The 69,882-nt window shown below is 46.0% G+C and overlaps 1 long non-coding RNA gene across 1 annotated transcript; it reads right to left on the bottom strand.

The window, feature by feature from the left end:
- Window positions 1–13,756: 13,756 nt before the first annotated feature.
- LOC141374595 (uncharacterized) lies at window positions 13,757–45,637 on the bottom strand. Its single transcript, XR_012381618.1, has 11 exons — window positions 45,397–45,637; window positions 40,005–40,082; window positions 39,546–39,684; window positions 38,895–39,012; window positions 37,992–38,063; window positions 37,316–37,462; window positions 35,766–35,893; window positions 35,353–35,452; window positions 25,862–26,000; window positions 21,877–22,086; window positions 13,757–14,090 (listed from the first exon to the last, which is right to left on the bottom strand). It is a non-coding gene; the product is annotated as an uncharacterized lncRNA (long non-coding RNA).
- Window positions 45,638–69,882: the final 24,245 nt, after the last annotated feature.

Raw genomic sequence — 69,882 nt, 5'->3', positions numbered from 1 at the left:
GTGTGTGTGTGTGTGTGTGTGTGTGTGTGTGTGTGTGTGTGTGTGTTCAAGGACTAAAGGGCCTGAACAGTTATATAGGACCTCCCCTTAAGGCAAGGGATTAAACAGGTGATGTTTCAAGGTAGACCCTCTCAGATTCCGTAAGTTGCCAAGGGCCTCCGGAGCTGCACCATCTAGATGCTGTCTCTGTGCTGTTACATGGGCATGAGGCCTTCCTCAGTGTAGCTGACATTCAGGAATTGCTCCACTCTTCATCCTTCCTGACCCATTTGAGGTCTCATTTCTCAATCTAGTCATTCACAGGACCTGGTAAATTTTTTTTTAACACGGAAAAACCCTCCAAAGGAAATAGTAAGATAACATGCCAAGATAATTGTTTGTAATGAAGTCTGGTTGAAAATTCAACTAAACCTATGCTTTAGTTGAAAGATAGCAATCTGACCAGGGGTTTGGAGAGCCATCCAAACCAAGCCTCCTAAGTGGTGCACTGGTCTTTCTGAGCTTGCGGGAATAAAAAAACAGAATGAAGAACTTCCAAGGGACCCCATGACTCCCATGGTTCTCTTGATGTTGACTTTGGAGAGGGCAAGTCCAGCTCCCTGCCATGTGTGCATCTGTGGATGTGGACTGGGTTTTGCCAGAGTCTTACCAATGCACCCTGAACTGGAAGGCACAATAACCTTCCATTTGAAGCAATCAGTCCCAACACACAGGACCCTGGGGCCAGGCTTTCTCCCTCTGTCCTCCCCGCTCCCGTGGGTGGCTTCTCCTGGAACACTGGCTCATATCTCTGGAGCCTGTGGTTTGGGAATTGCTATTAGCCAACTACAACAGAGCCTGGAGGGTTTACTTCGGGTCTAAAATGGGAACCGGACCCACCCTCTGAGTAATGCTCATCCCCTCCGCAGGTTCTGGAAGGCAGCCTGCTACTTTACAAGTGAACCTCTTCCCACCACCCTATAGCCTTGGTTGTCTGTGTCGAGCGACCACTTCCCTCCCAAGCTTCCTCCCTCGCTGCTTCCTCAGGACTGGGACAGAAGGAAAATGGCATATGTATGCACCTGCCCCATTCCTGCATGGTGCCAAGCTGGGGCCGCAAGAAGCCTCTGTGGCACATGCAATCCCCAGGGCCAGTGTGAGGAGCACTCAGCACAAGTCCTGAGTCCTGCCATTGAGCGGACAGGCAGCCAGTTATTCACATTATGAGAGGCTCCTCAGGACCTAGAAGGTGCTATTGATCACACATTTGGGGACAGTGCAGAACCCATTTTAAATGCTATAATATAGCCTAATATACAATCATAATAATACCCTAACCAAAAGATGCATGACACACATGCCCGACTGAGGCCCAGACCAGTGAAGAGACCTACCCATCTACCTTCAGGGAGTGAAGCGCACAAGGGAGCCCCCAGCCCAGGTGGTATGACCAAGGCCAGTCCTCTCTTCCAATAATGCTGAGTTTCAGCTTCCACTTCCCAGAGGGTTTCTGCCTTGGCCGGTGTCAAAATGAGTTGGTAAAATCTTGCAAAGGAAGAGAGCAAAGGGAAGCCAGCAAACATTTGCCCCAAATCTTCCTAGAATGGATAATCAGGACATCATTACATACTCTCACATTATTGATGGAGCATTTTGCTCCTTACTTCTTTTAAACTCCTTTATTATAATCAAAGGTGCTTCAGTGGGGCTTTGGTTCATGTCCAGGAGGAAATTGTAATCCTAGACCATTAATTTCAAAATGCACTTTTCAGTGTCCAAAATATTTCCATCCCCAACATCACGCAACCTAGAAGAGCAAAATGGTAGGGTCTCTAACCCTGTTTTTATGATGAGAAAATTGGTCGACTTGAGGTAAAATAATTTGCCCAAAGCCACACTCCTCAAGAGTGCCTCACACAGACCTAGAGTCTGGATCCTCCAATACCATGCAGCGTCCCAGCCTCCAGCTGGGAACAAGCTGGCGCAGCCCATGCCTCATTACTGATCGTCCCCTTTGGGGGACAGTCACCCTTTGGGAACTCAGTGTTCCTTTGAAACATGAGAATTTGGATAGATGACCGCATGTAAGGACATTTTGAGTTCACACCCCATCCAGAGTCCAAGGCACCGTCAGTACCTCTCAGAGTTGGGGCTAAAGCAGGCATCGGCGGGCGCCTGGGTGGCTCAGTTGGTTAAGCGACTGCCTTCGGCTCAGGTCATGATCCTGGAGTCCCGGGATCGAGTCCCGCGTCAGGCTCCCTGCTCAGCAGGGAGTCTGCTTCTCCCTCTGACCCTCCCCCCTCTCATGTACTCTCTCTCTCTCTCTCATTCTCACTCTCTCAAAATAAATAAATAAATCTTTAAAAAAAAAAAAGAAGAAAGCAGGCATCGGCCACTGTTCTAGAATGGATGAGCGGAATTTCAGCTTCCTGTTTTAAAGGAACAAGATGTGAGAAAACACATCAATTAGTCTGGTGTTATGGAGAGAAGATGAAATCTCTTCATCAGTTTTCTGCTTGGGAGTTTCTTCTAGAACAGACGAAGAAAGAAGGGAATTGCTAAAGGTGGAAAAGATGAGCTAATACGGGTGTTCACTCCCCAGACTAGTGTCTCGCCAGTAAAGCAGATAACAGAAACTATCTCGGAGAAGAGACAAGCAGCATATAAACCCCCAAAAGAATAAGGAAAGAATGAGTTCCTCACAAATGTCTCCAAAAACAAAAATACAAGAGACATGAAATGTGTGTTGCTTATATCTGACATAGGAAGCATGCGTAGCAGGAACTCTCCCTCAAAATCTCCTAATATTAAAAAGATTTTTTTTAAGAGAGAAATGAGTTCTTCTTGCACAATTCTACCTTTGTGCCTACCAAGCTCAAATAGACTTCTCTGTAGAAAAATACATGAAAACCTTCGATTTGATTGGAAACACGTGTGCACTGTGTAAAAACCTGTATCTTAGTTCAAGCTCTCACCCATCACTCCTCTGGAAAATGGCAGTGGCCTCAAAACTGGCTTCCTTTTCCCTGGTCTTGGCCACCTCCACGCTGCTGTCTATAGTGCGGATCTGACCACCCCTCCCCCTTTGACTGGAGACTGCCCAGGGCTCCTTATCCTTATCACCCACAAGATAGAGCCCACCACAGAGACAGAGTCCTCACCTCCCTCTGCAATCTCAGGGCTCATCATTTCCTGCCCCACAGTTCATGCTCTAATAGCACGGGGTTCTTCAGAGTTTCCTACCCACAGCACATGGGTTCTCTCCTCCGCAACTTTGCTCACACTGGAACCTCTGCCAGGAGCTCAACTTATAACACATCCTCCCCTAACACATAACACATCCTACCTTCTTCTCGTCCCACCCCCCAAAGCCCAGGTACATCTGTACCTAGAATTTAGAATATCCGTGTCTACTACTATTCTTTTTTTTTTTTTTTAGTTTCTATTGAAGAAGAATCTATACCAAAAACTGCCCAAATCTTAAGTATGTTGAATACTCACAAACATTAAACAGCACCCAGAAAACAAACAGCCGTCATATTTTGGAGGTCAGAGGCTGCGTTTTGTTCATCTTTGTAAACTCAGCACCAAGCACAAGGCTGGCATGCAGCATGAACCCCACAAGTGGTTGCTGAATGAATCAATGACTGGTTATCTGCTTGACTCCCTCACCTTTTCTACCAATTTCCACCTTACCTGAGTTGCCCAAAGGATAATTCAGGATTTCTTGCCCAACGCTTTGAGAGCCTGAGTTCCGAGTCTGAGTGAAGACATGCTATGGTTAGGAGTAGCAGGATGTAGAGAGGCCTGTCCGTTGTGCAAGACCGGGGTTTGCAACTTGGTGAGATCCCGGGCCCGGCCACCAGCGATGACAGAAGTCTTTTCTCTCCTTAGACTCCAGGTGATGATCACAGCTGCCAAAGCAAGTCAAAGTACTCACATCGGTGAAGAACAAAAGAAGTCACTGGAGAGTCACGCATTTCAGCCTTTTTGCATTAGATTTGAGAACAAGTGGCTTTCATTTCCTCCACCCTCAGCTTCTGTGTCACCTTAATTCAATGACTGGCAACACACCTGAGGAGGCAAGAGTCTATCCTCCCTACACCCGTGTAAGTAACTGTAGGATGTGTCACACGGAGTGGGCGCTCCCTAAACGTTAATGCCCCTGTCTTGGCACGTTTCGGTAGAGTCCACAGCAGGAAATCATAAACCTACCATTTATTTGGCACTTACTGTGTGCCAGGCACTGAGCTAAGTAACCACTTACCACTTACATATATTACCACACTCACTTTTCAAAGCTACTCTCCTAAGTAGATGATATTACCCTCATTTGACAGATGAGAAAACTGAGCAAACGTAGCTGGAATTTGAGCCCATATCTTTGATTCCAAAGCCAGCGATAGAACCAGAATTCCACGGCACCAGGGCTCAGCTCCGCATGCCCCGTGCCCCTGCTCCTAACAGGATCAACGGCGCTCGGTGAGAACCCGCTACCCAGAGAACTCTCCAAATGAAACCATGAACCTGGGAACTCACACTGCCCAGATCCGCCTCTAGTTGGGCCTCATGAGGGGGTGAAAGCAGGCCCATTTGATGGCTGGCTCCATAGTCCCAGTCTCCCTGCTGGGAACTGGTTCAGTGTTACCCAGGACTGCTGCCTGAATTCTTATGGCGGATTTTTTCCTGAGGAGTCAGAGCTCCCATTTGTGTCCATTCCGAGGCCTTATTTTGAACGAAAGTGTTTGGGGGAGGTTCACAGTACTTCCTGCCCTGCTTCCCACAGCAGCCAAGGGAGACAGGTCCTTCCAAAATGGAGGAGAACCGCTCCCCAAAGGAGCATTCTGGAGATCAGCTGGGATTTCCTAAGCAAAAAGCACATCAGAGAAAGTATCCTTCTACCTAGACTGAATGAGTGCTCCTTGCAGAGGGGCATGTCGTCCTGGGACTAATGCAACCCCCCTAGACAGCCCCAGGAAAGGACATTCTTCTAACTCTCTTCAGACCAATGACCAAGCCAGGGAACCCGGCAAATGCCCCGTGGCCTGAGGACAGACACAAAGCCACCCTGTTCCCCAGCCAGACCTCTAACAAGCCACTCCTGCTCCCCACTGCTCAGACGTCCCCTGTTTACATTCTACTCAGCAGCCAGACCTAATCCCTGGGCTCCGGATCTGCACTTAACCCTGTTTCTGTATATCCTCTAGATCAATACGTGTTAATAATAGTCATCACTGTGGGTAGGAACCATGTTTGAGGACTTCTGAGTCCTTCAGGTTTGGTGCCAACAGGAGAAAATATAGAAAAGGAAACCCAAACATTTACAAACATTCCAGAATGTTTAGTTCAGGCTGCCCTACGTAAATAAGAGACAGTCCAGGAGATACTAATTTTCCCGAGACTCACTTATTTTGTCCCAAATGAAGTTTGGCTTAAAACACACACACACACACACACACACACACACACACACACACACACACAAAACCCAAGTCACCAGTCTCTGCTTCTCTCTTGCTTCTCAGGGCCATAAGATCTTTTTCATGTAGTTTGCTTCAACACTATTGTATTTCTTCTGTGCTTTGAAACTGAGCCCCTCTCTTTGATGGATATTAGCAAAACGTGCTTTCGTGTCTCCCTAATGAACTTTCACTTGGAAAATACCCCAAACGAGGAAGATGCTAGAAGTGTAACGATATTTTGTTTAAAGCAGAGAGAGACCCTCTCTTCTGGTCCCCTCCTCTTTGGTCCGCCCCAGAGGAATAATCAGCCAAGAATCACAGATGGGATCATTTACAGTTTTACTTTCAAGCTTCCTCCGCCCTTCCAGACTGTGTTTATTCGGTCAAAGTCTTCAGACCCACAGGGTGGGCCTCCCGACAGCCCCCTCTTGCCCGCTCTCAGATACCCTGATTGGGATTTAATCCGTGCCGATCTGTCACAAAGCGACTGATGGAGAGGCTTCTTTGTGATGCTGGTGGTAAACTTGAGGGGACGGAGGAGTCCAGACGTGGAGTCGGTATTCTTCAGGGGACCCATCCGCCCTGGTCTGGAGTAGCCCAGGAGAGCAGGCCTGCAGTAATTACTGGCTAAACAAAGGGGAAAATCCACCCAAAATGGAAGACAGCTTGGCGCCACAGTGAAAACCCCCTTTATTGGGAGTGTTATTTATTTATTTATTTTAACAATTGAAAATATCCTGTGGGGGACGGTTTTCTAAAATCTAATCATGTTAATCTTCAAAGTAAAACTAAGAATAGAGGAAATAAGCAAGCAACAAAACTTAAAGCCATTTGACGTGCCGAGGTTGGCTGTTTGCTTAGGGAGAGATTAGCGATAATGATTAGTATTTTTGTGAGCAACATTGGGTGAAGCTGGACAGTTTGCCACAGATCCAAGACAACTGTCGAGAGCACCAACTTCTCAGTGTGACCCAATCGAAAAGGAGTGGAATAGGCCTCAGGAAGCCTGTGTTCTCCTTGCTTCTTTACTTACTAGTTGTGGAGGCTTGGGCAAGTCTATGTCTTTCGACTTCTGCTTTTCTGCTTCTTCATCTATAAAATGGACACCCAGGTTCTGTCCTTCACAGGTTTGTTCTGGGCATCAGGCAAGGCCATGAAGGTGACAGTACGGAATCCCTAACATGTGACTGCTTAACATCACCCACCCTTTGTGTGTGCACTTTAGAAGCAGAGATTCCCTCCTTCATCAAGGGCACCCTCGGTCATCATTCCTAACTCCCCAGTTCAGGGGTTCAAGGTTTCTCACCCCTGTGCTTTTGCTCATATTATTGGCTCAGCTTGGAACGCCTACCCCCCATTTCCCTCTTCTATATTTCCAAAATCCACACTTCTCGCGAGGAGGCTCAGTTCGAACGTTAACTCCTCCATATGCTTTCTCTGATTTTCCTGCCCACCCCTTGTAAAAAGTGACCACGCCCCCTCGAGTTCCCGCAGCACTGGTCTCTTAGGACTTTCAGCTGCCCTGTCTTCATTCCATCATTTCTGTTCATAACCTGACCTTTCCTACCATTTTGCTCAAGTGTGGGGGCTGTGTCCAGTTGTGTTTCAGAACAGAGTCAAGCATGGCGCCAAGCACCCAGTGGGCACTCACTATTTGCTTCAGAAATGAGAACTGCTGTTGTCACATTCTTTACCCGAATTTTATTGAAAAGCAGCTACAGATTGTCATTGCTCTGCACAGAACTGTGTTCTCACTCTGCAGTCACCACGGCTCCGTGCGGGGGGAACACCCAGTTCTAACGTCACGGTTCCGTGTCTCAGTTAATTGGCACTGTCCAAAGGGTGGACTGCCTGTATACCTAAACAATAAATATACAACATAAATGTAATCTGATCAGGTGGGGAAGAAAGACCAGCAAGTTGTGTGCACTGAGGGCAGCCAGCCACATATACTCAATGCAGAACACATATAGCATCTCATAAATCAGAGCCCCGGCAGAAAACAGCATTGCGTGTCCAGTCTCGGGGCGGGGATGCTTTAACGATTGAGTGACCGTGTTGTTCCCGTTTCAGAAACGTTACAGTGGCCTCTGGAAGGCTGTTTATGGAAGTCTTATCTGGGGACAAGAAGCAATCTGAAATACGTAGCTTAAATGTTGAAACATGCTCATTTCTGGAATATTATCATAGCTTTGGGGACAATGAGACAGAATATTTATAATCTGTATGGTCTCAGGAAAGCCTTAAAACCACCTAAAACTGAGTAAACATCAGCCCCTCTGGTGTCCTGCTTCTTCCAACAGTGAGCACTGGGGCTGGAGGAGAGACCCACAAAACAATACATTTTAAGCCACTGAAGTACCAGGAGACTGCACAGCAAATCTGTTTCAAAAGCTAAACACGCTGAGTTTATGTACTCTGCCAAAGAAAGGGACACCAGACAGTTAGAAATGATGGAAGATGATTATAAACACGAGTTGAAGCAACTTGAAAGGGAGCCAGGCTGTCTGTCGCTGCCGAAGCATGACCAGAGGGCAGAGCACGGGACCCACAGTGAGGACCTCAAGGTTGTGCTTCCGAGCTCCCGAGGCTTCGGGGCGGGGGCGGGGGGGGGGGGGTGTTGGCTTCACTGGCCTTGCTTCCCGGCACCCTGGCTACGTTTAGGGTGAGGGCTACGTTTAAAGTCCACCAAAGACAAAATGGAGTGCAATAAATGGGGGCTTTGGAACCACCAAGCCAGCTGGGGTCTTCTAACTTCTTTGAGACCATTCATTCGGACAAGTGAGAAGAGTTACAGGAGTGAGTCAGTGATGGTCCCAGAGGCTGGCAGCCTTGAACAGAGGGCATCCCCTCTCCTCGTTTCCACTTCTTCATCTGTAAAATGGGAATTAGGAGTCTGCCATTTGCAGGGTTGCTATGCAGATCGAATTAGGTTGTGTATGGACACACGTGTAAAAATCGAAACAAGCATAAGGGATTCTTAAGACCACTTCTAAGTCCTTCTAAGAAGAGGAGGACACCATGCAAGGACAGAGGCAGAGGCAGAGATTGGAGGGGTGTGGGTCAAGCCAAGGATGGCCAGCCACCGCCAGCAGCAAGGAAGAATCAAGGAAGGATTCTCCCCCAAGTCAGAGGGAGTGTGGCCCTGCTGACGCTCAGATTTCAAACTCCTAGCCTCTAGAACTGTGGGAGAATACATTTCTGTTGGTTAAGCTTCCGGTCTGTGGTACTTTGTATGGCGGCCCCAGGAAAAGAATACAGGTGCCTCTTCTCTGCTCAGTTTACATTTGCTCAACATTTACCCTGTTAGACCTCTCCAAACTCCAGAATGGAGCTCTACCTGTAACAAAGTTCATACTTCCATGTTTTATTTCTGAAGAGCTTTGCCATTATGTTAGAAGCCTCTCCTGAAATCTCCTTAGGGAACTGCTTATGACAGATCTTCAGAGTTGGTCCTTCTGGAACCACCCTAAGCAAAAGGTCTGTCTGGTCCTCCCGGGAAGTAAATATTCTTGGGCCAGCTGAAGAGGAGGCAGCATTCTGCAGAAGGGGTGAGCTGTGATGGATGAAGAACCCCATAATACACTGATGAAGAACCCCATAATACACTTTTGAAGAGCCTACAGTGGGTTCGTCATTGCCCCTCTCCTTTAGCCCAACAGAAAATGGGTCCATGGAGCTCTCTTTCGGTTCTGTTCACCAACAGAAACTAAATCTACCTTGCTTGGTGCCAAACCAAGAGGTATGCACCCTGAGTCCGTGGAATGAGCCCTGGACTTGGTATCAAGGACCCCGTTTGTGATCCATTCTTGGTTTGGGCACTCACTGGCTCCCTCAGACTCATCTATAAAATGGAGGGACCACCTCCCTGCGGGGTGGTCCTGGGCCACGGTGACAAGAGCATGGATGTGCGTGTAAAATCGTGAAGTGCCGTGCAAATGGTGAGTGGTGAAATCATTATCTCCCTCCTCCTCCACCAGTTGTCAGCGCCTGCAGGGTGGGGATCCTCCAAGAGCACCAGGAAAACTGGATCAAAGTGTCCAGCTGGTGAAAGAAGAGTCAGCTGCAGTGCCTGATCCTCTGGTATTGGCTGCCCAGGGGGAGAGCAGTTGAGATGAGCTCTCCCGGTGGGTAATAAAATGAGTCTACGTAGGGAGGAAGCAGGATGTATAAAGCCCAGGAGCCTGATCTGTTTCTGAGATCAAACAGAGCAGCATTGTACCGGGGTGTGGAGCTGATGTCAGCGTCTAGAATGCTGGTCGGAATCGCCCTGGTTACGCAGCTGGACCGGAATAAGGCAAGTCTGTATCTGAACTCATTAATTTTTACAACCAACTGAACTGTTCTGCCTTTTTTTGGGGGGGTGGGGGGCGTTGGGGGAGGTGGTGCAGGGGGAGAACAAGGGAAGGAAGGGAAAAGGGAGGGGCTAGTATGTATGGAACAGGGGGCTTCCCACCAGCAGACACTATCTCATTATTCCCCAGCAAACCCTAGCTTCAAACCTCCAGCCAGCCCCCTGGACAGTTAGGCAGAGCCGCTGCAGCAAGGGGAGAACCGAAAACAGGGCCAATGAAACGTAAGGATAATTAGAGCGGCACAAGCCGCTCCTAGGAGTTCAAGTTATGTCAATGTTTCCATTATATGCCTCACTTTTTGGGGTTTATAACAGAGCTATAAAAACTCACGCCAGCTGAGAATTTGGCAGGCCAGGTCGCAGCAAAGGAGGGACTGTTTTTTTAATTCAATTCAGCTGCTTGTAACTTGGGGTGGGGAGCATGTTGTACATTTGGACAAGTCGAAAGGGCTGGTGTCAAGTACTATTGCTGCCTGATCCCCCTTCTCCTCCTCCTCCTACTGTCTCCTTTGTGCTATCACCAAAGAAACAGCATTATATAAACACATCCCACCAGCTTTCTGAGCAGGGAATCCACAGGACCTCTCCCAAGTGCCAGATAAATCGGCTTTTCCCCATCCCTCAGAAGGATATGGCTCAACCCCCTTCCAGCAAAGGTGCAAACCATTTCACCCAACCCTCTACACAAAAGATTGTCAAGCCTCTGCAAGTGAGCTGTTTGGTGTGAGAGCTACTCCAGACAAACCTCAGTATTGGGGGCCTTTCACACTGTTGTCACAGGATTTGACTCAGCTGATATGTATTATCTCCATCTCATGGGTGAGTTTGTTGGCCTCTCAAGCACGGAGTTAAGAGAGTTTCCTCCATATTTTAACCCACAGTCTCTGATTCCGTCGAAGTCCCCAAATCCCACTGGATCTTTAACAATCCAGTGCACAGGCCACCCCCACCATGAAGCCTTCAGTGATTCTCCTGCTAGAAGTCCTCCCTCTCACCGTTGGTCTCCTGTCTGCTCTTTTCCTATAAACCGTATATCATTTGATTGCTGGTTATAGTTCACCGATTTGCACACATTTTACTTCCATACCATGAGCCCCTTCTGACAGAGTCCTGAGCTTATTAATCTCTACCTACTCCAAAGTGCCAGACTCTGAGTAGGTGCCAAACCAGATGAACTCTGCTCAGGAAGTGTGAGCAGAATTAATCACTTAAATAATTAATAATGACATTCAGAAGCCAGGTGGCTGACAGCAGAGGTACAAGGAAAGCTCAGAACAGATAGGGACTTACCAACTCCTTCCTCCTTAATGGACGAGAAAACAGAGGAATATATAGATTAGTAGAAAGGTTTAATTAGAAGGGTGAAGCTGTAGGTCATGGGAGAATACCAAGGACTTACGAGCAGGAAACCTGAGTTGCAATCTAAGCTCTACCACTATAGGTCACCTTCATTTCTCTGAGCCTCAGTGTCTTCATCTACAACATGGGGTCAATATGACCTATGGCACCAACATCACAGAACTGTAGTAGGTTGTATCAGTTTAGAGTGTGTTTGGCTGCAAGTAACAACAAATGGATTACAGTGGTTTCAATAAACAAGAGTATATTTTTCTCACATAAAACAAGTCGAGGTAGGCAATTCAAGGTGTGAACCTCAGTGATGCCTTAGGAGATCCAGGTTCTTTCTGTATTTCTATCTTAACATCCTTGCCATGTCGGTTCTCTTCCTCATGCTCGTCGTCTCTTAGCCACAAGATGATTACTGTAGCTTCCACAACATGTACACATTCAGGAAGAACAGGCAAGGGGCAGAAGCCCTTCTCCTTGTGAGTCTCAGCCAATTCATCCCTGCATCTCTTTAGACACTGTGGGGCACCTGCCCACCTACAGATTGATCAGTGGCCAAGGGAGCTGAGATATGCCATGACTGATGTAGACCCATCATTATACATCTTCTGGCACTGAGGCAGAGACAAAGCAAAGAATATCTCTGCGCTACCAGATCAGTTCAGCAGGCAAGAAGGATGCCAGTTGGGTGAGCAACCAACAAAGTCTGCCTCATGGTAAAACATGATAAAGCTGAGCTCCTCAAAGTGTGATCCCTACATCAACAGCATTAATGGCATCTGGGAACTTGTTAGAAATGTAAAGTGTCTGGAGGCACCTGGGTGGCTCAGTCAGCTGAGCGTCCAACGCTTGGTTTCGGCTCAGGTCGTGATCTCAGGGTCGTGGTATCGAGCCCCGTGTTGGGCTCTCCTGCTCAGCACAGAGTCTGCTTGGGATTCTCTCCCTCTCCCTCTCCCCCTTGCCCCATCCCCACCCCCCTGCTCACACACTCACGTGTTCTTTCTCTCTCTCTCAAAAAAAAAAAAAAGAAAAAGAAAGAAAGAAAAGAAGCCTGCCTCCACCCCAGACCTACTGAATCAGAAATTCTGGGGTGGGGGCCAACAACCTGTGTTTTAACAAGCCCTCCAGAGGATTCTGATGCTCACTCGGGTTTGAGAACCACTGGGATAAAGTTGAGAAAAAACTTAGCAACCAAGCTGGAGACTCAGTGGTATTAATGAAATGTATTCTTTATCAAAGCCCTCCTCTGGGAAGAAGGGAAGAAAGAGGGAAAGGAAGGGAGGGAAGGAGAAGAAGCTAACCTTTACTGAGTACCTACTCAAGGTGGGCAATGTCCTTGATGCCTTCACCTGTCTCTTCTCACTTAATCTGAACAAACCCCATTTTCATAGACTTGTCCAAAGGTACTCAACTGATGAATGATAGAGCTCAAATTCAAATTCTGGTCTGATTCCAAGCCAGTGGACTTCCAACTGCTACACCTAAAAGGGAAGAGTCCTGGTAAACTTAGAAGGACTCAATTTATAAAAATGTGATTAAAAAGTAAAATTAATTGTTCCTTTGCTGGGCATTCAGAGCCCTCTTCCATTTTGCTCTGATCTATCTTCCAGCTTTACCTTCACTACAGCTCCTCCCCCCGCACTTCCATACCCTTATCCTGGCTCAGAGCCACCCCCAACACCTCCCCATTTCTTGGGGCTTGCCATGCAGCTTCAAAGCCTCAACTCAACTCCTGCCCTCTGTAGTGCCCTCCCTCCCCTTTTCTGCCTGTTGAACTTTATTCTTTGTAAATGATTAAACAACTAAAACTGACCCTCTACGTGTTCATGGTATAGTGCATGAAACCAACTTGGCACTCAATAATTGTGTAATAAATGAATGCAAGAATGCCTACTTTGAATTCTTTTCCTACCAAGAGGCACCTCCAAGTTTTTCTCTCTAACCCAACAGCATTTTGCTTGCATTTCTGATTTCTCGATCTGTCCCGTGATAAGATGATATGTATGCCTCGGTCTCCCAAGCAATGTGTGAGCTCCCGGAGCCAAGGTGTGGTCTCACTCATCTCTTTTCTCTTCCGTAGCACCCGGTGCAGGGTCTTACACTTAGTAAGTGTTCAAAAACCGCACATACAGGATGGAACTACATAACCTAAAATGTACATCTGTACCTTGCAAAGAACTTCAAACAACTGTACTTTTCAATTAGCTGATGAATCCTACCATTTTTAATGCACAAAAGCCTATTTCATACTAATGCTGTTGATGAAGGAGCAAACCTTTCCTTTGGATCAGTCTAGTGGATTTTACCTTGCCCAGTGCTTAGCTAATCCAATTCTGAGAATACAGCGTCACTGCTGGATGTTGAAATGGAGCCATTTTGGGAAGCTGAGCGGAAAACCTCCCAGTAGGAGTTATTTACGCACCTGCTGGATTGCCTATAATAAATGATACTGGCCAACCCATGGTGCGATCCCCTAGCCCTCTGTACCCTGGCCATTCCCTGTCTGCCTGAATTTACTGGATGACTTCCAAGAATGTTAGGAAATTAAATATATTTTGTAGCCTCCAGAAAGTATCAAGGGACAATTTTAAAAGTGATACTGAGCTGTAGATAATTGCATTTATTTTTAAAAAGTCTTTAAAAGAACACCTTTTTATAATAAATTCTGAGTGTTGGGGGAATGGATAGTGAGAGTTAGAAGGAGGGATCAGAGAGAAAATATGAAAGTGGTTGATAAAATCTGGCAGGTTCTCGTCAGAAAATAGCTTATTTTCAAAGAAAATAAGAAAGCTTATAAACATAAAAATCAAAAAAGGCAGAAAAATATATTCAATTACTCTGTCACTCTTGCTGGTCTCCTTAGGCATTCTTCAGCATTTTCTGGACATTCATTCCAAATAACTATCCAACAAGGACTTACTGAATACCTTCCATGCCATGGGCCCAGCCTATGAGATGCAAAAAGAGAAAGAACACCAAAAGAATGACTGCCATTTCTAACACTTTTTTTAGCTTTTAAGAACTTAAAAATGCTTTCAAATACTTGATCTCATTCAATCCAATCTCACTGTACAGATGAGTAACCTGAAAGCACATGAGCAGGAGCATACGAGCAGGTCCATATGGTTATAGGTAAACTGAGTCAGGGCCCACGCACACATCTTTTGACTCTAAGTCCTGTGCTCTTCCATCTCTACCCCTCTACCACAAAGACAAGGACTGCTTTTAACAAGTTGACAGTATACAATATATACTCCCACAATATGATAAACTTTAAAAGATGTCTTTTACAGACTCCTGGGTAAAAAAGCATCAGAGTTAAGTGTTAAACTTCTTCTACACAAGGTCCCCAATGAAATGACCCAGAGAAGAATAAAAAAGAAAAGGCTTTAGGGAAAGGGAGGACAAGTACAGGACAACATGGTTTCCACATGGTAGAAAGTGTGGTGCCATCCCATCCAACATGGTGCAGGTGGGACCAGGTGAAGGAAGACACCGAGGGGCATCTCACAATTCCACCTCCTGAGAAACAGCAGTGCTTACAGGAAGTAAATGAGACTATGAGATCCCCACCAAACTTGACTGGCCCCCTTGCAATTGTGAATTTTTAAGGGTCAGAGGCAGCAGTGACAAGGGTGCTGACTCAGAGGAAGCAAAATTTACAAGAGCACAAAAGACACGTAAAACGCCATAGCTAATTAAAATTTTCATTAAAACCAATAAAGAAGGGGTGCCTGGGTGGCTCAGATGGTTAAGCATCTGCCTTTGGCTCAGGTCATGATCCCAGGGTCCTGGGACTGAGCCCCTCGTTGGACTCCCAGTTCAGCGGGGAGCCTGCTTCTCCCTCTCCTCCCCGCTCGTGCTCTCTCTCACCATCTTTGTTGTTATCTCTGTCTCTCTCAAATAAATAAATAAAATCTTTTAAAAAATAAAGAAAAATTTTTTAAATTTTAAAAAAGTGATAAAGAATAGACTGGACACTGCAAAAAGTCAAAATCAGGGATACAGTAAAGAAATTTGAAAAACTGCCATGGAATGAGGAGGAAGAAGAAGAGGTGATTGAAATAATGAGAGAAAAATTGTTGTAAAGAATATATAATACAGAAATCATAAATCAGAGATGTTCCTGGGGAAAAAGAGAGAGAGAGAACAGAATAAATAAAACAAACAAAATAAACAAAAATATAAAAGAAGAAAACTTTCCTGAGCTCATATATCCATAAGGATCCATCAGTCTCCTGTGACAGAAATGCAACACCAAATTTAAAAGAGTCTGGGAAATATAATTTCTATTCCAAGCAGCCATGTGCCCACATGAAAATCAAGAATTATGTTAGTAAGAAGGAAAATATGGATTGGGGGAACCACTACCAACCTCTGCCATAACTGAAAAAAAAAAATGCATATTTGCAGATCAAAAGATCTCACCGAGTATCCAGCAAAATTACCTCAAAGACTTCTACTACAACATATATTCAAGTTCAAGAACAATAGAAGAATTTCACAATTATCCAGGCAGGGGAAAAAAAAAAAAAAAAAAAAGCAAGCTAGCCTCCGTCCTATAACAAACATCAGATGGCAATAGTGACACACCTATAGTTTTGAGTGTAAAAGTTGCCAGTCAAGAATTCTAAGCTCATCCAAGTTGTCATTCATGTCTAAAGGAAATCTAGGAAAATTTTCACCTACTCAAAGACTCCTAAAAAGTACATCCTTCACATCCTTTCTGAAAAAAGTACTTGAATTGTACTCCCACAAATTGAGAAATGAATCAAAATAAGAATGGAGAAGTTTTGATGAAATGGACCCCCCAAGGTGATCACTGAAAGCAACTAAATATACCATCTAAGTAATTTTTAAAGGATCATTGTAAACGAGTTTTTAAATACAAACAATAATTATTGAAAAAGAAAATAATGTTAAAAAATAACACCAGGTATACAGTCTTCAAAATTCAATGAATATACACTTATGTTTTGTGCCTTTTATTGTTTGTAAATTTCACCTCAAAGTGGGGGAAAACTGCAAGCAATTATTAAACTCTGGTTAATGACATTTGTGCTGAAGTATGTAGGGCAAAATTCTCTGACGTCTTCAATTGACTTCAAAATGCATTTTTTTAAAAAGATGGGTTGAATGGATAGATACATGATAAAGCAAGCAAAGTAGCATGGCAATAACGGAAATGAGATGCTGGGTATATGAGTGTTCACTGTAGAATTCGTCCAACTTTTCTGTAGTTTGAAAAAGTTTATAAAACAATATGTTGGAAGAAAAAAGTAATACCTGGGTCTAAAACCCAGATTAAATAAATAAAATAGGGAACTGAGTGAAATAGCATAGAAGGGGGAAATAACAGGGCATTTGTTTCTTAACCTTACATAGGAGACAGTTGATAGGTAACATTTTTTTAAATCAGTAATTAGAAAAGTATAGGTTCCTATACATGTGTTTTTAAATTATCAAGGCAATTCGAATATAATTTAAAAATAGGACCTGTACATTCTATATCACTAGTGGGGAAAAAGAAAAAACAAACAGCATAGCAAAAAAACAAACAAACAAAAAATTTAAGCAAAGAGCACAAAGTAGTTTAAAAAACAGAAAGTGTAAGCAACTTGACTAAAGTAAAAACTAACATAGTAACCATGACAATAAATATAAATGGCTTAAACTCCTATATTTGAAAAACTAAACCTACCAATATGCTATCCCAAGACAGCACCTAGAACAAAGAAAGGAAAGTATCAGAATAAGGAAAGATAAGCTAGCAAATATATCACACATGTAAACACACAATCTGTAAAGAAATCAGGATCACAGTGTTTTCCATCCAAGTAGAACTTAAATGAAAGGCTTAAGTGAAATTTAGACAAATCCTGACAAAGTGAGCAGCTCATAAAGAAATATAATTGTCATGAACCTTTATATGTCACATAATATACAATAAAAAAATACAATAAGAATTCTTAGACATTCAGAGGAAAATTGATAGAAATGTAATAGTAACAGGAAGCTTTAAGACCATGTCTTTGATAGCTCAGAGAGGTAATATGCATACAATAATATAACAGTAAGTTAAGAAGCACCCTGGGTGTGTTTCAATCAGTGTAGAGTTAATCAGGACAATAACTCTGTTCATTGTAGAAGCTGTATTTTTCTTATGAAAGCATACCACATGCAAGCTTCTTTGGCATCACATATGAGCATTAACATTTGGTCTATGCTGTCTACAAACAACCCCATCTGCATATGTGCTGCCAACAAACCATTCTCTACATGGGAGATCTAGCAAGACTCAGGAGTTATAAAGTGTAGAGAGGTTTCCGTTGTCGATTTAGAGGAGGAAGCAATGGTATGGGTTGTAAGAACTGGAAAAGATTTCTTGTAACTGTGAAACTCTGAGATATTTCAAAGCGACGGGTCCTAATAAAAGATCAGATGATAGAACGAGGAGGTTCAGGGTCTCCCAAGCCAGTTTTGGTTCCCTAGGGCTAGATCCTGCTTTCACAAACAGAAATAAGAGAGAGTTGGGAAGACGAGTGAGGTGAAGGGAAAGTTGATAGATGGACATCAGGACATTATGAATTTGCAGTAATGACAAGATAGCCCACTGGAGATGTGCTGGAGGCTGTTGGAAATTTAGAACAGGACCTGGGTTGGAAATGTGGATTGGAGAGTGACCATCACCAAAGTCAGTTAAAACCACACGATTCAAGTTACTGACAGAGAGAATTTAGGATTAGCAAAACCCACGAAAGCCAGATGATGGGGACATGGAGAGCCAAGCAGAGAACTCTGTGCACAACATCGTAGGCAGTGTAAAGCCGACGAAGGTTTTGGATCAGGAAAGTGGTTCTAATTATTAGGAAATTTCCATTTTGAAGCCCAGCTCTGCCTCCCTACATATCTGTCAGCGGCTGGTGCTTCTTCTGCCCTATGGGGTAACATAGAAATCATCTGCTGCCTCTTCCACATGTCAATAGAGGGAAAAGCAGAAAGAGCATTTAGCCTTCATGCATTAGCAGGACTAGAAGGAGAAGACACAACGCACTCTGAGAAAACCACATTAATCATCAACCCAGGAAACTGGAACACTCTACAAAACCATTGCTATAAATTCAATATTTACATAAAAATCTGGACATTCGAGTTCTTGTTACCACAGGGAAGGAAAACATGTAACGCTGCCAGAAAGAGAAGCCCACTTGCTACCTAGACTCACCCAATTCGTATTTGAGTGCCACATTCGCCTTTCACAGAGAAGAGAACAAAGTTGCCAAAAGAGAATTGGCATCTTGACCAACAGCACGTCCTCACAACTTACAATTCCCACTTGACCACTCCCATGTTGGGGTTGGAGAAGCTGTAGCCCCAGGGGCGCAATGACCTGCCCTATGTCACACAGCCACAGTAAGCATCCAAACTACTCGTCAAACCCAGTTTGCCCTGCCACTCAACCACACACACCAACCCAAGCAAGCCAGACAGGCAGAGAGGAAAAGAAGAAAAAAATGGCTGCGTTGTGCCCGAAGAAGCAGACCCAGGCAAACCTTATCTGTTCTTCGGAAAGATGAAAACCCCAGGTGATGGAAGAACAGCCGACGCTCAGCTGGGTTTTGGGCAAAGTCACTGGGACCCTCTCTACAGCTTCTAAAGAAGAAATAGCATCTGCCAGCTTCCTGCCCAGGGACCTTCTTACAAGTATGGTTTGGCTGGAGCCCAGCCAGACTTCCTGGGTCAGAATCTCAGGATGGGGCCCTGGAACCTGAGTTCCTCCAAAGCCTCCCCAGTGAATCTCACTTAACCTCAAGTAGGGGAGCCACTGGGGTTTACATTCTTGAACAACGAACACGTGAAGAGTGAATCCAGATCTGGTCCTCAAGCCTGGGGGCAGACCGGACACAGATATCCTCCTGCCTTCAGTGCCCCGGCCCTCCTGTGCTCTTCTGGCCCCCCGCTCATTGCTCATCTCAGCTGAGCCCAGAATGAGTCCTCCTGAAGGACATCCTTCTGCCATTTTAATTTCTAAAACCTGTCATAAAAGCAGCTCTTCTCTCCTAATGGGGTAATTGGTGCCATAATGCCATTAGGAAAGTGCCCCTGGCGTGCGGCTCAATTAAGAAAGGTGTATTAAATGATTTACATTTCTTTATTTAGCTGAAACACTAGTTCTAGACTTGCTAAGTAATATAATGTTAATGAGCCAGAGTATGGGGCTCATTTAATTCTAAACTGTAGCTTTCTAATTGATGTGTTGTTCTTCCTCACCCCACTGTCCAATTTTTCTTCTCTTAATGCTGGAAACAGAGAGAGAGGGGGAAAAAACCTATTCAAGGGTCAGGAGGCAAAAGGGAAAACCTACATAAAGACTGCTTCTCAGTCAGCGTGACAGGCCGACCTTCCAGAGGGACAGGACTCTCTGTGTTAACCATTGACCTTGCAGGTTTATTCTGGGCTTCAGCTAAACCCAGAGGCCAGAAGAGCGCCAATATGGAGGGCCTGGCTGCAGTGTTCCCAGCCCGAAAGATCTGCGGCTCTCCGGAGAAGCCCGGGGAAGGTCTGCGGTGTAGCCCACGGGGCCAACAGTAGCAACGGCAGCTCCAGAGAGCTCACTGGAAATGCAGAAGCCCATGCCCTACCCCACACTTATTAAATCAGAATCTGGATTTAACAAGACCCTCAAGTGCTCCTGACGCACTTTGAAATTTGAGAAGCACCGGTCTGGATCCTTCCAGAATAAATCAGAACTTCCCAGGCCTCCCTCAGAGAGATTTATCCACTAGAAGCCAGCCCATGCCTACCCTCGTGGCAGCATTTCTCTTTTCTGAAATGTGACACCGTCTTCGCAGGAGAAAAAAACTCTTTTTATTTTTTTTTTTAAAGAAAAATTCCCCAAGTAACAGAAAAGACCAAGAAAGAGTTTCTGGACTTAAGAAGTTCGAAAGCCCTTATTTCATTTTACTCACATAACCACCAATCTCTCCTGCATCACACCCAAGGGCTGCCGCTCTGTCTCTGCCAAGCCACAATTACATGAAAAGCCAGGAGAAAAGCACTCTTTCTGACACAGGAGAGCCAGGAGACCAACCTTCTCAGCTCACGGAATCACAGCATGTGGGAGCTGGAAGGGGCCTCAGAAGTCCCTTCCCACGCCTTCACCCCACAAAACAAGACACCGAGGCCCACAGGAGGCAAGTGATTTGTTCGAGCAACCTCTGCCCATGAGTGGCGGAGCTGGCTGGGACTGGGCCCAGACCCCTTTCCTCCAGCCCTGTTTCTGTCGCGCGGGGAGCCCCCGGGGTATTGTGCACGAGGACTAGCTCCGCGCATGGATCAGCCAGGACATTGTGCAGACAGTGAGAATCAACCCCAGCCATTCTCAAAAAACTTGAATTCCGTATCAGAGCAGAAAATGGAAACAACTTTCTTTTCGCCATCTCTTCTTTTCCTTTTTTTCTTTTCTCACTCATTTTCCCCTGGCAAACACCAATCTGTGCTTTGTTTTCTATGAGTTCGGTTTTTTAAGATTCCACATATAAGTGAGATCATATGGTATTTATCTTTCTCTGTCTGACTTCTCTCACTTTACTGTCTTCCCTTAACAGGCTGCTCCATTCCAATTTTTGTACTGGAGCATTCTCTGCGTGAGAAGCCTGGTACCACGAGCTCGATGGAATATCTCCACAACTGACTGATGGCTTGCTTGTCCAAACTCACCATATTTTTTCTTCAAATACACACCGTCCGACTTGGGGATGAAGACAGAATAACATAAATGTCCCTTAAAACCGAAAGTCTCAACCAACTGCCCCCAAATCTAGCAGACCCCAAGAAACTCGGATCCAAAATGACCAAGTAATGGCAGTGGAAACACCCACTTGAGAAAATAGGCCATGAGGAGGGGCTTCATAAAATCCAGCCTCATAAACCTCAATTCCCCAAACCCCCTTTCTCCACTACCTGCAGAAGCCAAACCACCTCCCTTCCCGTGTCAGTGTGTGCCCCCAAGGTGGCCATCACCTCCTGTCCCTCTAATGCCTAAAATGACAAACATCAGCCTCATGCCCCTGTCCATGAGAAAGTGAGGTTTGTATACCCAGGGCTCCTGGAATGGACCTCCTGTTTCCTTCTTCCTTCCTTCCTTCCCTCCTTCCCATTTTTTTTTTTTTTCTTTCTTTTTTTTTTTTCTCTTTCTTTCTTTTTTTTTTTCTTTCTTTCTTTCTCTCTCTCTCTCTCTCTCTCTTTCTTTCTTGTCTTCCTTTTAGTCCACCCTGTCATTTTCTAAAATGGAGAAAAGGCGGGGAAAAGCGGAGAAGCAAACGAAACTCCCCCGCAGCGATGTGAGTGACTGCTATGTTTCCATGGCTCGCTTTCCACTGTTCTCCGTGACCCCTGCGGACTCCCCTTGTGAGTGAGTGTCCCGGAATGTCTCTTTATTAGGTGTCTGGAGAAGTAAAGCTGTCCTGATGCCAGCGCCCCCACACTGAGGACTTTATTAGTTTTTTAATTTTCTGTCTGGGTGCTCCTGCTGCATCAAACTTTCCACAGCTGTTAGGAGCTATTAAGTAAGTAGCTTCATCGGCCCTTTCCCCACCCTACCCCCTCCTTAATAACAGGAGAAATTTCTGGACATGCTACGTGGAGCCTTTAAAATAAAGATGCTTTGTGTCTCTGGGGAGAAATTGTTGGGGGTCTGAGTGGGGAAAGGATGTCCTGCCATCAGGAAAGCACCTTGCCTTGTGGGTGCCTCGGCTTGGAGCAGGGGGGCCATGCTGACCACACAGGGGACTGTGCAGAAGTGGGGAGCCACTCCCTCAGCCATTCTGCCCAGCAAGTAGGGGACCGGGGGTAGCTCCGACTGTTTTCAGAGCAGACTTGGAATCCGGCCCAGAGCTTGATGCCCGGTTCAAAGCGTTCCCTCCTCAGTGGACATTCTTAGACCTGCAGCAAAGAATAAAATAGAACAACTTGCAAACGTTCCCCGGGTAGGCACACAGCTGTGGTTCTGCTCAACAGGCCCAGCTCTTATTGCTCACGTCTCCCCTGAGAAATAACTCCTGATCCCCACCCACCCCCAGAGCCCCCTCCCTACCTGTGTCCTCCCTTGATGCCCTGAGCCCATCATCTGCAGGACTTCTTGTGTGTAAATCCAAGGATGGGCACGCACGCACACACACACACACTCTCTCTCTCTCTCTCTCTCTCTCTCTCTCTCTCTCTCTCTCTCTCAGACACTCACAGGGCCATGTACTATTCGACCGGGCAGCCGGGCCCTTGCCCATAGCACCTGAGGATCTGGAAGGTTATGGCCACCGGGTGGGCAGAGGAGGACAGACTAGGCACTTGAGAGCCCAGAGCTTTCTGAGCATCCCTCCCGGCTCCAGCCTGCCCGGCAATTTGCTTTCCAGCGGCTGCCTTTAAGCCTCCCTTTGAGAAGACCTTATTTGCAGGGTGAATGTGAAAGCCCCAAGAGAAGAAAACCCTTTGGTGATGCCCGCCTCGGGAACAATTTTGCCTCTGAGAGCAAGTTGGTATTTGGGGTTAATCCCTCTGTGGAAACACTGGGTTGAAAGCCCAGAGGAGGTCAGGGGTCTGATTAGGGCTTCTGTTGACATATAAACTTCCTGGTCCTAGGAGACAGTCACAGGGGTGGGGGCAGGGAGAGGCAAGAAAAGAAAAGAAGAATTTTTTTAATTAAATGGCCTTCTCTCTTAAAAATAAAATTAACGAAATAAGGTAGAGCTTGTGGAATCAAGGTTTGATAGGAATGTCTCGGTACAAATATTTTATTTTTTCAGTCAAGATTTACATAATAGGACTGAAGCATCTTTCGAAGTAAAATTTGAAATGAAATGCTGGTATATATACACTCATATATGTATACATGTAATACGGGTGTATGTGTGAATAGGCATGTTTAAAAAACAAAAAAACAGGAAGAAATAAGTTTAATTATCTCCTGAGAACCACAGGGACAGTTTTGTTGTATTTTTTAGAGTGGGCTCTGATTTGTGTTTAGTTTGGTTTGGTTTGGCCAGAGAAAATCATCATGAAGACACTACAACAGGAAGATAAGCTGAAAATGATGGTATTTAAGCCAGTTAAAAACTGCTATAAATACATACATACAAGAGAAGCCTAGATGACAGTATTAAAGACAAATAATACTTTCAAAAGAATTAAGAGGAAAAAAAGATTTCTTCCATATGCTCAAAAAAAAGCAAAGTGAAACTGTGCAGTTGAGGTGGGGGCGGTGGGGAAAGGGGTGGGGACGCCAACATGATTATCCAAAAAAGAGCAGTTAATTTTTAAGATCTATAATTGGAACCATTTTTTAAATTAAATTTTTTTTAAAAATTCAAGTATAATTAACATACAGTGTTATATTAGTTTCTGGTAACTTGAGCGATTTTTAAAAGGATTAAATTTAAAGACGAAATCGTTACTTTTTTTTTTTTTTTTTTGAGAAAAAGCCAGGGTGTCAAGAGTCTGTCCCAGACATCTTTAAGAACATTAAACAAAACATCCATGAAGAAACTGTGGAAACCCTATTGTTTGGGACATTTGCAACCAGATAAAACTCAGGTATGTAGGATTTAAATCCCAAACCATCCCTTAATAGAAGAGAGATCCCCAACCCTACTGTCTAGTCTCCTTTTGTATCTCTAGCTGGTGAGATTTTTTTGAGGCTTTTGCAAATATTAAAGATGCTTCTCACTGTTTAGTTTGTTAAATAAAAAGGAAAGCATTCTTTAAGAAATGGTCATCTTTCCACTCTGAGTCTCTAGCTAAGGAATCTTGGAAAGCCAAGCATCTAACATTTTGAAAATGAATTTGTCAACAAAAGTAACCAAAAGAAAGAAAAAAGTGAACAAAATTTGAAATCAAATCCTATAGACCATTCATTGCCCCTTTGAAAGAATCAAGAAAATTTCTAATTCTTTCATTTTTCTCAAGAAATCCTATAATCTCCCTAATTCATCAGCTACTTGGTTCAGGCTTTGCCCACTTGGCCTGTTTCCTTTTATGTCTTTCATCCCCTAAATGAGAATGGTTTCTTGATATTTTCTAACACAGGTTCCGTCAAAGCATCTGACAGCAGGAAGATGGCTGTTTCAGTAGCAGGAATAAAAAGGAGACTAGAAGGAAAAAGGATGACACACATAATTTAGCAACACACCTGCAGATGTAGAGTCCAAAAGTTCACAGGCTAAGGAGGTCCAGCAATGGCACCACTGAAGGCACATGCTGTGGAGGGCACCCTGACACAGAGGTCTGCATCTCTCAGGTGCACTGATTTCTGTCAGCCCCCTTGCAGGACCACTTTGAGAAGGCAAGGCTGAATACAGTGGCTGGATAAAAGGGAAAGAATTCGGACCCACAGGCAAGTATCAGAGGCTGTCAGAAAGCTAGTGGTGAGTCAGAGGGTGACATGAGATTATGTTATATGGGCAGAAGCAAGCCTGACAGTGAGCTCCCCTTTGGGCTCCAAAATGCCAAGTGGCTGGGCTCTGTGGTCTGCAGTGGGCTATGGTCAAAGTGACTACATAATTTATTCCCCCATCGGGACACTTATGAGAGTCAAAGTGGGGGAGTCTATTAGAATTATACTGGGACAACCCATATAAGCTGGGACCACTCCAGGCAAACTGGGATGAGGCTGACCCTAATTATGAATCTCCCCAAAGTCTAGGAGATAAAGTTTAGCTGCCCTCAGAATCGACTCCAGATGAGGCTACCCCCCCGCCCCCAGCCCTCCCTGCCCCCCCCCGTTGAGCTCCTTTTCCCCAGGGGAAAGGCCTCTCCAACGTCCAATGGCAAGGAGTGGACCATGAGGAAGTGCCTTGGGCAAATAAGTGTGGGAAATGGACCATTCCTTCTCCCACTCTCTCTGGGAGACTCACAATATACATATTAGCAAATTAGAGACTTTGAGAAGGCCTGCAGTAAATTAAGCTACTTAGCATTGTTCAACCTGGGGTCTTCTCAAAGGTTTTTTACCACTATGAGATCTTTTGTCTGCAGAACTACCTAGAACATTCGGGCAAACTAAGCCTTTGGAAGCCAAGTGTACAGGGCAGGGCTGGGATTCCAGGCCCTCCCCGGGAGATGGAAGATGGCAGAGTACGCAGGAGCTTCCAGAGCTCCTGAGGATGACACGAACAGATGTTCAGCTGGATCAGGTAATACAAGAACCTACCCAGGGACAGCCAAAAGGCCTGTAGAAACATGTCTGAAGCCGTCCTATGCCGTGAGCACGAAGCCTTTGAGTTCACAGAAACGTAGGCAGGTCTCCCTAGCCCTCATGAATCCATTTCCTCCAACAAGGAAGACAACAAGGACTGCACTTGGTATTAAGGCAATGGTGAGCCTGACACAAACTCGGCTGAGACACAGAGACCCCCTCTCTCCCTATAAGCGTTTCTTCCATGGGGACTGGAGACTAGCCTCACCCATCCTGCCATGTCTCTGGCATGCGTGTCCTGTGGGGAGTGCCCCAGAGAGTGTGAGTGAGGCGGCCTCAGTCAGAGCCACTCCAAACAAGCAGATGGGTTCTGGTGAGGGAGGTGAGGGGTAATGGTAGAGGCTAGGAGTAAAGCCAGGGGTGGGCTGGACACCAGCTTAGGCACTTGTCACTGGGCATGGCGGAGCAGTGCTGACACACAGCCCATGAGGCAGAGGCTACTGGTTTCAGGGACACTCCAACCGTTCTCACCTGGATTATCACGAAGTCCTCCGACAGCATCTCTCTTGGCAGGTCCCTCGCTCTTCCTGCTTGTCCTTTGTTTGGCAGCCAGAAACATACAGACTCATCATTCAGAGCATCGAACAGTGAGTTGGTGAGCAGGAGAGCCCTACAGAAAGATCATGGGGGTGGGGGGCAAAGGTCAATGATTCTTCTCATTGTCCAAACATCACATGGTGCCTGTCACCAGAACTCTCTAAGAAGACACCCCAATCTCTCCTCCCTTCCAGTCACTTCTATCCCCTCCACTCCATCTACTTACACCCAGCTGCTCTTCGATCCCCAAACATACCACTCTTCTCACAATCCCTTGCTTTTCCTATTGCTGTTCCTTGCCCATAATAGCCCTTTCTTCCTAGCTAAGTTCGACTCAAGTACTTTAAGACCCACCTGAGATTTCACGTTTTTAGCTGAACAGCCTTCCCCACTGCCCCTGTATCAATGCTTCCCGAGCAGATTTCGAGCCTTCCTCCTCAGCGCACGCGCATCGCCTTGTTTGGCTCTTAGCACACCAGAGGTAGTCTCCTTGGCTAGACTCTGAGTGCCTACCCGCAGGAAACTATCACACCAATTCCCTTGTCCTTGGTGCCTACCCCAAAACCCATTGCAGAGTCCATGCCCGGTTACTGTGGGGTCCTGGAGCAACAAACACAACTCTGTGGAATCACATTCAAGGTTCAGAGAGTTTTCCTCAGGCTTTAGCATTTTAAATTTGAAAATGAAAGTCACCAGAAACGTCTTTAGGTTAGAGTCTACAGGGAATGGTCAAAATGATGAAAGTGTGTAAACAGTTCAGGACTCTACAACCATGGTCAAGCAAAAGGATGTTTGCTAGAGTTTATTATCCTGTGAGTTCATTTTTCAAGACAAATGGTAGTCTGAATGGCTAACACCATTTCAAAAGGAACAGAAGCCCACCCGCCTCAACCCCACCCAATATTCGTGATCTCCATGAGTCCTTACAGGAAGCAGGTGTGAACATTGGGGTGAGCAGGTACTTTCAGCTCAAAGAGTAAGGATTTCTTTTTTTTTTTTTACTTTTTTTTTTAAAGATTTTATTTATTTATTTGACAGAGAGAGAGACAGCGAGAGAGGGAACACAAGCAGGGGGAGTGGGAGAGGGAGAAGCAGGCCTCCCGCTGAGCAGGGAGCCCCATGCGGGGCTCCATCCCAGGACCCTGGGATCATGACCTGAGCCGAAGGCAGATGCCTAACGACTGAGCCACCCAGGCGCCCAGGAGTAAGGATTTCTAAGATGGAAGAAACATGGGGTGTGGGGAGAGGCAAGGACTGAAGTGATAAAGAAGAGAATCAAGGAGAAGGACAGGCTCTAGGAGGTAAGAAGAGGACCAGAAGACTTGACAATAAAAATACAGAGCTGCAAGGAACCCCAAAGTCCTCTCAGAGAAAAAGGATCCAGTCCAAGAAGTACATATGGCACAAAGATCTAGAACACAGAAGTAGGAGGCAGGATGGACTCATCCTCAAGATGTAAAGCTGAGTAAGCAAGCCTGTATTTTTGCAGTTCTCTGGTTAATTTCCAGCCATAAAAAATATGGCCCAAGACTTCAGAAAAATATCCCTAAAACAGTCCACATGCTTCTCAAGGCAGAGGGTAATTGTTATGAACAAATCCACACAAATTCTTGTGCCAAGAGCAACAAATTGAGAATTAAGAAGGGACAAGAAACATGAAAAGGGGGGCTAGTCAGAAACCAGAATGACAAATGTGGGCCATCCTCCCCTCCCAGCAAAACCAGAGGAAAGTGGACTTTTACAGCACCTCAAAGGCTTATTGCTATTAAGAAAGATCCAGCATAACAGTCCTGAAGGATATTTTCATCATGGAGAAAGATCCAGGAGCACTGCTGAGGGGGCTTCATGTAGATCAGGGTCGTAACTCTGCACAATCAGTCCTTGGGATCACAGCCTCTAGGACCTGGAGGGAGATGACTAAAGTCAACCCCCATCCTATCTCTGCATCACCCCCATGGGCTCCTTCATGTGACTGGCCAGTTTCTGCTTCACCAATTTAAGGTATCTGGACTTACAGAAAGTTCTTTCTTACAACGAGCCAAATCTTTCCCGTGCAGAGTAGGGGCAGGGAGGAAAAGTTGGGGGCTTAACAGAGTTCGCTACCTTTCTCTATGTCAGGTCCTCAAGAATATGAAAACAAGTCTAATGCTCCAAACTAAACATCCCTTTACTTTCTGTGACATGAGCTCTAGACTGTCACTCTCTTGGCCAATGTCCTAGGGCCATGCTCTGGTTGGAACTGAGCACAGAGCTCCTGGGCGCCAGGCCTCACCCCTGTCTGCCATTGTGCAGCCATCCGTAGCCCACTCTGGTGCAGCAGCAGCTATACCTCAATGCACAAAGAACAAGAGTGCACCCCCCAAAATCAGCCAGAGTTTGCACTGTTCCTGCCAAAAATCCATGGGAAGGAGATTGGGCCCAGCATAGGCATCATTGAGCTAGTGTCCATTCATCTCTCCTTTCCCCTCTCCACCTCCCTGTGGTCCTTACTGTGCTGAGCTTGAACCCTGTTGGGGCCAATGGCTCCTCTTCCATTCTCTATAGGTACAATGGTTCACCGTCCCAAGGAACCCTTCACTAGGAGGGTGCCCCTCACAATTGTCCCCACAACAGAAGAGCTCATTAAAAGAACCGAGGAAGACTGAAACACACTGAGTAAGGAAACTTTCCTTTCCCCCTCAATAAAATGAGAGCCTAATCCACCAAGGATGGAAATGGAGGGCGGCTCCCAGACTGGGCAGGGGTGGCTGGACTCCATGGCCTCCAGCACTGGCTCCCCAAGGCATCCCTTCCTTTTGGAGACCTCTCTGGTGTCTCAGGTCCGGAATCCAGCCATCTCTCTTAATGAAATCAAGCCCCAGCTCTCCAAGGCTGGCCCAGGCCAGAGACTCTTTGAACAGGAGAGCACCCAGAAGGAGGCAGGGCTGTTCAGATGCAGCTGCATGGCAGGGCTGGCTCCTTGCTTTTGGGCAACACCTTGCCATTTAGTGACCGTTGTTCCATTTATCATATCATTTGGTTCTCGGCATAATCCAGCGATACAGGTAGGGCAGGAGTTATTTTAATTTTCCTGACGAGGCAACTAAGGCCTGGAAGAGAGAAAGCGATCTTCCCAATGTATATAACACATCAGAGTTGATTCTAGAACCAGGGTCTCTAGTCTCTGTCTGAGGGTCATGCACAGCTACACTAATGGTCTTGAAATGTCCCCATCTTAAATACTTGATACAAACACCAGTAGCCCAATGGAAAGTCTTAAAAGTTGACCCTTTCCGGGGACCTACTCTGGCTCCAAACAAGCAGCTTCCAGCCTGCAGCTCCAGCCCTCAACCCATGATGGCGCAGTGACATCCTCTGTGATAAAAGGCATCTGTGAGGGGCCCACATGGCCACACCCTCGGGCACTGGAGGCCCTGCTGACTCAGGAGGAGCATTCCCACGGGTGACCATAGCCTGCTCCAGCCTGTTGCCCCGGGAGACAAGGGAATCAGCAAGCAAAGAGCTGCCCGCCCTGCCCAGCCTCTCAGAGGCAATAGCTTAGCCCTGAAGCTGGCAAGCACCCACCCCTTAGGTGTGACTCGGCTGGGTGCCCAGCCCTGCAAGCCCGTCCAGGTCTCAGTTCCTGGTAACACCCTCATGCTTCGCTCTCCTGCATATGGGAGAAAAGTCATCCATCTGGCAGCAGCCCAACTCAGCAGCTGATTGGAACAGGGAGCGGCAGAAACCTGCACCAGATCAACCCTTCTTCCGCGAGGTAATTCAAACGTGAGTTTTTAAAGCTTCTGTTTCAAAGGATTGAACATCAGGCTCATATAATGTGTCTCTCTTCTAAACAAGCGCATTTTCTCTGCCACACGAGGAGTACCTTCGGTGCTCTTCCACCCAGCATCCTGGAAAGACATTCCTGTAGGTGTCATTCAGCTTGCGTCTACCAGGGTGTCGTCACACGCATGTAATGAGGGGATGGCCATGGGCAACGTGCTAGGCGAAGGGCGATGTACAGATGCTAGAGAGAGTATAAGCTTCCTCGGTTCAAATCCCCATTCACTTGCTTAATGGCTTTGTGACCTTGGGCACATTGCTCAGCTTCTCTGGGCTTGTTTTCTTCACCACAAAAGGGGGATGCCAGTACGGCACAAAGGGTTAGGGGAGCTACATAAGACGGTCATACCGAAAGCACCTAAAAATGGTGCTGCCAATATAAGCCCTTGATTAATGTCAGCCATTATTACAGGAGCATGTTGACTTAATCCTTGCAACAGCCCAAGGAGATGGGAACTATTATACAGGTGAGAAAATGAGTTCAGTGGCATTAAGCACGCTTCCCAAGGTCATGCGCTAACGAGAGGCAAACTCAAGACCCTAAACAGGCTTGTCTGCATCCAAGCCCCATGCTCTCACGTACTGCACTGAACAACGCAAACGTCTCCCAAGAACTCATTGTCTTATATGGCAGGAGGGAGTTAGTATTTGTTTTGTGCCTATGAAGTGCAGGACACTTGTTGGGGCTTTGCATATATTAACATAAGTAAACAAATAACTCCAGTTCAAATCAAAATGTGATTAGAGCCTCACTAAGTGCCACTGGAAGTCAGAGGAGGGCTCCCTCTTCCCTCCTCGGCTCCTAAGATGTGTGTGTGGATCAGGAGGTCAGGCAAGCCCTTGGCCCCTCCGGCAGCGGGCTCACGCAGGCATCCCTAGTCCGTCTCCTCTGCACTATTCTGAGTTCACCAAATATCAAGCCTGTAAGAGCAAGCTCCACACCATTAAGAGTTTTACTCAAGTTTCCCTACCCCCTGTCCTGGCTCCATCCTCAATAACCAGTATGGACTTAAAAACTGTTTTCTTACCCATCTCAGGGGGGCAACTCAACAGAGCAAAATAAATTTAACTCTAGGCACCTAACATAAATAATATTACTAAAGGTAGTAAGTATTCAGAAGAGATAAGATATTTCAAGGGAACGGTGTCTCCACTAAAATCTAAAATGTGGATTTGAACCACCATATTTAATACAAAGCCTGGAAAAATCCATTCAAATGTTTCTTTATAAAAATTTGGGAAACATTAAAATGTAAGGAAATTTGAAATGTTCTTTTTTGTGTAATATAAACCTGCACATTCAGTCTTACTCGATTTTGTTTCACATATATGCATACATCTGAAAAGCCTGAAATACATCGAAATATTAAGAGTGGTTACCTCTGGAGCATGAGTTAATGGAAATTTTATCTCCTTCTTTATATATTCCTGTATTTTACAAGTTGAATATAGTGAGTCTATGTTATTTTTATAATATAGAAAAATACAAAATTTGTTTCAGTTTTAAATTAGGGCAAGGGAAAACAGATTTGCCCATGTTGGCAGCCGGTATTTTAAACTTGTGAAAAAGTCTAAGAATTCAACAATGATAGGCAAAGAACTAATTGAGAAAAATCAAGAGGGTATGCCAGAGGGAGAAATAGGTGAAGGGATTTAAGAGGTACAACTTCCAGTTATAAAGTAAGTCAGTCACAGGGATGAAAAGCACAGCATAGGGAATATAGTCAATAATATTGTAATAACATCGTATGGTGACAGATGGTAACTACACTTATCTTGGTGAGTACTTCATAATGTATATAATTGTTGAATCACCATGTTGTACACCTGAAATTTATATAACATTGTATGTCCACCACACTTTAATCAAACAAAGAAAAATCAAGCAATGAGTTAAGGAATATAAGGGGATCATAATATATAATTTGTATTTATAACTTAGCTCAAATTTTTCAACAAAGGACTAATGATTCCTCTGCAACAGACTCTGTTTGGCTGTTTGTATCCATTTACAAAAGGTATAATGCATGCAAACTGATTTCTAGTTTTAAGCAATGGTATTTAACTTTGGGGAAGAGGAGCCATAGACTCATTTGAGAATCAGTGGAGAGCCACAGACAATAAGCCTTTCCTCACAATAAGGACAGAAACACACACACACACATACACACCCACACACACCACACCTCAGAAGTTTACATATAAATTTAGAAGCTTCCTAATCCTTGATACCCATCTACTTCTCCCCTGGAACCCATGAAACACAGATCCAGAAATTCTACATCAAGAATTTTCTTCTCTCAACCTTCCCCAAGTTTTGAATTATGATTACGTTCAAGCACCGAGAAAAACCGAAAGAATAGAACAATGAACATCCATACACCTTCCACTTAGATTTAGCAGTTCTTGACATTTTTGTCATATCACGTTTATTTACACATTCACTGAAGCATTTGAAAATTATAAACATTATAACACATCACCCAGGGCGCCTGGGTGGCTCAGATGGTTAAGCGTCTGCCTTCGGCTCAGGTCATGCTCCCAGAGTCCTGGGATCGAGTCCCACATCGGGCTCCCTGCTCCTTGGGACAAGCCTGCTTCTCCCTCTGCCTCTCTCTCTCTCTCTCTGTCTCTCATGAATAAATAAATAAAATCTTAAAAAAAAAATAACACATCACCCATAAACACTTCAGCATGTATTCCTTAAGAATAAAGATGTTCTGGGGCGCCTGGGTGGCTCAGTGTTTGAGTGTCTGACTCTTGGTTTTGGCTCAGGTCATGATCTCTGCATGGGATCGAGCCCCGCCTTGGGCTCTGAGCTCGGTGGAGAGTCTGCTTAAGGTTCTCTCTCTCCATCTCCCTCTGCCCCTCCCCCACCCCGCTCACTCTCTCTAAAATAAATCTTAAATAAAAGGGAATAAATATGTTCTTCTCCATAACAACAAACAAATTACACCCAAGAATATTTACAATAATTGTGTAGTATCTATTCTCATAAACCTTTCTCGTATAATAAGAAGTCATGAAGAAGCTAAAGTCCTAGGAGAGGGCAAAGGGCTGCAGGTGATGTTCAGAAAGATTGTAGAGATGTTGCCCCGGAAAGAGAAGTGAGCCAAAGCATCTGTGTCCTGTGTCTCAGCAGATCTCCGGGCAGGAGCTTCCATGCCCACCACACCAGGTCCAGAGAGAGCATGTGGCCCAAGTCCTTACAGCAAAGGAGGAGACTCAGCAGGGCAGCTGCCCAGCCAGTGGCATCCCGTCCAGGGCACGCAGGCTCTGACCTGGGCTGCAAATGCACCTCTTCTACATTCTCCATCCCAGACAAAGCCAATGACCCATTTCATGGTGTCCAGGTCCGCACCTCCCCGCGAAGGAGCCATCAGTAATCTCCCCCCCAGTTCCTGGTCTTCAGCTTTCTCTCATCTTCCTGCCAATTCTCCCACACCTCATGACAACTGACAGGCTTGGCTGAACTTAGCCAGACCCAAGAAATCTGACTAGGCCAGTGTTAATCCTCTCTATTCAAACTGGACTTGTTTTTTCAACCTGATGGCTTTCTACAGTGATTTCCAAATGCCAGGAAATTGTAGAGTTCAAAGGTTAAAAAAAAAAAAAAAAAAGCACACCCATCCCTGCCCTGCCGTAACCTCCACATCAACTCTGCATGCAAACTCTCCTCGGATCCCCCCAGCACTTGCAACATAGCTTTTCTGTGCTTGTTCTTTTGACGTTGTTCTTCCATTATTTGCCTCCCCCACTAGACTGAGCTCCTTGAGAACAACAACGCTGTCCTTTTTGTACCCCACAGTGGGTCGAGTGGTGATCCCCAAATGATATGTCCAGGTCCTAAGCCCCAGGACCTATGAATGCAGTCTTATTTGAAAAAGGGGTCCTCACAAATGTAATTAAATTAAGGATCTCCAGATGAGATTAGCCTGGATTATCCAGGTGGGCCCTAAATCCAATGTCAAGTATCCTCATAAGAGACACACAGACTCAGGAAGCAGAGGGTCCATACGAAGCTGGGGACGCAGACCCCAGGGATGTGCCCACAAGCCAAGGAACGCCTGGAGCCCCCAGAGGCTGAAGGAGACAAGGGAAGAGTCTCCTCTAGAGCCTTCGGAGGGAGGGTGGCCCTGCCAACACCTTGCTCCCAGACTTCTAGCTTCCAGAACTGTGAGGGAAGATATTTCTGTTGTTTTAAGCCTCCCAGTTTGCGGTGATTTGTTACAGTAGCCCTAGGGAACGAATATACCCTCCTAGCACTGTCCCTGAAAGATAGTTTAAGAAAAGCATATTTGCCGAAGAATTGAAAAAGCTGAGGGTGTGGCCTTCTACCTTTCTCATACCCCACGGACAGGGAAGCATCTTTGAAGGCCCCTGGACTCTGGCTAACAAATACGTAAGGCTCTTTATTCTGGTGTCAACTGAACAATGTGTTCCTTTAATGAGGTGTTTTAATCTCACTTTATATTCATTGTTCTGCCCGCCTTGATTTTACTGTAAGTGACTGGATTGACTTTTGATGTATTGCCAGCACACTATAAATTATGAGCCTCTTTCTTTAAGGCTCGAGAGGGGAGGAACCCTACTTCCCTGTTCCGTTATTTCAGGCAAGGGTGGGAGCAGGTTTTCTGCGCCAGCAGCATCCTGATTATGATTCAGGATGTGCAGCCAAAGGCAAACAGTTCCTCTTCAAATTCAATCAAATAGGAAGGAGCTAAGGCCCAAACAAGAAAAGCTGGGTTCTCTTTGTGTGTGCAGCCAAGGGGTCCTGGGAAGCTGGTGGAGGATGACGCCCTATCCCAGGCTGAGCACGACTGAACTTACACAGTACCCAGGAAACATCTGCACGCATTTGTAACGGGATTCCCATCCTGGCCTTACAGAGCCCCAGTGCAGACAATCCCAAATCCACCACAGGGGCAGTTACTTGCCAGCTATAAGGACAGAGGTTAACCAGATTTAAAACACCTATTTTTAATGTCTTCTTGGAAAAGATTCCATGTGCCACTTCCCACCATGGATCGTGGCCATGAGGGGCCCTGATGATGGCTTCTGTGGACACGCTGTTCTGTGCACCTCAGAGCAGTGACTTTTCACTCGATAAGTCATGACCCCTTAATGGATTGAGAAATCCATTTAGTGAGAAGTGTCAGCACTTTTGCTTAAATGAAATAAAAGAGAAGAGCAAGTATCAGAGTGTATCCAGCACAAGAAGGGTAACTATTGTATCGTGAAATGTTGCTTCGGTTTCAAATATACGTATGTGTCATATATTTGTGATAGAAAAGGGACTCCTCAACTGAGTATTGTAATCCCAAAAAAAAGTATGAAAGCCACTGTCATAGAGAATCTATTCCACCAAACCAGAGAGCACTCCTTCCTCTTGTCCATGTCCCAGTTTTTAAGATGTTGGCAGTTATGATGGGCAACTCAATAAACGGGAATAATCCATTCACTAGCTCATAAGAGAGGTTGCCATACACAAGCAGGAGCATCCCTTCCCATCAATCCACTGGAGTTCCCTCCTCCTGTTGGAGCTCTACCATGCCTGAAGCTTGGCCCCCGATTCTTATTTCTACACTTTGGTAGAGTCTCACCTGGTTCACTTCCATCTTCCCAGGACCCACTGTCATTCCTTGATAGTCCTGGAGTTTCCACAGCCTTTCACAATTACTCTGAGACAGACTCAGACAGTCTCTGAGGAGGGAAAGGAACCGCCTCAGTTTCTCTCACCAACCATCCTCTTTATCTTCCTGTGCCTAAGTGTCCAATTTCCCCTTTTGCCAATTTGCCAGGAAGATGGTCATTCTGGCTTCCATTAAGGATTCTCTCTCACCCACAAACTTGCTGACTCTCCTAGCCCAGTGGTCCGATACTCTGGCCCATGGCCCACCACTGCACCTTGTCCGCAGCAGGGTCTGCCTCATGGATCTGCTACTAGTGTTCTGATCACTCAGGAAGACGGTAGCTAGAGCCTTGTGATCACACATGGTTAAGAACAGTGACTGACCGGGCTAGCAAAGCGGTGTAGGCTGGAGCGTGCACTTTGGCATCAGCAGAACCGGGTCCAAGGTTTGGTGCTCTTGCTTTCCTGGCTGTTGACCTTGAGCACATTGTCTAACTTCTCTAAAGCCTCCTCTGTAAAATCAAGATAATGCTAACACCCATCTCACAGGATTTATTAAAGCCCGTTTTTTAAAAGATTGATTGAAGTTTCTGTGATGAATCCCTCTTGTGCATCTTATTAATGGACTTCACAAAAAGGTCTTTATTGTCTCCATGCTTTCAAGAATCTACATTACCTCGGCAAAATATGAAAAAGAGAGAATTTCTGAAAAATATGTATGTCTAACAAGTCAAGCCATGCCTAATACCTTAGATTTATAAAAAGTAAAAAGCAAGGAACAAGGAGGGAAGGAAGGAAGAGAAAGAAAGTTCTACATATGGTCTGACCTCCTGCGATGTGCCACAGGGGTCTTCTCATTCTTGCATTAACACCAGGCCATGCACATCTTTCTGCCAGCAGCCTGGTCTGGCTTGCCGGTTCTGCAAGTCTGTTTCAGCACAAAAGGATTCGCTTAATGGAAAGCAAGTGTGCTGAGGAAGAACCAGGCTCACATTTTCTTGTGCATTCTTTGCACAAAATAAAAACGATTCAATAACCCAAAATAACCGAGGTCGTGTTTGAAGGAACTGCCCTTTACATCTGGGACTGGTCTTTCTTCTAAGGTGGCCATAGATGCTGACATAAAAAAAAAAAAATGCAGTTGATTTTTTAAAGGGTTTTAAAAACCCTCAATAATGCATCTGTGGCACACCAATAGGAAAAATACTAAGGCTTCCATTTTCTCTAAAGGTCAAAAACATAAATAGATAATTCAGAGAATAAATTAAGTTGCTAATAAATATATAAAACTAAGTTCAATGATGATTAAAGACATATGTAAAAGCAAAACTGAAACTCTAATCAAATTTGTAAATATTGAAAACGATACTTAACGTTAGTGTAGGAATGATAAATCAGACATTCTTCTCTGTTGATGGGAAGAGAGAAGATCAAACTTCTGACAAAAATTTGGTAATATAAATCAATAACTGCCAAAGTTCCATACCCTTTGGATAATAATTTAATTTCCATAAGTACATTAAAGGGGAATCACCAGACAAGTAGGTATGTAGATACGTAGATACATGCATAAAAATTCTCACTATAGTAATGTTTGTAACAGTGAAAAATTATAGCCTACATCTCTAATAAGGAAACTGATAAATAAATGATGGCTTATCACTATGATGGAATATTATGCAGTCATTTAAACTGTATTTTAGAGATGTTAAATGGCATAGGCACAGTTGTGGGGTATAAAACTTTGCACATAGAATGTTCCAAATTAGGTAAATAGAAACATAGATAAAAGAAGGTTAAAATGAAATATACTAAAATAGTAACAGCAGTTATCTCTGGATGGTAGGATTATATGTATATTTATACTTTATGTATTTCCAAACTTTGAAAACTGGGCATGTATAACTTTTATGGTTATATGTTTGGATTACTACCATGTTATAGGAGAGCTCTTGCGAGAGTAAGCTGACTAATGCACAGACATTTAGCTGTCAACTCCAGTGTCCCGATCAATGGGAAGGATGCATGTATTCTAATGATCCCATTCCTTAAGGGGTACAACACATACAGGGATGAACAATCTGAAAAAAAGAATCAAAGATAATCCATAATCAATACAGGATTATGATCAGCACAAAGTCTTCCACATATAGGCACATCTCAGAGATATCGTGGGTTCAGTTCCAGACCCTGGCAATAAACGAATACCACAATAAAGGCAGTCAAATGAGTTTTTTTGGTTTTCCAATGCATTTAAAAGTTATCTTTACACTATAGCATAATCTATTAAGTATGCAAGAGCATTATGCCTTAATTAAAAAATACTTTATTGCTAAAAAATGCTATTATCTAGCTTTCAGCAAGTCATAATCACTGATCACAGATCACCATAAAAATATAATAATAACGAAAACTTTAAAATATGGTGAGAACTACCAAAATGTGACACAGAGACATAAAGCGAGCAAATGCTGTTGGAAAAATGACTAGCTCCACGCAGGGTTGCTACAAACTTTCAATTTGTAAAAAATGCAATATCTGGGAAGTGTGATAAAGGGAACCATAATGAAACAAGGTATGTCTGTAGTAGGTACTCAATAAACTATTTACCTTCTCTTCAGTAGCAGATGAACAGAATAAGCAGTAGATGCTACTGTGATCAGATGGGAAGAATCCTGTGACCTAAAGTAGAGAAAAGCACACTGTCAGGGAACGCTCCGTAGAAAGACTGGTCCTTGCATTGGAGCTTAATGGAGGGGCTAATTGTGTGCAAGTGTGGAGGGTGGGGGAGGGGAGCACCTGTGGTGGAGACAGGCATTCCTCTCAGGCACCCCGGAGATACGCTCATGGCCTCCCTGGCCTGGCAGTTTCAACACACTCCTTTCAAGCTCTGCTAGAGTCTCCTTAAATGTTTACCCTCTTCCTAAAGCAGCAAGAAACAAATGGAGGCACAGGACTGTTGGGATCCCCAGCAAGTGGCAACCACTGCTCAAGCATGTCCATCCCTTGGTCATAGTTTCTTCTGAGTGCTGATGAGGGTGGATCCTGAGGAACCAGTCTTTTTTTTTAAGATTGATTGATTGATTGATTGATTGATTTGAAAGAGAGAGCTAGTGAGAAAGAGAGTTCAAGCACAGGGAGAGGGAGAGGCAGGCTCCCTGCTGCACAAGGAGCTGGACGCGGGGCTCCACCCCAGGACCCTGGGATCATGACCTGACTGAAGGCAGACGCTCAACCGACTGAGCCACCCAGGTGCCCCCATGAGGAACCAGTCTTACTGGATCCCCTCAACTGCACCACACTTTACAGTGTAGCCAACTCTTCCAACATTGGGTCTTCCCCTTAATCTCCCACCTGTCCCATGGAGTGTTCTCAGTTTACAGCTAAGGAAGCGGAGGCTCACTGAAGTGCAAAGGTATGTTCAAGACAGAACCTGCTAGTGATAAAACCAGGACTTCAATTTCGTCTGGTCCTTTTACCCCAGACCACAGCACTAAGTTGTGATCCACTCACGGAGAAATACTCTTCCTCAGAAAGTGCTCACTACCCCTTCTGTTTTGCAAACCCTTCCAACTCTTGTCAGCATCTCCCCCATGTCTTGAAGTCCTTGTGTACATCAGCATTTGAGGCACTGAAAAGTAACACAAATAAAACATAAAATATTGTAGTTGAGGATTTCCAAAGGGAGTGATCAGAACACACTCTACGCATATGTGCTGTGGGCATATATAAATGCTTCCTGGGGGATTCCTCTTGCTGCCGTCAAATTCCCATAGAGATCTGTGAGCCAGAAAAGATTAAGAATTGCTGAAAGAGGATTGTAACATAACCAGGTCGCCTTTTCTGGACACTAAATTCAGCTCTGATCTTCCTGGTCACCAGGGGAAAATGAACAAAGTGATGATAAAGCAAGGACTTTCTCTTAGAAAATAACTCACCACCAAAATATAAACACACACACACACACACATTCTAAGATAACTGGAAGCCAAAAGAGAATTGGTCTCTCAGACTGCCAACCCATGGAGCTACAAAGCACGAAATGGTCAGGAGGCGAGGCATTTCTTTTAGTAGGAGGCTTAACTGGTTTATAAAACTTAGGAATCTATACCATGCAAATTCACAAAAATTCATACAGCTGTCCGAGAAGTCAAAAGTACTCACTGAAAGTTGAAAAATGGGGCACCTGGGTGGCTCAGTCAGTCAAGCGTCTGCCTTGAGTCAGGTCATGATCCCAGGCCTCCCTGCTCAGCGGGGAGTCTGCTTCTCCCTCTCCCTCTGCCTCTGTGTGCTCTCTCTCTCTCTTTCAAGAAACAAAACAATCTTTTAAAAAAATAATAAATTTGAAAAACGTGAAGCCAGCAGAAAAGAGATTTGCCCTAAATATATCTGGGAAACGTAGCTTAGAATCCACATAAACATGCTGGAGGTATTTATCAAATGTTGCCCTCCCCCCCAAAAAAAGTTCCAAATTATCCATTTTCAGAAATAGAAAACTTGTACATTTCATAGTAACATTCAAATAATTCAGTTGCTAGAAAGCTGAAGAAGAGTTTAATTTCTTAGCCATATAAAGGCTCTGCCTTTCTAATCTGGTTTACTCTGTTAATCTATTTACTATACCTTTCTTCAAAGATAATGAAGTGGTGAGTGCCCGCCTCCTTGCCAGGTCTATTTTTCCAAATCCGGAATTAACAGGATCTTAATAAATAAAAGGGTTTGTTAGTAGAATTGGATTTTTCGGTCTTGAGGGTTGTTTTTTTTTGTTTTTGGTTTTGGTTTTGGTTTTGGTTTTTTTTTTTTTTTTTTTTTTTTTTTTTTTTGGTGGTTTAAAAAAAAAAATCCAGAGGTTCTCTTTTCCTCACTCTATTTAACCCTGGAGAAAAAGAAGTTTAAAAAAAGCATTCTTGGTAAGGCTACTTTCACAAAGCCAGTGGAACCACAAAGCCTCCCCCAAGGCTAATCTCTCCTCCGAGCTGGTTAGTGTGAAAGTCCAGAGTTGAGGGGTTCTTTCCTCTGGCCCTTTGAAATAGCCATAATTAGCGCTTACGCAAAGGTTATGATACAGTGGTATCATATACAGCAGGAGTCAGCAAACTATGTGCTGTGGGGCATTCCTAGTTGCAACAGAGACAATGCGTCCTGCAGAGATACCACTGGCCCCTTCCAGAGAAGGCTCGCCAACCCCTCCAAGCATCTCACCTTGATCCTCAGGACTGCCTACGGAGAAGCAGCCTCTTGCTTAATGGTCACATGGATTTCGGAAAGAATGAGGGTTTGAGATTCCTTCTGGAATACTACTTGCAAAGAATACCAATGTACTGGGGTGAATGAGGGGACTGGCGGGAGGGGACTGTAGGGAAGAAGGTTAGGAAGGTGACCCCAAAAGGAGAAAATGAGTCCAAAGGGGGGAGAACTGCCAGCGTCTGAGCACTAGCGCTGAACAGGAAACCCGGAAGCCACAACTGCCCCTCCTGCTGCTGTCCCCGCCCCATGCGCCCCCTAATGTCCTTGGTGCACACGGGGGCGGGGCGGGGGGAAGGGGGGAACAGGGGGAAGAGCCAGCCGGCCCCAGCTCCTGGGAGACAGCCACCTGCACCTTCTCCCAACTCCGTGTGCAGTCACATCACATTGGGAGGTTGGTAGCAGCCACGATCGGAATATTTATCCCAAGAAAAATAGGCAGAAGCTACAAATCAGAGCTCCCCAGGCCCTCCCCAAGAACTGACTGTTAGCTCCCAGCACAGCCCAGCACATCCATACTTAAGAGGCGGATGCGGTGCCCCTCCCCGCCCAGCTGAAGGGGTGCTGGCGGCTGCCAGTTCCCAGCTCTGCCCCTCTCCCTTGGAGAACTGCCTGAAGCTGAAGCTCTGCCCTTTCCCTGTGGCACCTCCTGCAAAAGCTAGCCCCTGCTGGGTGAACAAGCCAGACCCAGCTCAGTTCAGAGGCACTCCAGCTCCAAAGTCCCCTTTGGGTTCAGCTGAAGCCTCTGTTGCAATTGCCTCAGAGAGACAGAGTGACTGAGGGACCCAAACGTTCCCCACCAACTTCTTTCTTCTTCATCTTTTCCTGTCTTGAATGATCTGTGTTGTTTAAGGTTCTTTCTAGAGTATTTTTCTCACACAGGTGCCTGGGTACCTGGATAATGCATTTTTCCCCCTGACCAGCAGGATGCATTTTGGCTGGCTCTAGGATTCTTCAGACATCAAGTTCCCATTATTAGAGGTGTGATAGGTGACCCCCACCTCTTTCCTTTTCCTTTATAACTAACGTTTCCCTCTTTGTATTGAAGAGGGAAGGAGGTTCTCTTTACACCTGCCTTTCAAGAATTGTATCTGGCTGGGCTTAGGTGTGTGGCTTTTCGTCCCAGTGACCCCACGAGTTCTTTGTAAACCTCAGACCCCAGTCTTTCTCATGCAGGGCCGTTGTCTTCTATCATTTGTCTAATTTTTCCCTGTCCTTCAGCTGTTTCCAACTGTTTCTTTTTCTCCTCCTGGAGCTCCCGTGATTGACATCTTAGGTGTCCTCCCTCCAGCCTCCTGGGCTCCTATTTTGCCCACATGATTTCCATCTCTTTGTATCCTTGTTCTGTGTTTGGGGTATTGTTGCACATGTTCCTCTAAGTCTGTATTCTGCTTTAATTAATTCAATTAGTAGTTTAGTTAAAAATATGTTTTAATTCCAGGAAGTCCTTTTTTTTTTCCCTGGTACCGTGTTTGAATGTCCTTGTTAATTCTGCTCAGACTGTCAGTGCTATTTTCTGGAAGGGCTGTTTGGTGAGCTCTTCTCCCTCTCTCTGCCTGCTGAGCCCCCTCACATGCACAGTTTTCTTTTATCTGTCCTTTGAAGCTCAGGGCTAGCTTCTAGGGGTTCCTTAAGTGACAATAGTCCTGCGGGGAGCTGCAGATAGGACATCAGTTCGATCAAGGCACCAGGAGGAAGGAAGCCTCTCGGCTCCACTGTCTTCCCAGGTTCAGCTTCTCCTCAACAGCCTGGCACCAGGGAGGTGGCTCATGAATGCTGATGGAGCGCAGGGCCCACCACAGGTAGAGCCTCATCCCCACGCTATCTGTGGGGTCAAAGTCCAGCTGCAGCTCCCATCCCCAGGTCTCTAACTGAGCCCTGCTTGCCCTTGCTCCTCCAGACTCCACCTCCATCATTCCTGGCGGTTGCCTCACCAAGAGAAGTACCAGGTTGGAGCTGGAAGTTAAGGGCAGCCTGTGTACCATCTTAGGAAAATCTCCACTCTACCCCCAGCCCCTTAACAAAAACGAAGGGCAAACTTGATCTGCTGTCCCCAGCAGATGCCTAATTTGCATTAAACTCTTTGTTTTCCAGTGGTTTCTTTGGGGGAAGTCCTTCAAAGTTATGTGCAATAATTAAATCTTTTTTGAATAATTGGATTTTCTTTAAAATTGTGATCACTGGGAAAATAACTGGGCAAAAAAGGTAGAGTACAAGATGCATGTATGCGTGTGCACGTGTGTGTCTGTGTGTCTCACACCCACAGACCTACAAAATACACCCAGAAAATAAGTTCGCACGAAAATTGTTATCTGTAGATGATGAATTTATAAATAAATTTTACTGTCTTCTGTTTCCTCATCCAAATTGTCTATTATTTCTTGCTTATGAAAGATAAAAGAATTGTTCTCTTCAATTGTTAATTCAGCAAAACACATTATAAAATGTTGTTTGATGCTCACAAGCATTTCTCGAGAGTGTGAGGAGGGCGGTGGCGTACAGCCCTTAGCCTCTCCATCTCAATGTCTGTACAACAAGGACCCATCTTGAGGACTCCATGCTTTCAGTGGACCAGCAGGCCATTAGTAACCTGTGAGGGCAAAGGAGAAGCACAGATAGAAGCTTCTTGCCCACAGTCACCCAGGATGGCCCTACCTAGGATAAACCCAGGCCTGGAATGGGATTCAAAGGCAAAGCTCAACCACCCCAGAGTTCCCTGGTCTCCCCGAATGTCTAGTGAACTGGAGAGTTTCTCAGAGCAGAACCATTTCCAGTTTACTGCTGAATCTCCAGCACCAAGGACACGGTTTGGCACTTACTGGTCACTCAGTAAACAGTGGCTGAATGAATGAATGAGTGAATGAGTGCATGCACACATGACCTCTCACCTCACTTGATACTGTAGGACATGTTAGCAGATGGCATTGCTTGTTTGGGGGCTACCTTTGGACGTGCAATCCCATCAAAGAAAGGAACAAAAATCTGAGATGTGTAGAAAGATTTCAGAGCTCAACAAAGGGGGTTCACACTTTCATTTGTTAGGAAGATTTCAGCTCCTGTTGGTTCCTATAGGAGGCTTCTTTCAAAGAGCTGAGTTCCCTGGCAATGGGCATGACCTACAAGGGACTGGCTGTCTCCTGTGGGTGTTGATATAGAAGGGGCCGTGCTAGTTGTAAAGAGAGACCAAAAGTCCTCTAAGTTTCCTTCTGATTCAAACTCTACAGCAAATGCAATTCCTGCTTGGGAAACATTATGCAAATGTGTCTTTTTCTTCCCAAAATATTCTTCAACCCTGACATCATTCCTGTGCTATCAAAGCCCTTCTTTGAAGCAGTCAACTATGATTCAAGGGAACAGCTGGGTGCGTCCTTGCAGCAACCAGGGGAGTGACAGTCACTGTTAAGAAAGCCTCCTCTGGGTGCCCTGGCCTGGTCTGGGGTCTGAGAAGGGGAGTCTTATGGAACTCTCGCTGGTCTGTTCCACAGGTCTTTGCCGGACCTACTCCCCAGGAAGACATGCTGTAGGATGGGTGACATTCTCAGTATGTAACCACCGTTACCGCATGGGCACCGGCCACTCCAGAATGATGCGGCCCTGGAGACATGGCCTAGAAGGGTATCTGCAAGCAGCCTGCTGGATCATGGGGAGGTCCTGGCTGGGGGCTGGGTGGCCAGGGCAGCAGGGGGCCACTGAGGAGGCTAAGAGCAACAGCTACTGAGTAACTGGTACAGAAGGCTCTGAATCCTGTAAGAACCAGAATGGCCAGCCAAGTGCACACCAGCTAGACATCGGCCCTGCTCTAAAACCACTTCGGAGCAGGGTGACCTTCTGGCACAGGCTGCAGCCCCTTTGCTCCAAGCCACATTTTATGGAGTTCTTTTATTAGTCTCGCATGTAACCCATAGCCACATCATAAAATTAAATACCCCATTCTGTACATCAAGTCCACTGGCTTCTTGAGCCCTGATTAGCACTGGGCTTTTCCCTTTGGGGGTTGTATTACAGTAACATTAAAACTGACGGGAAAGGAATCTTTGCTGGGAGCAGCCAAATCCTTCCGACCTCGGTTGATGCCGTAGCCACGGTGTGTCACCCAGTTTCTGAAGCCCCTTTGCCCGTCAGTCTCTCCTGGCTTCTTTCATTTCTACCCCTCCCAGCTCCTCCCTCCAGGTCCCTTCCCCTTCCCCAGGCCCTCCAGTGATGAGCCTGGGTGCTCAGAGCCTGGCCTGGAGGCAGCGGTCAGGGTAGCCCCAACTCACCCCGGAGAGTAAATTTAGCCCGTGGGTGATATCCCAGATGGAGAGGTTATCTTTAGCCTGGCAGAGCTTAGGAGTCAGTCTGGGCCGCGCAGGGAACCAGCAGAGGGAGCGGGGAAGGAGGAAAGGAAATGAATGCTTGAGAGTCTACAATAGCCGGGCTCAAGTGTACTCAGGTGGTAGAGAACTCGGAGTCAGGGCGTGCTTCCTGAAACATGAGGCTGTTCCGGGAACACCCTGGAATAATGGCCTGTTTCATTCCATCCATGAAGGAGGAACAATTTTAATAGCAGAAAATACGGCTACATTATGGGCAGGCAGTATAAAACCGCAAGCACACATGTTCTTTAAAAAAAAAAAAAAAAGGAACAAACTCAGCAAGATCGGTGGTTTTCAAGCTTTCCCATCCATATGTTTACTGCTTGTTCATTAGTTTTGTTGCCTGCAGGTGCTAAAGGTTTAAGAGTCAAGAAAAAGGCACGGAAAAAAAAATTTATGTGGAAAAATCACATTACCTGAATTAGGGGAAAGGCCACCACCATTCGATTTGAAAGGTAGGACACGTCAGTGGGCCTCAGGAATACCAAGGAACCAGCTTGGAAAGAAGCAGGATGCCTTTTCTTGAACTATTCTAGAAGGACCGTAGACTCTTCCTTAGGGAGATCAAAATACCTTTCCTTGTTATCATCCCAATACAAGAAATCCTTCTTCCTTTTCACTCACTGAAATCTTTCCTCATACCCACAGCCTCTTGTTTTGGCCTTCCTTATTGAACCGTTCATCAGCATCTTAGTTACTACCAGGGGAAACTGAGCTCCCAGTTTGAACCTGAGCTGGAGATCTGACGTGTCTGGGCTTGTCTGGGCTTGTCTGCCTGACACCTACCGGAGAGGCCCCTGAGCCTCCGGGAGGGAGCTTGTTCTGTGGGAAAGGTGACCCGAGGGACCTGGGCTAACCCAGGAAGGCAGTCCTGTCCAACGGAGGAGAAGAGCAATTAATTCTGAGTATCCCTTGGCCAAACATGCATTGGACATGAGTCTTATCGGGAGCAGCAGGACCGCAAGGAAAAACTGGGAAGACCATTGTGTTGGAGTTGTCTGAGAATTCAGAGAACAGACAGTAGAGCTTTGGGACCTCACTACTGGAACTTTGTGCAGAGGGAAGGGAGACAGGCAAAGAACCTTCCCCCTCATTCCCCAGAGCTTTGGCTTCAGAGTGCCTAGGGGGGGCCCAACTGTGATTTGCATGGCCAGCAGGAACAGGCCCCGGGGGCCCCTAGGACAAGTTAGAGAGGTTGTACATGGGGCTGGAAACCCTTGGCTACAGGCAGCTAGAGGGCCCAGGGCCACAAAAAGACGTCCCTCCTCAGAAAGTGAGACCTGGGGCCACCCAGCTTACTTTGCCACGCATTTAAATAATTAAGTCACCTTTTGTCCTTCTCTTTGTTGGATTACATGATGCCAGTGTGGTCACCTTTATTTTAACTTTATATGAGTGCATTTTGGTCCTCCTTACTCAGCTAGAAATTACTTTATTCATCCCTGTGACTCTCCCTCCTACCAGTACGTAGCAGAATAACCAAGAAATGACAGGGCATTTACAAATACTTTAATGAGAGTCTACCCAATAAATACTTAGCCGTTCTCCATCGGGTATACTCCTTATGATCCACCCTGGCAGCACGGTGGTACTTGCTAAAATGGCCCAACATTTCCTATCCGTATCAAATCTGTGCCCAGCCATGTCTCCTTGGATCTTTTTCCACTACCCTTGGGCCAGACCTGTCTTTCCCCAGGTAGTATTTGAGATATCCAGATTTTATCATTCCACCATTATTACTAAGCATCATCATAATGTGCAAGACTAGTTCTCCAGTTCTCAAGGTCAATGAACCCTAAATCTCTTTTCCAGATCACCAACAACCATAACAACATCACCATGACCTGCAAAGGTACTGAGTATGTCCACAACAACCTCAGTAGTTCATCATAAAAAATGTAAAAATACCGTATCCTACATGGCATCTCTGGGCAAAGAAACACTGAATTATGGCTGTTGCCTCTGGGCAGGAAGATGACGAGCTAAGGGTCTGGTTGGACCGTTGGGAATCATTTGAGTATTTAAATCATGTGCACGTATCCCATTTCCAATTAAAATGTTCTAAAGCAAGTTCTAAGCAAACAGAAACACAACAAAGAACAAGACACAGCCCTGCCCCTCTGAGCAGTGGTGCTGACAGGTGCTCATAGTTGACACCGTACCCTTTGGAGTCAAGTGTCCACATCGTGTCATTGGCCCCATGGAAAGCCTCGCTGAAATCAAGAAGGATTATGCAATGACCTGGCTGGCTCCCGGCCCTCACAGTCCGTTCCTCATAACTGGGCCGACAAGACTTCCTGCTATGCCCAGGCCCCGGGACTAATCCTGCTCCTAGTCTGTGGGGATTTTAAGGGACTTAGGGCTTAGGTGACTGACTCTGCCTTTGTATTCCCTTGGCAGAGGGTGGTCCAGATCTCTGGTGGGAATACCCATTGTCTCCATTTTTAGTTTGCTTCATCATGAAATCCATCAAGGGGTTAAGTGAGGCATCTATGAGATCAGAAGCTTTCCCAGTCCCCCCCCCCCCCGCCCCATTTACTGACCAAATGCAATTACTAAGAACCTCTTATCTGCAGGATATTAAACCAGGTTTGGGGCAGAAGTGAGTATAAAGGGGAAAGAATAGACCAGTGCCCTCCAGGGGCTCACAGTCCAGTAATAAAGACAGAAAGAGCCCAGAGCCGAGAGCTTGACTGCATATGGGCAAGTGTGACAGAGGAGAGAGGGAAAGATTGCTTTCGGTCATGGGCTGGGAGATAAAGGGGCAGTCCAAGAAAGCTTCTGGGAGGGATGACTTTGCTCACTTGAAAGCTGGTGGGATTTCAGTAGCTGCAGATAGAGCCTGCCAGATCAAGGCTGTGGCCTGGGAAGGTGATTCTGGTTCACACAATATAAAAGCTCTGCACTTCCTTGTGGAGAACACAAAATGGAAGGCGAAAGGAGCTGCACCCTGGGAGCCTCTCACCATCACGTCTGTCTGGTGACTACCTGGACCTCATGCTCCATCCCTAATAACATCCCTGCCGCCAGGAAGCCCACCCCACCTCTCCCAGGCAGGATCAGTCATCCTGTCTGCTGCCCTCCTGAGGCTTGCCGTCTGTTCTAAAAGTCAGGGAGATTCAGAGGTTGTGCACAGACTCTGGAGGTGCCATGCTGCCAGGGTTCAAATCCTGGCTCAGCCACCGATTTCCTGAGTCATCTTACGGAAGTTGCTTTCCCTCTCTGGGCCTCAGTTTCACCATCTGTCAAATGGAATATTAATGGCACCTCCCTCCTAAAGTCACTGTGAGGATTAAAGAAGTGAGTGCTCCCAGAGCAGGAGAGCAGCGCCTGCCTGGGTATCTTGGCTACTAGAGCCCCAGGTTGCAGTTACACTTCACTGGACTGTCTGGCCTCCTGAACTCCAGAACCTTGAAGACCAGGGTCACGGCTCTTCATCTAGGAATCTCTCCGTCTGCGGGCTTAGAGGGGTCCAGCAAAATAGGTATGCAATTACTACCTTCCGAAGGGAGGAACAACACAGGGCCATGAAAAGGGAAAAACAAACAAAACAACAACCAAAAAAAAAAAAAAAAAAAACCACCACCAGTCAAGGCCAAATGCAAAGACAAAGCAACACACATGAAATGATGGGAAATGAACGTAGAACAATGTAGGAGCTGAGAATTTGCCATCCTTCGGAAGAGAAATATCCTGTCACCCCCTTCCATCTCTCAACAGGGCACCAAGCGTCTGGGAGTGAAGGATTTTGCCCTTCCCTTCCACGCTCAGCGGGCCCAGGCGCTCCCTCCCCCGCAGGCGGTCCTATCCTTCCCCCCCACCCTCCTCCCCCGCCACCCTCCTCCTCCGCCCCCCGCCCTCCTCCCCCCCGCCACCTTCCTCCTCCCCCCTCCTATCCCCAGCCTGGCCGCAGCCCTGACCTCGGCTCCCACGCGGGCCAGCAGCCGGCGGGCGGGCGGGGCAGGAAGGGGGAGACGCGGCTCCGGGCACCCGAGATCCTTAACTGCAGCTTCCAAAGCCCTGGCTGATCCTAATCAGTGTGGGAAAGGAGCGCGGGCCGCCCGCCGGCCGCAGACGCCGCCTCTTTTCATAAACTTTATCGCCGCGCACAGCCGCTGATAAAGCACCGTAAATAAGCGGGCGGCCGGAGTGTGCCGGGGCCGGGGCTGCTAGCGCACGCCCGCCCCGGCCCCCGCGGCTCCCCGGGGAGATGAATCACGCGCAGAGCTGGAGGGAGTTCCGTGTTCTCCTCCTCTGCAGACCAGCGCCATAAATAACCATGCATTCCTCCCCTGCCCAGAAACCCCTCACCTTTTGTTTTATGGATTCAATAAAAAGCCCAGGAGTTTTCCTTCTGGCTGCCTGGCCACCCCTCCTTCCCCGGGGAGGTGAGTGTGCTGGCCTGAGTTATCCTCTCGCCTCTGGTTAAGCTCCTTGGGCTGGGTTGGGCCCAGGCCTGTGGCTCCTTGATCCCAAATCCCCTTTGGCTGCTGTACCACCGAGAGGGACTGGAGCGGGGCAGGAGGAGTGACTTGCAGTCTCTAGTGGCAGGTGATGAGGACCGGTTCCCACAAAACTCGCCTTGGACGTGTCTGCATGGAGAACTTGCTGAGGCCTAGTCATGGCAGGAGCCCCGGGCTCTGGGCTTGACCTGCACCCAGAGGATTTAAGGCAGAGAGAGTGCGGTCCTCTGGCTGCCAAGGCCCGGAGGGACCCCCACCACTTGAACTATAGTTTGAAAGTGGAAGTGCCTGAGATGTTATTTGGCAGATCTGAGAATCTGCATTCTTTAGTTCCTGAAATTGTGACTGGAAGGCCCCCACATTAACCCATGCCACAATTTGGAGACTGCAGTTTGAGGAAGACTGCACAAGTATGAAGGAATATAGACAGATGGGGAAGCATCTCGGCTCAGCCACCAGACCCTGGTCCCTCGCCCAGCATTGCTACCACCTGGCTCTGGGCCCTGGTGCAGCCGCTGACCCCCTCTGGGCCTCAGGTTCCTCATCTTCCTGTCCAGTGAGTGAATAATATCTAAAAGGATCCTACTGTATAGGAAATAACATCCTGTTTATAAATCACTACATTTCCGAGGTGCCCTATCACAGGCCCCTCTGAGAAACACCGTTTTGTCCTCTTGGAAGAAACCAGGGCACGGCCAGCTTCTGGAACTGACCCCTGGTTAGTGGGCTTAACACTGGACTTTACTCCTCATGGAAGTCTCAGAGGTCCAGAGTCTCTCAGGCCAGAAGGAAGTCCACCCGTGAGGCAAAAAGCCATCTAAAACTAAAATCCTGCCTACCCTAACAGTGTTAGCACGGGGCTTCTTGGGGGCCCCAGTATAAGGGGCCCAATGACCGTGGCTCTGCTTCATGTGAGAGGGACTGGTTGGCTCAGAACACCTAATCTAGAAAAGTCAACGTTTCCCTCCGTGGGAAATGAGGCCAGGAGGAAAAGGGCCTCTGATGGCAGCTCTAGAGATAGCAAAACCTGGTGGGAGTCCTAACGAGGCTGCCTTGGGTGTAAGGTTCCCTGGGAGTGTGGGTGGGGAGCCTCCCCTCCAGCCATGGCCAAGAGGAGGAGCTCCCTCATGAAACAGAAATGGACAAAGGCCTGCTTCTTACAGAACCCATTTCTGACACTACCGCATGTCCCAAGGGAATGTGTGGCCCCAGACAGACTTCATTTCCTAATCTCTGGACAGAAAGACACTCAGTCTTTTTCCCTCATTTGCATGATGTCAAAAAAAAAAAAATGAGTCATGCTGAATTGTCATTTGTTAAGAAATTTTGGCAAGAGGTTCCCAACTGAGATTGGAGTTGATTTCTCAAAAAGGGGATGCATACTAACTCAAACACTGAGTTATTATGTGAATGGGATCGACGTCTTGGGCCTCAGTTTTCCCATCCATGAATCCTGATGTGTTTCTTTCCACTCTAACCTACTAGGCCTCTAACATAGCCAGGACTATCATAAGTAGAAGTAAAATTTTTAAACTTTCCAGAGCAGAGATGAGTTAGGGAAACTTACCTAAATGTGACTCTTCCACAGTCGTTCCTGCTTTCTAGTTTGTCTGTTGCTGTGCAGGTCAGCAACCAAGGCAAAAAAAGAGAGAACTCGTCAAAAAGATAGGGCTCCATGTCAAGACTGGGATTAATCTGCCAATTATTTTACAATAGAAGGGGTTCTGAACCTTTCAGAGTCACAGAACTTTGTAGATTTTGATGAAAATCGTGGGCTCCTCTCTCTCCCCTCCCCCCAAATGCACATACAAATACATACTTGTCTTGGCAGATAATTTCAGGGGTTCACAGACCCCTGAAGCCCCATCCAAGGACCCTATTAGGAAATACTAAATAGTAAATATTTAATAAGTGATTGATCCTCTGTTTATTTATCTGTACAAAGGAAATACTGTTCACCTGCAACCAGTTTCCTGAAAAAGGTGGAGGGTGGATAGGCCTGTGCTATTAAAACACATCGGTTCTCCACCTGGCATCCGTGTAATATTGATGCAATTCTATTACCATTGTCCGCCCCAGTCGCTCTGTCTTCTGCTTCACGGGATGTAAATTGCCACACAAGACAGCAGTAGTCCCGGCTTGTGAAATTCCCGCAGCAAACCCTTCTGGTACGCCAGCGCTGTCAGTCTTCACACTTGCTTGTTAGAGGCGTAATGAGTCCCCACGGAGACCAAGGGGAAGGCTGGAGGTAGCTCTGCAAGCACTCAAAGGGTAATAACCACCAAGGTAGGAATGTCCCAAATGATACCCTTGTGGCTTTAAAAGTCAATGTAACTTTCCAAAGAGTCTTCCTTTCTCCCAGAGTATGTTGTAATATTAGAGAATGAACTCACTGAAGCGAAACCAAGGTTTAGGGGAAACGCTTTTGATGAAGTTATCAGCTAATATGTTCAATAGAGTCAGTCCATTTGGAACAAGGAGCCAAACCTCAATTTCTACGTCACCCATGTAATGAAGGGATGCGATTAGATCCCGTGGTCCTTGATCTTCCTGGGTTCACATCTTCCTCGGGACGTAAGCTGTGGGTCCTGGCAGAAAATAGATGTGCACTGGACACCGACTCACACGCTTTTACTCACAATGTAGGGGCCTTGCAGAAGGCTGGCGGTCCAGCCGGGAAACACCAGATTCCTAGAAGCTGCACTCCCCGCCCCGGCGATGCCTCTCTGGCCTCAGTTGCTGAGGCTCTTGGAATCCCCTGAAAAGTCCATCTGTGGCTGCAGGGCCGAGTCCTTGACCGTTTCTCGGAGCCTCTGCAAACAGAGGACGGAGGGAAGTGTTCTTCCTGCGGCTGCTGTGAAAATAACCTGCTCTAAACACGCCGTGGGGGCTGTGTTTAGGAGACAATGCTCCAACAGCCATCTCCCAGACAATGGCACGCAACCATAACTCAGTGTTGGGTTTTGGTTTGTTTCGTGCGTGTGCGGAGATGAGGAATGAGGAGGGATGGGGGGACTGGAACATGGGATAAAGGGTGGGGTGCAGTCAGAACATGCAGACAGCCCGGTGCCTGGAGAAGTGAGTGCTAAGGGTTTTGAGAAAGCCCGGGTGAGCAGCCATCCTCCCTGTGTGGGAAGCTCTGCGGCTTCTCAGCAAACAGCACCTGGGGCCTGCCTTACTGTGGTTCATAAATATTCACTGCCCCTCCCTGGGGAAAGAGGATATTTCTCCTCCTCGCTGACATCGGACTTGGCCATATGGTCAGCCCTGGCCAGAGCAATGAGCAGAAGTGACATCCGTCACTTCCAGGCAGAAGATTCAAGAGCCACCTTGAGGTCTACCACACGTTTTTCTCCCTCTGCCACAAAACTGGCCATATTCCAAATCGACCCCTCCATCAGCCCCGTCCCAGAGTGAAGGCGACCCGGAGCAGTCCTGCAGTCAGCTGTCAGAAACCTCAGGCAAGTGCGAGAAAAAAAACGTTTGGCGTATGAGCTCTTGAGATCTTGGAGTTGTCTGTGACAGTCGCAGAGCCAAACCTAAGGTACCGATACAGTATCCTCCTTTGGAAAGGAAGAGAGATGGGTGCCCAGAATGGCCCTCACTAGCGGGCAGGGCTGTGACGACAGCACCAGCCGATGTCGGCAGGGGGCAGGTGCATGCCCCTTCCATCCGTCCCTCTCCCTGACACTGCCAACAGTACCCTCCGTACCCACGACCAGCCGAGCATTCGTGAGCCCGGTCAGGAGCCCATCCGTCGAGCCACCTGTAGTGGGTTGAGTGGCAGCCCCCCAAAAGATAGGTCTATATCCTAACTCCCCAGACCCGTGCATGGAACCTGATTTGGAAAAAGGGTCTTTGCAGATGTAATTAAATAAGGATCTCTAGATAAGTCACCCTCGTTTTCCCGGCACACACTCTACATCCAACGACGAGCGCCCTCATGAAGGTGAAGAAGGGAAGACAGAGGCAGAATGTGGATGACAAGAACTCCGGGAGCCACCAGACGCTGCGAGAAGCAAGGAACGATCCTCCCCTAGAGCTCTCAGAGGGAGCCCAAGACCCTGCTCACACCGGCGTTTCAGACTTCTGGCCTCCAGAACGGTTAAGAAAATAAATTTCTGTTGTTTCAGGCCACACTGTTTGTAGTAATTTGATATGGCCACCGTAGAAAACTAACGCCCCACCTTGGCAAAATATCTTTTCTTCATGAGTTCCTCCCTCTAACATAATTCTTAAAGGCAAGAACTATAAACCAGTATACTAATGGATTAGGAAGAAAGCCTCCCTTTCTCTCTACCCAGTCCCCAGGGCAGGGCCGCAATTATGTTTGAAGGGGAGAATGCCAGCTCACAAAACCCGACTGGGCTATTTCCTCTCCAGAGGGGACACCAGCAGTGAGAGAGGTTGTTGAATCTTTGATTATGGGCTGTGCAGAAACTGATGCTCAGAATAAAGAGTTCCTGGAATCAAAGCTCAAGGGATGGTGCATGGAGTTTTAGAGTCTCCAGGATGGAGAGAGATCATGTCTGACATCTTCAGAGAGAAGTTTTAGATGCACAAGAGAGTTTGAAGGATTTTTGCACACTTGTTTATTTTTTCACTTTGTTGGGGACCCTGAGGCCCAGAGAGGGGTGCAGTCTGCCCAGGGTCACAAAAAAATTAGGGCCTAATTCCTGCTCCACCATTCAGCACAGGAAGGTGCTTACTTCTCCGCAGGAGTCTGGCCGTCAGCCTCTGTGCTATAGCCCCTCCCTATGAGGAATGGGGCTCTAACCACCTGGCATAGGTCCTTCATAAGGTCTCAACTCTCCTAGTTTGGGGGCTTCACTCAGTATCATTTAAGCAACTTAAAATGCATGTTGATGCCACATCAAACTAATGTTTTAAGGGGGGTGCAGAGGGAGAGAGAGAATCCCAAGTAGGCTCCACACCCAGCAGGGAGCCCTACCTGAGGCTCGATCTCACAACCCTGAGATCACGACCTGAGCCAAAATCAAGAGTCAGACACTTAACCTGACTGAGCCACCCAGGCGCCCCAAACATCATTTTTATCTTGAAATGTTTCCATAGTTCTTTTATAATTTTTGCTTTGGAAAGGAATAGCTTATAACTAACTTGTTTGATTTTAGATGTTCTACAATGGTCTCAGTAATCTTTATTCAGACTCAAGAAAATTGAACCACAGGTTGTTTGCAAATGCAATGAAATGTTTTGGAATGCTAAGTCTCATGATTCATAAAACTGAAATCATGCTTCCTCTGCACAGATTTAACTTAATCAATACACATTGTACAGATAATGTGGGTAGTGATTATCCCCATTTTATGTTCTCAAGCAGGATGACCACTCTCCCCAGGATATCCAACTAGGAATGAAAGAAGCCAAGAGGACTGAAATCCAGGTCTTCAGACTCCAAGAAGAGCCCCCTTTCTGTTGAGCCCAGCGGAGTTTCTGTTCAAAAGATTCACAGCCTCTCAAAGAATAATGACTATGTCAGGCACCTGGGTGGCTCAGTCGATTGGGCGTCTGCCTTGGGCTCAGGTCATGATCCCTGGGTCCTGGAATCGAGCCCCACATCGGGCTCCCTGCTCAGTGGGGAGTCTGCTTCTCCCTCTGCCCCTCCCCCCCCACTCATGCATGCTCGCTCTCTCTATTGCAAAAATAAATAAATAAAATCTTTAAAAAAAAAAGAATAATGAATATATCAAAAAGACACAGGTCAACTTGAAAACACTTCTACTGGTCAAATTTAGGGCAATTTACTTATCACAATAAGTAATGATAGTAACACATTGTAGTTATTGAGAAAATAGGAATCTCTAAGTCCATACTAATACCAAAAAAAAAAGAGAGAGGAAAGAAAGCTTTTCCTTACAGTAAAATATCAACTAATAGATGGAATAATGAGGGAATTTTTAAAATTGCCATTTAGCGGCCATCATAGCAATAATTAATTCATCCAGGAGATACCAGCAGATGTTAAAATTGGGGGTAAAGTAAAAGTGAATAAGAAATGGGAAATTTGCACAGTTTCAGAGTACCTCCCCACAAAATTCTCACTCATGACAAAGAGAGAGCAATTTTATAATGAAATATCAGGAGGTAGTATCAGACAAATGCAAACAGAGAGACATTCTCCAAAATAATCAGAATATAATTTTGAAAACTATTCAAGTTGTAAAAGTCAAGAGAAGACTGAGGTCTCGAGCTCTGCGTGAATAAAGTAGGAGACATGACAGGTGACCCCGAACTGGGTCCTTTTGTTCTAACAAACCTGATTTGGTTAACTGTCAAAACCTGAACAGCATCTGAGGCTAGATGATTGGGAGGCTTCAGTGTTAATTTCCTTATTTATATGATGGCATTACGGTGAGGTAGGAGAATTTCCTTGTTTGGAGGAATTGTACACTACAGTTTTCAGGCTCAAGGAAAGAAGTTCTTTGTTTTATTTTTGCCATCTTTGAGAAAGTATGAAATTATTTCAAAACAAAAAATAAACTTAAAGAAGAAATTTAGACACAAACAAAGTCAAAGGAGTGAATAGTAAGCATACTTTTGTCACCATTTCCCAGAAATGGGCTGCCTCCCACAAGGACAGGGTGGTAACCTGTCGGTTCCGGCAGCCTAGTGCAGTGTTACAAAGACATGCGTATGATGAATGTCCGCACGTAGTCCTACAACCTCACTAGTTCAAACTGATGGGGCCTGAATGTCATTTACAATCAACCTTTGGTTAGCAATGACTCTTTCGTTTTACCTTTAAACTTGACCCATTCCCTGAAGAAACAGTAGTGCAAAAGAAAACACTTAAGGGTATTGAAATGGTTCCCTCTAAAATGTGTTTGTAAATCAATAAATGTGTTTTTAAAAAACAAAATTTTGTATCATGAATGCTGAGTTTCTTCAAGGCAAGGGGGGGGGGTGCACCAGAAATGAATGTGCTATTATCAGAGTGTAAGATGAACAAAAGCAACACTGACTTACCACCACACAGAACAATACACCTTCCTGCGTCGGATTCTCCTGTGGGTTCTCCTGCCATTACTACTAAGTGATGAATTTCCAATGAAACACTATTCAGTGTGTGTGTCTACTTGTCTGCCTATGATTGCCTTGCCTGCCCTCCCTCCTTCCCTTCCTTCCTTCCTTCCTTCCTCATTGTCTTAATGCGCTCAGCATTGTCTGGGTCGATCGGAAAGTCTATTTTTCTTGCAGACTTTAGGAAATCTACAACACCTAGTGAACCTATAATTAAGCTTAATATAACCTGGGGAAGGCAGAAGAGGAAGAAAATGAAGGCTGGGAATAAGAGGCGCGTGCAGTTAGCACATACCCATTTCCTTTGCGGAAAGGTGACTAAAGTCTGCAAACATCTGGGGTTCCCTACGTGTGCTGGGTCTAACTCAGATCCCTAGCTATTTCGACTCTTCTTTTTGGAAGAAATGATGCTCCTGGGGAACACTTGGAGTATTGCCAGGGAGTTCCATAGGAAGCCGCACTGACCCTCCATTCCCTCCAAGTGGAAAGGCTGTCCCCAACTCACAATCCTGCTATCAGCCAAGAGTTCTTTTTTAAATTATTATTTAGAGCTTGGAAATGTTATAAATTATAGTTGGATCTCCAGATTAGCTGCAAAAGCTCCCCGTAATTAGTGTATAAAGTAACCGACAGACACACAGACACGCACACACACTCCAACTTCATCATTCGAACTGCGAGGGTAGCATTTTCAGGTAATGGCTGTGAGTCAGGTGATCACAGTTCGGACGCCACCTTGATGAAAGTGATACATGTTGACAAATGGCTCCCCCACTTGGCATTCTGATGTGAACAAGAACAGGGTAAGAGTTCATGGTACGCAATTCTCACTCTCCCCGACGGGTACAGACCCCCCTAAGCCTGAACTCTGAGTTTCATTATGCTCTGACCATTGTCTTTTTATTTCCGCTGCTCAGACATCTCATTTACTCTCTCTCGCTCTCTCCCTAGCATAATCTGTTTCACTGAGCCCAGAAAATATGACGTTTGGGCAGAAAATAAGTTCTGAAAGAAAACTGAAGCAAGTAGTTATTATTGATCATTTCAACACTAAACATGTATTCCATTTGGGATGGGCTTCTACTGATGCCTGGTGAAATGAAACATCTTTAGAATATTCTATTTATCATGATAAGAAGGGAAGGAAGAGAAGGAAGAAGACCTAAATAGCTATTGGGATCAACTCAGTGCCATAACCACACTTGGCTAAAAATTTACTAGATGTGACATGATTTAAGTTTCAAAAAATAAGACCATCGCCAGGATGATCTCATTGAAAGTACAAATATCCTTGAAATCCTTATTCTGTGATTTTAAAAAGGGCAAATCTGTCTGGTATTCTCTCTATGTGTTCTTCTCCAAGACAAAGTTTCTAAAATAATCTCAGACCTGGTGTAACATTTGCCAGACAGCTGTTCTAGAGAATGCCAAGAAGATAATCCTTGGGTCTATCATAGTCTTTTGTACTTTTTCTCCGTTCAGTGAATTCTGTGTCCAAGCCAGTTTATAGACTCATGTTCTGAAAGTTCAAAAATTCTCTCTAAGGAGATGATGTGACTTGAGGCCTTTTATGCCTATTCTACTGACCTACTTGAGAAGGCAGTTTGTGGACTCGTTGGTAAAGGGATTGACCTTAATTCTGTTTCTAGAAGGCAGTTGTCTGTGAAGATGAAGCTTCCGCTGATGTTCACGAGCCCCAAAATGTACCTGGTTTGAATGTTCCTCTCTCCATCCCAGAGGTCACTCCCGTCCAGAGCGGATAAACACTAGGACAGAAAGTTACAGACTTGTTGGTCTTCTTAGAAGAAAACTCCAGAAGTCGTATGGCCCAGCATCCTCCCTTCCAATCTTTTGGTTACCCCTCCTGTCCAACGGAAATAAGTTTTCTAGAAAACTAACTTCTTTCTACCAATAAACGTGTTCAGAACCCTGTGAACATTCTAATATAGATGGCTTTATCTTTCATTCAAATTAGTCTCTTGAAAGAATTTTAGACAGAAGAAAAAGATTTTGTGTGTTTACATAGACCCAGATCTAAAGCCTTAAGGTCGGTCCTTCCTTCACCTCTTCAAAATGCCAGTTCTCTGATACAGAGTGCTTCTCAAGGCTCCATCGTCTGCCAGAGAACAAAGGGGACTGTTACAGGAGAGGAGCTGGAGAAGCACGCCCTACGGGCACAGGGACTGGAGAGCAGACACCGATCTCAGGCAGAAGCAACAAGAGAGAGAAGTATTCCCAGCTCTCTTTGAGGCCCCGACAGATTGTTGCAGGAAGCAGATTTCGGGCCTTGGGGAAATGGGTTTCTCTTGTCACCAAGTTTTCTCCAGCTCTACCAAGAAAAAGCTTAGTGTTTTCTAGGGCTTCCATGAAACAATACCACAGGCTGGGTGGCTTACACAACAGAAATTCGTTTCCTCACAGTTGTGGAGGCTGGGAGTCCACGATCAAGGCACTGGCAGGTTCGGTTTGTCCCGAGGCCTCTCTCCTTGGCTTGCAGACATCTGCTTTCTTGCTGTGTCCTCACATAGTCTTTCCCTTGTGCATGGGTAGCCCGGGTATCTCCTTCTGTGTCCAGCTTTTCCTCTTCTTATAAGGACACCAGCCAGACTGGATTAAGACCCCACTTAACACGCTCATTTTACCTTAATCATCTCTTTAAAGGCCTGCTCTTCATCTACGGTCACATTCTGAGGCCCTGGGCGTTCCGGCTTCCAGATGCAAATTTTGAGGGGACGCAATTCAGCCCATATTAGCTAGAAAGAGTATTTTTCAAATGGGCATGGTCAAATCCAAATAATTAGTAGATTTCAGTGTTTTTAAAGTAAGCCAAATGAGACGTGGGATTGAGTTCATAACGTTGTCCCAGGCAGAGAGAGGCCTAAGCTAACAGCAAGTGGGAGACACCCCAGTAAAAGGAGGCCTACACCTCGTGTCTCTGCAAATCTCTTGATCTGGGTTAAGGTAAGGGCCTTGGCACCGACACCAGTGCTCACCAACAGAAATATAATGTAAGCCACACAGGCAATTTTTAGTTTCCCAGCGGCCACATTAAAAAAAAAAAAAAAAGGCAACCACAAGTAGAATTAATTTTAAAATATTACTTTGCCTAAACATATTCAAAATAGCTCTTCGGTCTCAGCCCCAGAAACGAAATGACAGAGGGGATGTCATCATTTGGAAAGTGTTGCAAGAAGACGCACGCGACATGCCGCTGGCATAGTACTAAGGCCTTCCACCTTCAGAAGCCGGTCTGTGGTAAACGTGGCCATCTTGCCGAGTGGAAGAGAAAGTTTAACTGGAGTGCCAAGGCTGAAAGACGAAATGCCACTGGGACCGGTCGAATGAGACACCTAAAAATGATCTACCACAGAGTCAGGCCTGGATTCCGTGACGGAACAACACCTCAGCCCAAGAGGGTGGTTTATCGTTAAGGATGTTCAACGGTGAGTCCCAGCAATACATGTTCTGGGTTTTAATTAAGTAACTAGTTAATTAATTAATTCAAAATATGATCATGTCAATATGTAATCAATATCGAGACTTGCTAAAGAGAGAATTTACTTTTTTACTCGTGTTAGGTCTTCAGACTCTGGCAACTTTATTACACTGACAGCAAACGTGCTGATTAGCCACCTCTCTAGTGCTCAATGCCCACCTGTGGTTGCCATACGAGACAGTACGGATCTAGAGAGTGGTCACTTCCACAGCGGCCCAGGAAACTGCCCTGTCTTTTGTTCCAAAAGGAAGCCTGAGGAGTTAATGAATGAGCAGGATGGGCCCGAAATTAAAGACATGTTCCTAAGGTCCTCAAGAGCAGTCAGTGCTTTCCGCAACCCCTAGAGCAGCCTACGGACTCGTGAATGCAGCCCTGTCATATGGGGCCTTTGCAAATTCAAGAGCCTATGGGCTCACCAAGGGCATGGCTCAGGAGCAGAGCCATCTGAGAGGGACATTGACCTTCCTCACATCACTCAGCTCTGACTTGGTAAATAGGACCAAGACAGAGCGCCCACCTCAGCATTCTCTTCTCCACTAACTGGCTAGAATTTTGGTCAAATCATCCAAGCCCCTGCCCAGTAGGAATCAACTAGACCTAATAAGAAGTAGTTCGTTACCTGCCCTTGCTTCTCTTTCCTCGCCTTGACGGGCTTTTCCAGGAGTCCATCCCCATGGAGGTGAGGAGGATATTTCCTGCACACTAGTGGGTGTGTTAGGAAGACGTGTTGAATGGGAAAACAGGGAAGCAGTGAATGGTTGGGGAAAAACTTTGGAAGTCAAGCAGCCTGGGAGGGTTACTGACTTAGGAAAAGTATGTGGGAAGTGAGGCATCCCTTATTCCCTAAAGGGTTTTAAAGGCTTCTTTCATGCCCACAGATAAAGCGAGTGGCCAAAAGCCTGTTTTTCCACTCTAGCAACAGGCTCCCTCCTGTTGCCTGTCCTGAGAGAAGTCATCTAAGTGTGTTCTTAATCAGAAAGAATCCCACTGTGATCTACACAGTTAAGGTTTGCCCTAACAACACACTCCTAGTACCCCTAATACTGGCCCCTCCTATTGACATACAACATCCATAATGTGTATGAAGTCTTTCAAACCCACCAACTTCCCTGTGTCGAGAATAGAAAACTGAAGCTCCCAGAGTTGGCAAAGTCAGTGGGTTGCGGAGGATTTAAAAACTGGTGTTCTGTCCTCAAATCTACATAAGTAGTACACAGGGTCGTTTATACACAATGTATGCCTGGAATGCGATCAATAAACACCAAATAAAAGTTGGTTGAATGAGTGAATGAATAAAAAGAGACTGAATTTCTTGAAATTCCTCAGAAGACACTATTTCTACATTTAAGTATGAAGTCACACTTCAGGAAATGTCCTGAGGAAAGTGCCTTCACCGGGATAATATTGTGTAGGAACAGCAGAAAGCATCTCTTTTAGTCTAGATTTCTTTATAAACTTATCATTTAGAAGTAGTTTGAGAACACGCATCTCTTCTTCTCCAGGCTTCTTGCAACAATGTACAGACGTCCCAGCAGCTAGTGCTTCACATCAGGCAAAGCAGCCTGCATTGGAAAATGTTTTGTCCACAAATGACTTTGATAGCTGCAGAGACAGAGCCAGCCAGGTGGAGAAGATGCTGGTCTAGTCAGCCTCTGCCAAGGTCTGTGCTGTCCTCACTTACCTGGAGGTGGAAATTTCCAGGGAAGAAGTTGCCAGAAAGGGGGACAAATGAATTGAATCGAGGTAACTAGGTATGAGGAGAAACCAGTTAAGAGAGAAAACTGTCTGCGTATAGGCTATTTTTGTCCTTCAAGTTCAAACCCACGCTCCTTATTTCTTGCGGGGGGCGGGGGGGGGAATCATTCAAGTATTTTCAGACACCCAGTGTTCAAGCTGGAAGAAATTTAGAGGTAATAATAATAATTAATAATAATAACTCCTACTTGCATATCCCAGGCGTGATCTGAACACTTTGCCTGTATTAACTCATTCAATCCCTAGCAGGTACCCTGATCATCTGCCTCTTCAGTACCCCATCTTGTACAATCCGGAGCACATTGTGCCCACGGTCTTCGAGAGCACCAAGTGAATGGCACTCCCTAGAGCTGTGCCACCCTGAAGTCTTGCTCACTTCACAGGAGGAAACATCGCACGTAGGGTTTTCTTCTCTGATGGAGAAACCAGTGGTCACTGACCCAGCACACAGCAAGTTATGGACAGAGGGGATTCTAAGAGCTTGACCTCATCTTGAGTGCCTGTGCAACCTGACACGGGCTACCTTTTGGAAACCGAGTGATTTCAGGATTCCCACCTTTAAAGAGCTCATAAATAAGAGGGGAAGTGTTGGCAACCTAAGTACATAGAAACCAAGCACGTCTTCACATTCAGGTTCAGGGCAATGGTTCCATCGTCCTCTTAGTTGTCTTTGATTTCTCCTTCCTCAAGGCCCTCCACCCGTCGGTCACCACACCCTGATATCTCAGCAGAACGTGGTTGAGGACATGTGCTCTGAAGTCACACCACTGTATGATTTGGGCAAGTGTCTGTGCCTCAGTTTCCTCCCCCACGTGGAGCTAATAACAGAACTCATTGCCGAGGTTGTTACAAGAATTCAGTAAGTTGCTTTCTAAAGCATCTAAAGTAGTGCACAGCACAAGGAAGTGTAGGATGCAAGTGTCTCAAAAAAAAGGCTGGATTATTCACCAGCCACCTAGCTGCATTCACCTCCTACAGGACCGACGTACTCTTGCTGAACCCCACGTCTGCTTCCCTCTTTCCAGGCTGCAAGGGACCTACAGCAGTAGTTCTCAACCTTCAGTTTGCACAAGAATCCCCTGGGGTGCTTGCAAAAAATGCAAACTTCTGAGCCACTCCCTGGATTCTGGTTTAGAAGGTCTGGGTGGGGCTCAAGAATCTACATTTCCAACACGCAAACCCACAAGGAATTCTGATGTAGGTGGTCTGACAGCAGAATTTGAGAAAGAGAGGCTTCCTGGATGGAGTCTACTTTTAGTACGGCCTTCAGTTACCCTGGTCAGCTGGCCCTTGTCCACCATTCCAGGCTCACAGCTCAAAACCCCGCCCCTAATCCTGCCAGCCAGACCTCCGTCGGGAAAAATAAAAAACCATGTTAAAGTCAAGCCCAGTTGCATTTCTCTACATGGCTGCTGTGTTATATGAGATTAGGAAGGAATAGCTGAGCTGACACCCAGCAAAGACCCGGTGGCCATGCCAGTGGGTCACCATGGGAACCGCATCTCTGTGACTCGGTCCAGAGTGAGCATAAAAGCTGAGAGGGACAAAACACTTCATGTTGCCGAGTTCCTGTTCTCTTTCTGAAGCTCCCTGAGAGACCAGACCCCTTGTTTTCTGCCCTTAAAGTAACTCAAGGGATTGTCAGTTCTAAATTTGGGGAAAGAGAGGTGAGGGGGCAGGACAGAGGGAGAAGCAGGCCTGAAGCCAAGGGGACAACATGCTGAGATAAACGGGAACATGAAGGTCCGCAATGCCCCTGCTCCAAACCGTGAACTCATCCACAGAAGAAAGAGAAAATGATTTTCTCTCACGGCAAAGCAACTTAAACCCACTTAACGTGAGACTCCCTAAAAACTAAGTTTTCACAAACTCCTCCCAGAGATTTATAATACCTCTTTTCCCTAGTTAAAAAAGCCAAGCACTTTTAAAAGGTCTTTGGTCAGAAAACAAAAGTCCTTATTAAATTCCAGTACAAGAAGCTTCCTTCTCAATGAATTCCAGGTCAGACCCATTTGGTTTTGTAGCTGAAGTGGACTTCATCGACCACCAGAGAGGCCCACACTCCATTTTCTGCCTGTCCTGGGTTCAACAGTGTCCCTTCCCCAAAATGCGTGTCTAGCTGAAATCTGTGAATGTGATCTTATTTGGAAATAGGGTTCATGAAGATGTCATTAAAATGTTAAGTTAAGATGAGGTCATACTGGTTTTCTATCTTTGTCTGTTGGGGCTGCTGACCAGAAATACCACAGACTGGCTGGCTTATAAAACAATAAAAATTTTATTTCTCAGTCCTGGAGGCTGGAAATCTGGTGAGGGCCCTCTCCTGGTTCATAGAAAGTGTCCCAACATGATAGGAGGGTGGAAGGAGCTTCCTGGGGCCTCTTTTTATAAGGGCACTAATCCCATTCATGGGGCTACACCCTCATGACCGAATCACTTCCCAAAGGCCCCACCTCCTGATACCATCACATTTGGGTGAGGATTTCTACATATGAATCTAGGGGGACACAAACACTCTAAGCCTGAAGTCACACTGGATGAGAGTGGAACCTATTGTCTTTAAATGATGTCTTTAAAGAAGAGGAGACAGAGAGGAAAGCACCATTTGAAGAGAGACACACAGGAAAGAAGACAGAGTGACAACAGAGGCAGAGAATGGAGTGAGGCTGGGGCCAGCCAAGGAATGCCAAGAATTGGCGGCTACCCCCAGAAGCTGGAAGAGTCGAGGAAGGATTCTCCTCTGGAGCCTTCAGAGGGAGCAGGCCCTGCCAACACCTTGATTTCAGACGTCTGGCCTCCAGAACTGGAAAAGAATAAAGAACAAAATCCTGTTTGAAGCCACCCAGATGGTGGCAATGTGGTATGGCAGCCCTGGGGAATTGCTCAACAGGCCCCTTTCTTGGTGATAGAAAAATCATATTCTCCCAGCTTTCAGACTGATGAGCCTTGGACAATCATTGGGTCAGAACATTGCAAGGATAAGCTCAAATAATGGAAAACAGTAAAAAGGAGCTTTATTTTTGAATCAGGAAATTTCCTTAAGCAAAGCCAGTGTGCGATGGAGTTAGAGTGCCCCGCGGGAAGCAAGTCCTTTCTCTTGAGAGAGTTCTAGTTTCCTTTAGGGGGTCTGTCCTCGCCCCACCTTGTAGGCAGTTTTGGCAAGGCTGATGAAATTCCTTGACATCTCCTAACAAGGAGCTGCCTCATGACCCAAGTTGTGCCACCTGAACACCCTTCTAGGATTTTTGTCCCAAGCACAGTGATGCCGGAACAGAGAGCAGCACGTTGTTCATCCACTGCTGAGCCCCAAAGGGACTGTGCACCAGGACCTGTGCCTGGACGCCAGGAAGTAACCCAGTCTGGCTCACCTACTCTGTCCTCTAGGAGACTTCCTCTTCTGTCGGGCTGGCCGAAAGCCAACTCTCATTGCCTGCTCCCCCAAACTCCCGTGGAGACACCTGTCTGCATCCGACCACCCTAAGCCCCCTTGTCCTCAAAGGGAGAGGGGGGCCAGAAGGGAATTCCTGGGAGTGTCGAAAATATCCCAATTGCCCCCCCCCCGCGTGTACATACAGCTGCACCTGTGGCAAAAGTACAGCTAAAAATAGAGTCATCGTGTTTTTCAAAAGGCCTTATTTACAGATTTTTGACATAAATTTATTTCAGAAATCAACGCATTGCTAGATAAAGATCTCCTCATCTGATCCACTGTCATTGTTTTCTGCCAGACAAAGCACCTCGCATAACTTGCTGTGTTTCCCTTCTCCCTACGTGTGCCTTTTGGTTCACAGAGCTACCACCCGATCATAACCACTATGTTAGTTGATGACTTGAAGTACATTCCTTCCCCTTTTCTGTTGTTGTCGATCTTTGATGACCATTTCAAATATTTGTCATGTTATCCCTAAACTCTCTTGTGGGAATAGGTGAGATGTACATTACAAGTAAGTAAATAAATAAGCACAGAGTGGGATCAAATGGTCTCCGTAACTCTTACCAAGTGAGATCCAGAAGTGATCTAAATTTAGCTTCCAGAAGCATTTAACTTATCCTCCAGACACACGGGGATTGGGAAGAAGACACACATTGGATCACAAAATAAAACATGCCCCACCCCATCCCCCTGGATGCTGCTGACAGCTCCATGCTATCCCCAAACTCTGACGCCATGACCTTCAAAGACCTGCCACAGACCCATGAAATAGGTCCTGCCAAGGGTTCGACGGCATTCACAAAATAAACCAGACAAATTCCGGAACCACCAGTCAGGGATCCCAAAGGCGAAAGGCCATGCCACTCCCTCACCTTTCACCGAAACCTGTGAAAAGAACAGGCCACCCTGGTCCGGTTTTGTTTGGTCTTCATATTTTTTAACTGAGTCGGTGTTGCTCACCTGAGAGAGCTCGCCCATCAGGGAGGGTTTTCACGGGGTGACTGTTTGGCCAGAGAAAAGCCATCTTTGTCTTCCAAGCCCCCTGCCTCCTGTCCCCAGGGCCTGAAAATAACACCAACACCAACTTCTCTCAAATCTGAGGCACTATTGTACGAACTTGAAAAGTCAGTTACTCTTTCTTTGCCTTGGGGAGGAGGAAAAAAACAAAGCAAAACACAGACGGGACTCCTCGCATAAACCAGACCGTAGCACTGAAAAGATTAATATTTTCCACAGTCAGATGAAAGATGGTATGTAAATGCAAAATGGGTCACTGTACATTATTACATTTCTATTACACTCGAATTAGTTATAAAGTGACGTTTTGACTGTTTCCTCCATGTAATTCTCATAACTCCACCTGTCTGACATTTCCTTCCTCTCTGGAGCCCAGGCAGAACAGGTCCCACTTTGTGGGAGAGAGGCCACCCTGCAGAATTTCACGAACACATTCCAGGGAAGTCTGTTGCCGAGGCACACACAGGAAATTTCAAACACTCACAGATATCAAGAGGTTAATCGCCCCAGGACTTGATCATTCAAGAACTACCCAAGGAAGAACAGAGAGAGTTCTTCATGAAAAAGAGAAAGAATTCCAAATCCTTCCACCTCCCCAATAGCTCTCAGGGACAAAAACTCATTGAGTAACGGAAGAGACACTTCCCTCCGGATCTGAGTGGGCATTCCGAGAAAAATCTGAAACATTAAAGGGTTAGCACCCCTTGTCCTAAAGAAATGCAGAGAGCAGTGAGCGTCCTGGGAGAGGGGAAATCCCATGCCAAGACCTGAGATTTATGAAAAAGGAAAGAGAGAGAAAGAAAAGACAAAAGGTAATGACCTCCAACAAGCATAACATTTCCTTCACTGAGGCGAATGACAGGCAGAAAGTTTATGAGGTGCCCATGCTGGATCCCCACCCCTGTTTTTTTCTTGGGTCATGGCCAGGAGTTCAGATGGCATCACATCCGAGATTCAAAGATTCTAGCACCTACCTCACTTGAAGATAACTAGTTCAAGCACAGATTTCACTCTAATGCATATTCTCTTGTCTTGGATAAATCCAAGGGGCATTACCTAACGAAAGCCCCAGAAGGATCCTGCTGTCATGTAGTGGAGAGGGCCGGAGCCTTGCCCCCTAACCTGGCTCTGTTGTATGATGATTTCCTAACAGTGGTGTTAGCACCCAGCCCTGAGGACAGGCCTTGAGGGCCTGCCATTTGAAGCCAGCGCTTCTCATTTCTCCCTAAAGTATTCCAAAAAAGAGAAGGCAATGAAAGCCTACTCTCAGAGGCTTGCTAGCAAGGCCCTGAGAGTTTTGTGCACTTACCCCCAACCTCCCTCCTGCCTACACTCAATGCCGAAACTCACCCTAAAGCCTGGGGTTAAGCTTAGAGAGTCACGGCAGAATTTGTATCCTACTACTCTATGATATATCTGTGTTTTATTGTAACTATATTGCAAATTACTTACCACTCTGTAAATTCATATCCCATGAAGACGTACCAAGTTTATCCTCTGGACTAATGTCTTTCTCTGGGTCACCACCCCAAAATGAGGCTGTGTGCCCCAGTTTGAGGAGTGTGGTCTTAACCAATACTTCTCTTAAAAGAAGTAAAGGTCTGGACAATTGTTCTGGAGACACAATCGGGGCAGCTGTATGTGGGCGCATTTTACTTTCAGTTGTCACCAAGAAAGTTCCTTGACGGATGAGCAACATTCCTCCAACTCAACGCAAGGGGGAAGCTTCTCCACCGGTGGTGTGCCTGGCTCGCTTTCCTCATGGTCCTCTCCGGGGAAGCTGGGGAAACATGGTCAAGTCCTAATGGGCCTTCGTTCTAAAAGTAGCACCTGCCTTGCTGCAAAGCCCTCTACTTCAGTACAAAGGAAATGGTTCCCCTCTTGTCCATGTGAGTCTGAGCCTCTTCTCTAATAATTTGTCCAGGACCCCAGCTCTTCTAGAACCTGCTGTCTCGGGAGCCTTCCTGCCACAGTCCTTACTCTACTGGGCCGTACAGTTGGCCTCCCCAACACACATTGTACCCTTCCTCCACTTTCTAATGCTCGTTCAGTCTTGTACCACTGGTCCCAACCTGACTCTAAGATCTAAATCAACCCTGGAGGTCCTCTTCCTCCTCCCACAGTCCAGCAGTGGGCGCACGGCTTCAGATCATCCAATCAGACAGAAGCCGAGGGCTTTGTCTGACCGTTGGAGGAGAACCCACCAGAACTTTCATCCTTTCTCTGCACATGGACAAGAAAGCCGGTAGCCTGGAGGCTCTTAACAGACACTGTGTAACCAAAACAGGAGAGCCCATTTTAGGATGAAGGCAGAGAGGGAAAAGCAAAAGAAACCGGGTTCTTGGTTATATCCCTGAGCCACTGAATTAAAGCAATGTTGAGGCCCACCCTCTGGCCTGTTTATTTCTAAGAGCCAATGCACAGCTTCGTTATTTAAGGCAGTTTGACTGGGGATACAATAGATGAGTTTCCTACCCTCAGGGAAGGTACAGTCCAGTCAAGGAGAGAGAAAAATACAAAACATAATGAACACTAATACTGGAGGAAGTAGAATGTTCCGAGAAGCATAGCGCCGGGCCGCCTAATCCCACCTTGGAATCCAGACTTGGAAGAAGTGACCATGACTTGTTGGGTGGATACCCACTAGGCAGCCAACGTGAACGGGGAGAAGAAAGAGAAGACGAAGACTATGGAGCTCCACACATACAGAGAGCCACTTACATAAAGACTTAAAGTGAGAAAGAACATGGTGTTTTCATGCAACCAAAAATGGTCCCACAGTTTGGTTCTGTCTTAAAATCAGCCCCTGAGAGAGTAGTTACCTTGGATCCTGCCAGGGATCCTGCCATCCCTTTAAAATGACAGGGCTTGAGGGGCAGACCCTGGTGCCATCTTCAGCCCAAAGACATCCTTGCAAGAGCCATTGCAAGCAGAGGCAGCAGGTACTGAGCCACCGGGTTTCGGGGAGCCGCACACACAGGTCTACACACCCGGCCACAGGTGCTGCCAGCTAGCACAAAACTTCCCACAGTCCACCTCACCCCAGTCCTCCTGACCAGCGAGGATGTGCACAACATGATACCAGGTCAGTGTGGTACCATGGTGTCTAGAAAGAGCCTATCCTCATCATTTGTGGATTCACCTATTGTTAACACCAGAGTCAATACCGTGGTGCTTTAGCAGTTATTTGTAGACATTTGCCGAGGGGCGAAAAATTTGAGTCCCTTCGACACGCATGTTCCCAGCAGAGGTCCAGGGTGTGCCTTCTTGTTTAAGCTCTCATACTGTGAAGTGTCCTAGTCACAATCTATTTAGTGCCAGGGTGGGGTTTTTGGTTTTTGGTTTTTGGTTTTTTGGTGTTTTTTTTTTTTTTTTTTTTTTGCATTTTGGTACTTTTTTTAAAAAAATGATTTCACTGTTTAAAATGATCCCCAAGAATAGTGCCGACGTGCCGTCTAGTGTTGCTTAGTGCAAGAAGGCTGGGATGTACCTTGGGGACCAAATAATATGCCTGTTAGATAAGTTTCACTCCAGTGTGAGTTACAGTGCTGTTGGCTGTGAGTTCATTGTCAGTAAACTAGTAATATATTTAAATAAGCTGTCTTTAAACAGAAACACACATCAAATAAGATTAGTATTGATCAAAATGTTGTGACCAGAGACTCACAGAAAGCTAACCCTGAATTTCTCCTAGGAG

Source organism: Callorhinus ursinus, unplaced genomic scaffold (genome assembly GCF_003265705.2).
Source record: "Callorhinus ursinus isolate GAN/ISIS: 27379988/994484 unplaced genomic scaffold, GSC_fseal_2.0 scaffold1, whole genome shotgun sequence".
Classification (NCBI taxonomy): Eukaryota; Metazoa; Chordata; class Mammalia; order Carnivora; family Otariidae; genus Callorhinus; species Callorhinus ursinus.
Note: the sequence above shows the minus strand (reverse complement) of the source record. Positions and strands in the feature narration are given on the sequence as shown.